At 41.5% G+C, this 72,089-nt stretch overlaps 1 protein-coding gene across 2 annotated transcripts; it reads right to left on the bottom strand.

Moving 5' to 3' along the window:
- Positions 1-17,281: 17,281 nt before the first annotated feature.
- LOC120063242 (transcription factor 7-like 1-B) lies at positions 17,282-70,604 on the bottom strand. Of its 2 annotated transcripts, none has more exons than XM_039013486.1 (12): positions 69,730-70,604; positions 69,489-69,561; positions 69,265-69,392; positions 44,136-44,219; positions 24,046-24,181; positions 23,715-23,817; positions 22,880-22,963; positions 19,741-19,887; positions 19,328-19,490; positions 19,106-19,213; positions 18,810-18,861; positions 17,282-18,169 (listed from the first exon to the last, which is right to left on the bottom strand). In XM_039013486.1, the coding sequence occupies exons 1-12, from the start codon at positions 69,913-69,915 to the stop codon at positions 17,694-17,696; spliced, it is 1,740 nt and encodes a 579-aa protein (XP_038869414.1). In that variant the 5' UTR covers positions 69,916-70,604; the 3' UTR covers positions 17,282-17,693. The 2 variants fall into 2 exon arrangements, with proteins under 2 accessions (XP_038869414.1, XP_038869415.1); XM_039013487.1 differs by having other exon boundaries at positions 19,328-19,487.
- Between the last annotated feature and the right edge of the window lie 1,485 nt (positions 70,605-72,089).

Raw genomic sequence — 72,089 nt, 5'->3', positions numbered from 1 at the left:
TAAAAATAACATTTAAAAAAAAACAGAAATATCAGTCATAAGTACTCTAACCCTTTACTCAGTACTTTGTTGAAGCACCTTTTGGAAGCGATTACAGCCTCAAGTCTTCTTGGATATGACACTACAAGCTTGGCACACCTGTATTTAGGGAGTCTCTTCCCATTCCTCTCTGCAGATCCTCTCAAGCTCTGTCAGATTGGATGGGGAGCGCTGCTGCACAGCTATTTTTAGGTCTCTCCAGAGCTGTTCGATCGGGTTCAAGTCCGGGCTCTGGCTGGGACACAAGGACATTGAGACTTGGCCCGAAGCCACTCCTGCGTTGTCTTGGCTGAGTGCTTAGGGTCGTTGTCCTGTTGGAAGGTGAACCTTCGCCCCAGTCTGAGGTCCTGAGCACTCTGGAGCAGGTTTTCATCTCTGTATTTTGCTCTGTTCATCTTTCCCTCGATCCTGACTAGTCTCCTAGTCCCTGCCGCTGAAAACAACCCCATAGCATGATGCTGCCACCACCATGGTTCACCGTATCCATTTTGAATTCAGGCTGTAACACAACAAAATTTAGAATAAATCAAGGGGTATGAATAGTTTCTGAAGGCACTGTATATGTTCATTGTATTGTGAAGAAAATTTGCCCGACAACACATCTGAAGGCACTCATGACTCCATTCTATGCGCATAAAAATTACAATCTGCTTCTCTGAATTGCCTTGTGAAAACCTAACACTGTAAGATCGTATTTTATAATTGAGCTAGTAACGGTACACGATAAAACTTTGATTTGATTGGTTAGACCAGTGTTGAATAGACCTTGGCACGGGTACTTCCTGTTCTGCCTATAGGAAGGGAGGAGCAAAATGGAGTCGTGATCAGATTTGGTGGGGGAGGGCCTTGTAGGCATTTCAAAAAGTTGAGTAGCAGTGGTCCAATGTTTTACCAGCGTGAATACTACAATCAGTGTGTTGGTAGAACTTCGGTAGCGTTTGTCAAATTTGCTTTGTTAAAATCACCAGCTACAATAAATGCAGCCTCAGGATATGTGGTTTCGTTTGCACATAGTTTTTTGAGGGCCATGGTGGTATAGGCTTGAGGGGGAATATACACGGGTGTGACTATAACCAAAGAGAATTCTCTTGGGAGGTAATATGGTCAGCATTTGATTGTGAGGTATTCTAGTTCTGGTGAACAAAAGGACTTGAGTTTCTGTATATGTTATCACAATCACACCATAAAACATACACCCACGCCATTCTTCTTCCCGGAGAGTTCTTTATTCCTGTCTGCGACATGTACTGAGAACCCCAATGGCTGTATTGACGGGGACAGTATATCCCCAGAGAGCCATGTTTCAGGTTCACATCAAGGATTTTCCTGTATTTGGCTCTGCCTTTTTGCAAACTCCAGGCGTGCTGTCATGTGCCTTCTTTCTCAGGCGTAGCTTCCGTCTTGCTACTCCCATAAAGCCCAGATTGGTGCTGTAGAAGCTGTTGTCCTTCTGGCAGGTTCTCCCATCTCATCCAAGGCAGTCTGTAGTTCTGCCAGAGTGGTCATTGGGTTCATAGTTACCTCCCTGAACAAGATCCTTCTTGCCCAATTGCTCAGTTTTGTCAGATGGCCAGCTCTAGGCAAAGTATGCCACCTCTAGGCAGAGCATACCACCCTGCATCCTGCTGCTGGCTTGCATCTGAAGCTAAGTAGGGTCAGTCCTGGTCGGTCCCTGGATGGGGGACCAGTTACTGCTGGAAGTGGTGTTGGAGGACCAGTAGGAGGCACTACTCCATCTGGTCTAAGGAGATCCCAGGGCAGTGAAGGGAACATTTTCCTGTATAGAGTGCCTTCTTTCAGATGGGATGTTAAACAGGTGTCCTGACTCTGGTCATGAAAGATCCCATGGCACTTATTGTAAGAGTAGGGGTGTTAACCCAGGTGTCATGGCTAAATTCCCAAAATGGCCTCATTCAATCATGGCCACCTAATCATCACCCTCATTTGTAATTGGCATATCACTCCTCACCTCTCCACCTGATAGCAGTTGTGTGGTGAGTGTTCTGGCACAAAAATGGTTGCCGTGCTACACATTTGTGATGGATGACAAGAGTTTCCCCTACTATGTAAAGTGGTTTGAGTACCTCAGTTGGTAGACAAACACTGAAATGAATTATTAGTCCCATACTTTTTTCAATTTCCCAATGATGGAGACCACTGTGCTCTTGGAAGCTTTCAACATTGTAGAAATTGTTTTATATCCTTCCCCATATATGCTTCATCACAATTCTATCTCAGAGACCTACAGACAGTTCCTTGGACTTCATGGTATAGTTTCTTCTCTGCCATGCACTGTCAACTTTGAGACCTTATATAAATATATTAACAGGTGTTTCTTTCTAAATCATGTCCAAACAATTGAATTGGCCACAAGTTGACTCCAATCAAGTTGTAGCGACATCAAGGAAGATCAAAGGAAATTGGATGCACCTGAGCTCGAAGGGGTGTGAATACTTACAATATGTAAATGAGATATTTCTGCATTTCATTTAATAAATTTGCAAAAGAATTCTCAACATGTTTTCACTTTCTCATTATGGGGTATTGTGTGTAGACGGGTGAGAATTATTTTGATCAATTTTGAATTCAGGCTGTAAGACAAAATGTGAAATGAACCAAAGGGTATGAATACTTTTTGAATGCACTGTAGGCTCATTCTGCTAAGGACAACCCAAGGTATAACACCATGTCATCTTGTACATCAAACATAGTGATCATAAATGTTGAAACTGTATATTACATGAGTTTTATGATATGGAAATGTGAAGTGCACATTTGAACACAAGGGTGTTTGGCTTGCTTGTATGACAAAAGCGGTATTTATTTATTGTAATCCCCAGCGTGTCATCTTCCAAAATGCATTGAGTTCTCGTAATTTACAGCATTTTCCTCACTCAGAGAGTTGAAGTTGGTAGTTTACATACACCTTAGCCAAATACATTTAAACTCAGTTTTTCACAATTCCTGACATTTAATCCTAGTAAAAATTCCCTGTCTTAGGTCAGTTAGGATCACCACTTTATTTTAAGAATGTGATATATATATATAAATGTATATTTTTATATGTATATTTATATATATTTATTTCAATGTAAAAAAAAAAATCTTATTGCATAAACCAATGGCGTATAAATTAACGTGGGAAAAATATCCACATAGTAATAAAGTTGTCTAAAATAAAAGTTGTTTCGTCTCGTAGCTGTGTGCAGCTCCGCTCATTAGTTATTTCACTCCAGCGAGAACAGAGCTGAGAGACTGTCGTAGCAGCAATTAGCGTATGAAGGAATTAGCAGTTAGCTAAATGCAAAGGAGCAACATAGCAAGCATTGGCGAGCCAGAACTAGAAGACGCCCCAGTATCATTCAGGTCTGCCATCTGGGAAAATGTTGGTTTCCCTGTAAACTATAACGGGATTGCCAATGAGTGGCGGATAAAACTTCTACAACATGTAGGCTTGGTTCATTGCCGATAGCCTATTCGAGTGGCAATACGAGTAACATGATTACTCATTTGCACCGACACCACCCCAAAGGGCCCATCGGTGGAACTAGGCGAAAAAATGAAACGGCAACCACTTCTCCCCACAGCCTTCAGGCAACAATATGCAGCTGACTCCGGTAGGGCTAAAGAAATCAATGCAGCGATAGCAAAATTCATAGCGGCAGATATGAGACCCTTCTCTTTGGTAGAGAATGCGAGGTTCAGAAACATGTTGAAAGTGGTCGAGCCGCGCTTCATCATTCCTTCCCGTACACATTTTGCCCAGACATTAATACCTGCCTTATACAAAATAACAACTTGATAGCGAGTTGTCAGAAACACGGTCTGTCACTCTAACACCAGACAGTTGGACGTCTAGAGCTACAGAAACCTACCTTACTGTAACGGCTCATTTCATTACGGCAGAGCAGGAGATAAAAAGCAATGTCCTTCAAACACGTCCCCTAGAGAGTAGTCACACCAGTGTAAACTTGGGAAGAGCTAAGGGAAGTTGGAGAGGGATGATGTAATGATTCCTGTGACCACTGACAACACTAGACATATTGTAAATGCAGCTGCACTAGCTGGATTGGGGCCACAGATAGGATGCTTTGCTCACGTTATTAATCTAGCATCTCAAAAAGCAATGTCAGTGAATCCAGTCTCTTGCCTCCAAGCAAAGATCAGGAAGGTGGTATCCTTCTTTCATAAAACCACAACTACTGCACATGTTTTCAAGACAAAACAGGAGATGTTGGAGCTGCCAAACCACAAACTAATCCAAGATGTCCCTACTAGATGGAATTCAAGCCATGACATGTTTGAGAGATACCTTGAGCAGAAAGTTGTGGTGTATTCTACACTGACTGATCAAGCTGTGAGGAAGAATGTCAAAGATAGTCTGACTTTGTCAGAAAATGACTAGCAGAGAAAGTTATCAAAGTGTGCAAACCTCTCAAAACAGTCACAACACTGATATGCACTGAGAGCATTCCATCAGTTTCCATGGTCCTGCTTATGAAAACAGTGATCCTGAAATCAATGGTGGCATCTGATGAAGATGAACCTGTAACAATTGTCGTCTGGAGAAGGAGAGGAGGACCAAGGTGCAGCGTGGTAAGTGGTCATATTTTTTAATAAAATACAAAAACACTTGACAAACAACAAAAACGACAAACGAACAGTCCTGGAAGGTGAAACAAAACACTAAACAGGAAACAACCACCCACAAACAAAAGTGGGAAAACAGGCTACCTAAATATGGCTCCCAATCAGAGACAACGATAGACAGCTGCCTCTGATTGGGAACCACACCAGGCCAACCACACAGAAACAGAAAACCTAGACCTACAACATAGAATACCCAGACATAGAATACCCACCCACATCACACCCTGACCAAACTAAAAATAGAAACATACAAAGCAATCTACGGTCAGGGTGTGACAGAACCCGCAGTAAGGGATGTCAAGACTGCTATTAGAGTTAACCTGGAGCTTAGATATGCTGACCCTGGTGTCCAAGACTTCTTACACAAGAGCACCGCTTTGGACTTTTGCTGCAAATGGTTGCTGCTACTCATCTGAGAGTCTACAATGAACTCACAGCAGAGATTGTAACCAATATACAAGGTACAAACAGGTATTGTATTTATTTTGTTAATGTGACATATATATTATCTTATTAATTAGTGATTTAACAATTATAAAGTAATAATTGTAATTGTCATAATAGTGTCTGATATTTCAAACAACAAATCATATTTTTAAAGCCACTTCAGAGATAGTAATTTAATTCTGCAGGATCAAGCCACAGATGCCACAGGAGCCAACCCCTCTCCAGAAACAGCAGACGACAGGGGTTCTCCTCCAGAAAAGAAGTCTGCCTTGGCTGAGCATTTTGGGGAGTTGTTCACGACCCAGGAGCAGGATACCAAGTCAAAGGTCAAGGTCATAGAGGAGGAGGTGACCTCATACAGGGAAGTGGACTGTATTCCCCTGGATGCTGATCCACTTACATGGTGGAAGACCAAAGAGTTAGTATACCCTCATGTTCCCATGTTAGCAAGGCGCTACCTGGCTGTGACTGGGACCTCTGTCCCTAGTGAGAGAGTTTTCTCCACAGCGGCTGACATTGTCGCAGCAAGCCGATCTGTGCTCACTGCAGATAATGTGGATAAACTAATCTTCTTAAAGAAAAACTTCAAAATCAGATTTTTTTTATTTATTTTTATTCAAGTAACCAGTCTCAAGTGGTCCCATTTTGTTGATATGCTGCTGGACTATGCACTCTTGTTGAAGTTCTGTTTTAAAATACAATTTTATTTCATGTTAAGGCAGCCACCGCTGTTTTTTGTTGTCCCTTTGTTTCCATATGTTCCTGGGAATTCCAGCTACCCATGTTTACTATTATAATAAATGGAAAATCTAAATACAAATTACATATTTCTCAGGCATTTATTTTGTCAATGTATCGAAACCGTACCGAACCATGACACCACTGTACCGTACCGAACCGTGAGTTTTGAGAACTGTTTCATCCCTAATAAATAAATACACACACACACACAGCACTAGTAGGTCAAACGAACAAGTCACTCAAAAAAACGAATCATGACTCACGAGTCAGTAAAGAGTTGTTCAAAAAGAACGAATCGTTTGCAAACTGCACATCACTACCTGGAACGCAACCACACTTCGAATACATGAGAAAGAGAACTGCAGCAAAGTACTTCCAGTTTTTAAACCAAAACATGGATTAAAAACTAGCTATGTGGCACTGTCAGTCTTGTGCCTGATTTACCTAGTTCCCTCCATCCAACAATGATTTGATAAGATTAGCTAGTTAGTTATAACATTAGGCTACCAGCAAAACAAACTCATTGGCCCACCTCATTTGGGGTAGCTATCGTTAGCTGTGCCATCGATCGATCTATCAAATGTATTTATAAAGCCCCCAAACAGCAAACAATGCAGATGTTGAAGCGTCCCTCTGATCAGATCGATTTATCTAACGTTAGATAACCAGTCTCTGTACCCAGCACACGTTAAAGCAAATACTATGTGGTCAAAGTTATTGTAATGTTAGTGAGTGTAAAATAAGTGTAAAAAGTAACATTTATCAGCAGCAGTTTTTTAACCTTTTATTTAACTAGGCAAGTCAGTTTAAGAACAAATTCTTATTTACAATGACGGCCAAACCCGGATGACGCTGGGCCAATTGTGCGCCGCCCTATAGGACTCCCAATTACGGCCGGTTGTGATACAGCCTGGATAGGCATGCACCCAGGCTAGGCTAATTCAGATTAGCAGATTGATAGACCTAAATTAGCGCTATTTGACAAAAACTGAACTCACCTCTGACACCACCAGACAAATAAACCAGCACAACAAAAAGGAATATTGTCCGCATTTTGACTTTGAGATAACAAACTTATCTAGCTATAAGAAATGACAACTACGCGCAGAAAGCTTTCCCTTAAATGCTTGACTCATAGGTTATGATAAATCACCTTCCTTCCTTCTAGTGATGGGTCGTTCGCGAACGAGTCGGCTATAAGAGCCGCACATTTAATACAGATGCCATAATGGAGGTTCAATCCTATTTGGAGGAGCCCCTCCAAAGATCTGCAGATCCTCTGAGCTGATGGAAGAACAAGGCCTCTGTCTACCCACGGCTTATTAAAGTCATGACAGGGAGACTCTGCATAGTGGCCACATCCGTTCCCTCTGAGAGGGTCTTCTCAAAAACAGGACAAATAATTACTGAGAGAAGAAAGAGCATCAGCCGCTCAAGTGAGGCAGCTTGCATTTCTGATTGCAAATCTCTCATAAAAAGCTAAATATGGTCAGAATTGCTGTGTGCTGCTGGTTATAACATGGCAATAAAGAGGGACCAATTTCATGTTTTAAGTGGGATGCTGCAATTTTGCACATTGTTATTTATTTTTCTTTGATATGGTGCAATATTCTATTATTATGTTGTTCAGATTGTATTATTTTTGAAATGTTACATTTACAGTTGAAGTTGGAAGATTACATACACTTAGGCTGGAGTCATTAAAACTTGTTTTTCAACCACTCCACACATTTCTTGTGAACAAACTATAGTTTTGGCAAGTCGGTTAGGACATCTACTTTATGTATGACATAAGTAAGTTTTCCAACAATTGTTTACAGACAGATTATTTCACTTATATTTCACTGTATCACAATTCCAGTGAGTCAGAAGTTTACATACACTAAGTTGACTGCCTTTAAACAGCTTGGAAAATCCCAGAAAATTATGTCATGGCTTTAGAAGCTTCTGATAGGCTAATTGACATCATTTGAGTCAATTGAAGGTGTACCTGTGGATGTATTTCAAGGTCTACCTTCAGACTCAGTGCCTCTTTGCTTGACATCATGGGAAAATCAAAAGAAATCAGCCAAGACCTCAGAAAAATAATTGTAGACCTCCACAATTCTGGTTCATCCTTGGGAGCCATTTCCAAACGCCTGAAGGTACCACGTTCATCTGTACAAACAATAGTACGCAAGTATAAACACCATGGGACCACGCAGCCGTCATACCGCTCAGGAAGGAGATGCGTTCTGTCTCCTAGAGATGAACGTACTTCGGTGCGAAAAGTGCAAATCAATCCCAGAACAACAGCAAAGGACCTTGTGAAGATGCTGGAGGAAACGGGTACAAAAGTATTTATATCCACAGTAAAACGAGTCCTAAATCGACATAACCTGAAAGGCCGCTCAGCAAGGAAGAAGCCACTGCTCCAAAACCGCCACGAAAAAGCCAGACTACGGTTTTCAATCGCACATGGGGAAAAATATTGTACTTTTTGGAGAAATGTCCTCTGGTCTGATGAAACAAAAATAGAACTGTTTGGCCACAATGACCATCGTTGTGTTTGGAGGAAAAAGGGGGAGGCTTGCAAGCCGAAGAACACCATCCCAACCATGAAGCACGGGGGTGGCAGCATCATGTTGTGGGGGTGCTTTGCTCCAGGAGGGACTGGTGCACTTCACAAAATAGATGGCATCATGAAGAATGAAAATGATGTGGTATATTGAAGCAATATCTCATGACATCAGTCAGGAAGTTAAAGCTTGGTCGCAAATGGGTCTTCCAAATGGACAATGACCCCAAGGATACTTCCAAAGTTGTGGCAAAATGGCTTAAGGACAACAAAGTCAAGGTATTGGAGTGGCTTTCACAAAGCCCTGACCTCAATCCCATAGAAAATTTGTGGGCAGAACTGAAAAGGCGTGTGTGAGCAAGGAGGCCAACAAACCTGACTCAGTTACACCAGCTCTGTCAGTAGGAATGGGCCAAAATTCACCCAACTTATTGTGGGGAGTTTGTGGAAGGCTACCCGAAATGTTTGACCCAAGTTAAACAATTTGAAGGCAATGCTACCAAATACTAATTGAATGTATTTAACCTTATGACCCACTGGGGATGTGATGAAAGAAATCAAAGCTGAAATAAATCATTCTCTATTATTCACATTCTTTAAAATAAAGTGGTGATCCTAACTGACCTAAGACAGGGAATTTTTACTAGGATTAAATGTCAGGAATTGTGAAAAACTGAGTTTAAATGTATTTGGCTAAGGTGTATGTAAACTTCCGACTTCAACTGTATGTGCACTTTGTTTCTATACATTAGAAAAGTTATACTTTAAATGCAAACGTTTAATAGCATCCTTCTTTTCACATGTATTTCAATTTGTGGGATGCTGCAGTTTTGCAAATTTATTTTTCTTTGATATGGTGCAAAATCTTTTTGAATGGTTTGATTTATATGCACTTTGTTTATATACATTAAAAAGGTATACTTTAAATGCAAACGTTTATTAATAGCATTCTTTTTCATAACAAACCAACCCATTTTTCAAATACATTGTGGTTAAGGTAGAGTATGATTTCATTTAATAATTTCATTAGAATTGTTTTAACAGCAATCATAGTCAAACTATCGCATACTGTTTGACTTGAAAAAATACGAAACATATTTTTTTTAAAGAGCTGTTTGGGAGCCAAAAGAGCGTCTCTTTTTGGTGAGCTGAGCCAAACAAGCCAGCTCACTGAAAAGAGAAGGAATGCCCATCACTACTTCCTTCACTGTTCATAGATGACAAAACCAGGGGTTTATTCATTAGTAGGATTCCGTTGAAAAACGTTTGGTCTGTTGCAAAACATTTAGCAACGGAAACGTTTACTCTAGGAACCAAACGGAAGCCGAGCAAACGAAACGGGGAAGGACCTACCTTTTATTTGTCCACTAGAAACTCTCCGTTGCAAAACGTTTTGCAACAGGCCAAACGTTTTGCAATGGAATCCGAGGAATGAATACACACCAGGTCTAACAGTCTGTGCTGCGCTGCTGCTGCTGCTACCACACATAAAGTTTAATCAGTTTCAACAAAACATAGATTATGAACTCACGAGTTTCAAAATCAGATTTGTTTTACATTAATAGTAGGCTATGCAAACTGGATGTGATGGTGTGCTCCAATCACCAGCAGCGTACCACCCTGAATCCTACTGCTGGCTTGCTTCTGAAGCTAAGCAAGGTTGGTCTTGGATGGGAGACCAGATGCTGCTGGAAGTGGTGTTGGAGGGCCAGTAGGAGGCACCCATTCCTCTGGTCTAAAATAAAATCCCAATTCCCCAGGGCAGTAATTGGGGACATTGCCCTGTGTAGGGTGCTGTCTTTTGGATGGGATGTTAAATGGATGTCCTGACTCTGTGGTCACTTAAGATCCCATGGCACTTATTGTAAGAGTAGGGGTGTTAACCCTGGTGTCCTGGCTGAATTCCTAACCTGGCCCTCATACTGTCACCTAAATCATCCCCAGTTTACAATTGGCTCATTCATCCCCTGTAACTATTCCCCAGGTCGTTTCTGTAAATGAGAATTCTCAGTCAACTTACCTGGTTAAATAAATAGAATCACTCAATCTTTTCTTGGCCAATTACAATATTTGAAGGAATCCAGCAGAGGTCAGTACAGGCTTTCTGATGGTGTAATGAACCTTGATGTTGATCATCCAGCCTGGCCTCAGAGCCATACGAAACATACTATACGTATTTCTGAGCACTTACAAGAAGTATGATGTACTAAAGGTCTAGTTATACTGAACAGAAATATAAACGCATATAAATTGTTGGTCCTATGTTTCATGAGCTGAAATAAACAATCCGAAGAAATGTTCCATATGCACAAAAAGCTTATTTCTCCCAAATGTTGCGAACAAATTAGTTTACATACCTGTTAGTCGGCATTTCTCCTTTGCCAAGGTAATCCATCCACCTGACAGGTGTGGCGCATCAAGATGCTGATTAAACAGCTGATTAATCAGCATAATCAGCTCCCAAGTGACACAGCGGTCTAAGGCACTGCATCTTAGTGCTAGAGGCGTCACTACAGGACACCCTGGTTCGATTCCAGGCTGTATCACAACCGGCTGTGATTGGGAGTCACACAATTGGCCCAGAGTCATCTGGGTTTTGCCGGTGTAGGCCGTCATTGTAAATAAGAATTTGTTCTTAACTGACTTGTCTAGTTAAATAAAGGTTAAATGTAAATAAAAAGTTGCACCTTGTGCTGGGGACAATAAAAGGCTACTCTAAAATGTGCAGTTTTGTCACAAAACACTATGCCACAGATTCCTCAAGTTTTGAGGGAGCGTGTAATTGGCATGCTGACTGCAGGAATGTCCACCAGAGCTGTTGCCAGATAATTGAATGTTAAATTATCTACCAACATCGTTTCAGTGAATTTGGCAGTATGTCCAACCAGCCTCACAACCACAGACCACGTGTAACCATGCCAGCCCAGGACCTCCAGATCCGGCTTCTTCACCTGTGGGATCGTCTGAGACCAGCCATCCGGACAGCTGATGAAACTGAGGAGTAATTCTGTCTGTAATAAAGCCTTTTGTGGGGAAAAACTCATTCTGAATGGCCTGGCTCCCCCGTGGGTGGGCCTATGCCCTCCCAGGCCCACCCATGGCTGCGCCCATGCCCTTTCATGTGAAATCCATAAATTGGGGCCTAATGAATTTATCTCAATTGACTGATTTCCTCATATGAACTGTAACTGTAAAATAGTGGAAATTGTTGCATGTTGTTTTTATATTTTTGTTCAGTATACATTTGACAGAAACAAAAGTAGTATACCGTGACATTCTAGCAATCCAAAGATTGCGTGTTTGAGTCGAAATGGGGACAACTATAGTGTCTTAGCTAACCATTCCTCTAACCTAATTCTAACCTCAACCCACCTAACCTGCTACGCACATTCTTCTAACGTTTGTCGTTTTAGTTCTCCTAACCTTTTATGTCCTAACTATTGTCGTTAGTTCTAGCCTGGTCTCATAGACCAGACGTAACATAGTAAACATCAATCCGGGACACTCAAAATAGTATGATACGTTACGTTTGGTATAGTTACATAATACAGGTGATTACTTAAGGCAAAAATGAAAGTAGGGTGGGTGGGTAGACATATAACGGGAACATCTAGCAACCAAAAGGTGTGAGTTCGAATCTCTTCACAGAAATCTTCAGCATTTTAGCTAATTAGCAACTTTTCAGCTACTTACTAATTTTTAGCTACATTGCATGTTAGCAAACCCTTCCCCTAGCGCTAATCTTAACCTTTTTAGCTAACCTTAACCCTTCCCCTAACCTTAACCCTTTAACCTAACTCCTAAACTTAACCCTAACCCCTAGCCTAGCTAATGTTAGCCAGCTAGTTAAAGTTAGCCACCTAGCTAGAATTCGTAACATATCATACATTCTGCAAAATCATAACATATTGTAAGTTTTTCAAATTTATAACATATAATACAAATTGTAATCCATAATATATCATATCCAAATTAATACATATCATACACGTAACATATCATACTAAATGGATTATACAGAATAAAACAAAATGCTCTGAGACCAGGTTGTTAGTGCTCCTAACCACCAATGTAAATTTTCCCTGGAATTCTCCTAGCTTGTTATGAAGCAACAAACAACCTGGTCTCAGAGAAAGACGTATATACTATATGTCTTCCAAGAGGTATGCAAAGTAACTCATCCAATTTGTATGCTTTTGTACGACAGGGTAAAACGTAGGAAACTATACGTTCTATATTTCATTTGATATTGTATGACCGCTATTCCATTCATAATGTAGCCTAATGTAACGTTATATATCATAGGCTACTAAATGCCGGGAATAGATTTGCATACCAAATCCGATGAATTATAGGTTCATATTTCCACAGACGCCTACATTTTGGGGGGGCATTTAATATTTAAAAATAGGAACATTAATACAATTGGATTAACAGAATGCTTCATTTGAGTCATTCTCCACAGCTGTGAAAAACACACTGTATCACTGTTGCACTTTTAATTCAACATCAACTGGATTTATATTACCTTTGTGATACATTTCCCATCAGAATAGGCCTGTTAGTTGCAAGAACCTGTCACAATCTGTATACAAGAAAGGCCAGTTTGGAGCTAATATCTAACGAAAGCTGTTTACAGACCAAACTTTTGTTGGTTCAAATCCCATAAGGAACATGTTGTTATCCTTCAAGGTGGTTTGGTTTAAGAAATCCATTGTTTTTAATAAGTAAAGGCCTTTTTTCTTATATTGAATGACATTGGTATCCATGCCTGGCTACAGTGTTGTGAACGATCTTACTGTGAACACATTCCTATGCAAATGCTGATGGATTCACTGGAGTCTGACTACTACCATGGAGCTGTTTGCAATGTGTTTTGTCAATTTGTGTGATAGAAAGCTCTAGATCCTCCCAGGTACAACCAAATAAATGTATTTCCATAAGTGCAAAATCAAATAAATTGCAATTTGTTGGAGCACATAACCTGAGATTTTGGGAGACATGATAATCATCCAAATGTTAATGAGAGGTATTTGACATCTCAGCTGGAAATGAGAGACCTGTGGATTCTTGTAATGAATGTGTCTTAATTACGGTGTTTGACATTTAGAAATTCAGATGATCACTCTCATTCTTGAGTTCTATTTGCATTGCCTTCTTTAAGGTCAAATGGGTATGAATAATACATTAAGCAGGGGGTTCTTCTGCTCACAGCCAGCGATACCTGTCTTCATAGAAGTGCCAGCTGAGTCTTGTCAAACTCATTGAACGTTGGGGATACAATCAATTAATATCACGTTGGGAAAGCAGGGTAAAAGCACATACACTGGAACCTTCCAGACACTTCCAACATCCTGTATCTATCGATAGGAGCACCAAGATAATGATGACAAAGGAAAAAGGAGGCGTGATTGGATAAGGTTCAACTTTTAATTTCAAGTACAGTGAAATGCTTTTCTTGCAAGCTCTAAACCCAACAATGCATTAATCAATATAAATGTACTACTAAAAATAATATAAGGTAGAACAAAAACGCACAAGAAATAAAATAAAGTATTTGCAGGGATTAGAATATATGATACACAGTGTGTGTGTGTGTGTGCGTGCGTGCGTGCGCGCGTGCGCGCGTGCGTGCGTGTGTGAGAGAGTGCATAGAGACAGTGCAAAAATAAAATACAATGGTCAACTCAGTCCATGTAGCCATTTTGTTAGCTATTTAGCAGTCTTATTGCTTGGGGATAGAAGCTGTTCAGTAGCCTGTTGGTGTCAGACTTGATGCACCGGTACCTCTTGCTGTGCGGAAGCAGAGAGAACAGTATATTGCTTGGGTGGCTGGAGTCTAACGATTTCCGGGCCTTCTTTTCACACCGCCTTATATAGAGTCCTGGGTGGCAGGGAGCCCGGCCCCAGTGATCTACTGGGCTGTCCGCATCACTCTCTGTAGTGCCATACGATTGAGGGCGGTGCTGTTGCCATACCAAGCAGTGACACAGCCAGTCAAGATGCTCTCAATGGTGCAGCTGTAGAACTTTTTGAGGATTTGAAGGCCAGTGCCAAACCTTTTCAACCTCCTAAGGGCAAAGAGATGCTGTCGCGTCTTCTTCACAACTATGAGCATGTGTGTGGACCATTTTAAGTCCTTAGTGATTTGGACACTGAGAAACTTAAAGCTGTCGACCCGCTCCACTGCAGCCCTGTCGATGTGGATGGGGGATAAATACAGAAAGTTTACAATACAGACTGTTCTAAAGTAAGTTTTACTGTATATGTAAACCCTTTGTATAATGTATTACTTTAGTTGACAATATGGTAGCCTCTGTTTGTTCTGGCTGTGGACAATAACACAATTGAAATTGAGACTACACTAATTGTGTGTTTTGCAGCTCTGTCTCAGACTCCCAGACTGTCCATGTAGAATGGCACTGATTACTTACTCAACCTGACTTCTGTTATTATGGCTCATACATGCTAGCTAGACCTAACTCCTTGTAGCCTATAGGCCACTCCTAGGATTTGATGTCCTTTTGACAGCATGCTACCAGCATATAACAACAGGATGTTACATTGTCTCCTGCATGCCAAACCAAATAGATTTTTCTCTATAATCCCATAGTATGATTTATCTCTAAGAATGAACCACTGATATTCTAACCTGAGAGGAATCATATTAACTCCTCTGTCTAATTGGGGACTTATTGTGTCTCTACGGTGGAGATGTGTCTATGCAATGTCTCCACATCATGCATTTGAAATATCAAAGGGTTAACCTGGAATTCATTTGCGATCAAAGGAGGGCCCAAAAAATAACCTTGGCAAGAGACTGCAAGAATTTAATGAGAAAAATTAACATGTATTAAATCTGACATTGTGCTTACATGGAAGATGTCTAGTAGAGCAACCAAATACTACATTTATTATTGGATAAACAATTCAGACTCCACAATGTTGTGCAAATAAAACTTAAAATACAAATATCAAGAAAATTAAATGTTGTATCCTATATGTGCAGTATGAGGAAACAAATAGGAGAGGATTTGTTCAAATATGAATTGTACACATTGCAGCTACATATGAAACACCAAAACAACTAACACTATTGCCTCATCACAAATTGTGCAGTTGTATTCCTGTGATAATTTTGAAACAATTATGCAATGGTCGATATTGACTGAAATTCATTGACAGTTATTAGATGGCTTGAAGCCAGCCTGGAATAGCCAGTGTGCAACATTTTAAGTTATTCACCTGGAGTCTCTCAGTTTCATAATTTGTTACTGTCTAAGGAGAATGCAACATTACAATAGATCTGTAGCCTTGAGGAGCCAGTTTCACTGGCTGTGTTTTACAACTCATTACCTGTAATTTCAGTGACGGATAGGGGAAGCAGCTTGAGGGCAGGCAGACATGGCATCAGAGACCACGGCCTCTGCCTGGGATGAGGTAAGAAGGAGAGGCAAACAAGCAGAGACTTATTATAGCTAATGATTGGTTAAAACATTGCTGGGAGACTGACAGCTCAGTATCTCACCGCAGGGCAAAAAAGGCACAGTCTGTTGCTTGTGGTTCAGACCATAAAGAACCCAGTCTGAGAGAGAGACGCCCTTGTCTGAGGGCATTGTACAGCGTGTTGAGGAAATGGTTCAAGTTATGGCTTATGGAAAATACTAATGAATGACAGCTATTGGTATTGGCTGCATACATAAAACATTTGAATAAAACTCATTTTGACTCTGCTCCATCCTAATTAGGCTAATGTGTATGTTCACAGCCTCTCTATAAGAGCTGATAAGGATACTGAGCATGGTAAGCAGATGAGAGTATGCATGTGGTTAACCATTGTTACTGTCAGACTCAGAAGGGGCTACACTGGGCCCTGGGGAACCCACAGAGCGGTGGGTTTGGAAGGCAGGTCAGTCTCCTAACATCTGGATGTTGCAGGAATACAATGCATCAACTAATTGCTTACTTCTATTTGTTTTTTTGAATGACCAAACTGCCAATTACATGGATGGGCATTTCAATGACAATCTACAGTCACAGTAGCTCTGCTCTCGCCCTTCTTTATAAGAAGTGTGGGTAAGGTAAGGTCTAAAACATAGTCACAGGGTGAAGGAACTTCAATGTGCCAGTCCCCCAGCTAGAGGCTAATTGGTCCATCCCTGGCACTGCTCTCCATGTCCAAAGCCACCAAAAACTGTAACCTACCTTGTGTATTTTTCACTAATTGAATTGCCTAATGAGGTCCCAGGGGCTACATCCCAATACCTCAGAGTTAATTAAAGCCTCAGCACTGTGCCAAATGGTGAAAAAAATGCAGTAAAACAGGGAGAGAGCGAAACGGGTTTGGTGTGCTGGGGACGAGTCTGACCTGCTTTTTTGTCGTTGTTATGGGACTCTACATTCCAGGAAGGAACAGATGCCTATTAATTTTTTTTATTTTTGTTGGCTTCAAATTTTGTTAGCTTGGCACGGCTTTTCATTTTCCGGTGTGATTAGCCTAAATTCACCCAATTAAAGATTAACTAGTGATTCTTCCCCCACTATCGTCATGATATCCATTATAAACAACTAAATTGACAGAAATACAAGATGAATGACCACTACCAATATTTATCTTGAAGAATGTCAGAACTTATCATCAGCTGATGGAGTACTTAAACTCCCAGCAAATAGTCTCCTTCCAAGTTAGCATCTGTACCTGTATTTACAGGTTTGAACCTGTAGGAAATATGTTAATTGCTTCAAAATGTATATGTCGTCAAAATTATGTTATTGATTCATATATATTCAAATGAATGTGCGTGATCAGGCAGTGATGAAAGAAAAGAGAAACAGGCATTTCTAAAAAACAATCTCAAAGGTTTATTTAACATGTCAAAAGAAAGTCACACTCTTGGGAATTTAAAAGGTGTATTTGCAAGGACTGAAATTATTGTCCAGAACTATAAATCAAACTCAATACTAACATTAATAATGTTTTGGCTAAAAGGAGAGGGTGTTTTTTGTTCCTTTTTCTTTTCTTTTATACAAGTAGTTTATTGGATAAATGCACCAAAAAAAGAAACCTGTTCTGCAGTAAACTTTACAAAAAATACATTTTGTTTCATTGGAGAGGAGTAGAAAAGGATGGGATCAAATATTGACCAATAATATTTATTCCTTTTCATCATTTAAAAAAAGTTCTAATATCTATTTTTTGAAAAGTAAAAGCAATATACAGCACAATAAAAGAGAGAAACAAAGAATTGCTTTTGTAGATTTAGTCAGACGATTTGGTTACCAAGGAGAGGGGCTGTGACTGGAAGAGGGCATGATGGGAATGTAGGGCTGCTTGATGGAAAGGAGAGGGCGGTGAGAGCATTGAGTGGTGCAGGGAGCTGAAGGGGATTGGCCGAGAGAGAATGGGTGTGGAGTGGCTGCCTGAAGTACCAATAGGGATGGAGATGCTTGGGTGGGAAGAGGAGGAGGAAGAGGATGAAGATGACGAAGATGAAGCAGATCCAGAGGGTTTGCCAGTTAGGAAATGGTGGTGCAGGCGTCCTTCTGGTTTGGTGGTGAGGGACAAGGGCTGGGCCTGCTCTGAGTGTGTGGCGGCGGGAGCGGCCGGGGAGGCCAGAGCTGCAGAGGGTGTGGCTGGAGAATCCAGCATGCTGCCGTGAGACGAGGCAGGGCTGTCACACATTTTCTCTGAGGGCAGGTATTGTACACACTGCTTCTTGTTACTGATTGAGAAGTCTGGAGAAACAAAAGGAGGGGGCTTTGTCAATATTGCTGTTAAATAAGCCTATAATCTGTTAAGTCCTTCAACAGTGCCAGCTCCCTTGCATACATGATAGTTGGCCAAAAATACAAAACATTCACAAACAATGTACAGAACATGGAAAACCAAAAGGTCTGGGACAATTTTTTTACTTTGAATTAATGTATAAAAAAAAAAGTACTTAAAAAAAGAACACTACCGCAAGGGGTGAAATGCACAACTAAATGGCATAGGTTTTTAGAAACTAAAAAGATAGGGTGAAAGACATACACTTTTTATGTCGATAACACATTAAATGCCTGCATGTAAATGAGGTTTGACTGCTGTGCTGCAACAGACCAGACCACTGCGGGTGGAGTGGAGAGCAGTGTCCTGCAGTTCAGCCTTACTGGTTCATAACAGCAGACATACCTGCCTCAACGTCACAATTAGCACTGAACTTCATATGCTGCTTGTGAAAGTATAGAGGGAAGAGAGGAGTTAGTTAGAAGGAGTTAGTGGCAAGCCAAGTGTAGCTAGCAGCACTATTTCACACAGGCCTATAGATGGAGTTCTTTCTGCCCTAAATAGAGAGGATAGGTCCAAGAAAAACAGAGAGAGAAAAGGACCCCTTACCCTCCGGTGTTGAGTCTGGCTTATTATCTCTCTTCCTCTTTTTCCGCTTTCCCTGCACAGATAAACAAAACAATGTACCGGTAGTCAGAAAAAAAACAGGTTACTATCAAAATGAAAGGAACATGCTTCAACACTACATCAAACAACTTCAGTGTCTGAGAACAACAGTCTTGTAGATCATTACAAATACACTATATATGGAATTATTTTTTAACCAACTGGAAATGAGGCGCTTACTTACGTAACCCACATTTCCCTCCCTTGTTGAAAGATCCATGGGAAAAAGTCCTACTCACATAGTTATCTCGTGCTGACCAGCCTGGGTAGAGTTGGGAGTGGAGTTGCCTCTCTTTCCTTGCCAGCTCATAGTATTTGGCTTGCTCTTCTCTCGATAGTGAGTGCCACTGTGAACACAAACATGACAAAAGTCAGAACTAGCCAAAGCATGTACAGAATTTACACAAACACACCTACAAACTGTGGTGTGTGTGTGTGGTCAGGCAGTGTGCTGTGCTCACCCTTCGGCCCAGTATCTGGTTGATGGCAGCGCTCTCCTTCAGGGTGCACTCAGCCACCACCTTGGCCCTCATCTCCTTCATGTACAGCATGAAGGCATTCAGAGGCTTCTTGATGTGGGGCTTCTTGTCCTCCTCCTTCTTCGCCGGGCCAGGAGACTTTCTGCTGAGACACAAAATACACATTGCAAATGTCACTTAAAATAGTCCTCCTTGTGTATGAGGTCCGATTCCCTTCCAGAAGACCTGGCTGACCTCTTACAAAGAAACAGGATGCTCTAGAATCCTGGCCCTCTAAATGGAATTATGAATAGAGACGGGACACTCAGTCAACAGCCAATTTTAGTAAGAGTAAATAAAGTGTTTATATGTTTGGATAAAAGTAAATGTGAAGAATCTCAGTTATTGGTCCTTACGAATGCATAGAGGGGCTCATGTGGTCATGAGTGTTTGGCTCCTGCTTGATGGCTGGTGATACGATAGCAGGATGAGGGATGCCAGTCTGGTGCATGCCGTGGGGGTGGTGGGGCATCATGTGGGGGGAGAAACGGCTGGACACCAAGCTGGAAACAACAAAGACAACACAACCCTAACGGTTAACAAACTTTCAACAAACTTCTTACACACTCTTTCGGTCTGACCTGTCAAGTCGACTGTTTGTCTGGAGTCTAGACTAAAGTAATGTCCACAATGAGCTACATATTTCTTTTTTTTTGTTCAAATAAAGGCTTTTTCAAAAGCCCCTTTATCCAACCATGCCTGGAGAAAAGTGAAGTGTATGGTAACCATGGTGACAGAGGGGACCTGACACCGGAAACCACTGCTTCCCGTGTTCAAAACCATGCAGGGTCTTTCTTCCAGCTACCAGAACAGAACACCTTCAGATAGCACCACTCTCATTTTCCAACAGCTAACACAATGGTACATTGTACATGGACAAAGGGGGAAATTAAGTTCCATGCTCCTCTGCCACACATTCTTGTTAAATACATGAAAGAAAAATCCTTTAATGCTTCATAAAAATCTCAAAATTTAACAGACAGATATGGTCTATGAAAGTCCAAAATACACTATAACCTTGTACTTCATGTGAGTGTGTCCAGATGCTTTTCTTGGTATAAAAAAGGTTACTTAGCAGTAGCACGTCAAATTGAGGACACCCCATTCGTAATTGGGTGTACACTTTAATCTCTCCAATATCTTTCTACTTAAACTATCATATCATACATAAAAGAGGGGGCTCTTCCACCATTACCATCCCAGCATCCCCTAAAAATCTAGCTGAGGAAAAGGAAAATATAAAACAGTAGAACATCAAATACAGTGGCTTGCAAAAGTATTCAACCCCACGTGGCATTTTTCCTATTTTGTTGCCTTACAACCTGGAATTAAAATTGATTTTGGGGGGGTTGTATCATTTGATTTACACAACATGCCTACCACTTTGAAGATGCAAAGTATTTGTAACTATTCACCCCCACAAAGTCAATACTTTGTAGAGCCACCTTTTTCAGCAATTACAGCTGCAAGTCTCTTGGGGTATGTCTCTATAAGCTTGGCACATCTAGCCACTGGGATTTTTGCCCATTCTTCAAGGCAAAACTGCACCAGCTCCTTCAAGTTGGATGGGTTCCGCTGGTGTACAGCAATCTTTAAGACATACCACAGATTCTCAATTGGATTGAGGTCTGGGCTTTGACTAGGCCATTCCAAGACATTTAAATGGTTCCCCTTAAACCATTCAAGTGTTGCTCTAGCAGTATGCTTAGGGTCATTGTCCTGCTGGAAGGTGAACCTCCATCCCAGTCTCAAATCTCTGGAAGACTGAAACAGGTTTCCCCTCAAGAATTTCCCTGTATTTAGCACCATCCATCATTCCTTCAATTCTGACCAGTTTCCCAGTCCCTGCCGATGAAAAACATCCCCACAGCATGATGCTGCCACCACCATGCTTCACTGTGGGGATGGTGTTCTCGGGGTGATGAGAGGTGTTTGGTTTGCGCCAGACATAGCATTTTCCTTGATGGCCAAAAAGCTCAATTTTAGTCTCATCTGACCAGAGTACCTTCTTCCATATGTTTGGGGAGTCTCCCACATGCCTTTTGGCAAACACCAAACATGTTTGCTTATTTTTTTCTGGCCACTCTTCCATAAAGCTCAGCTCTGTGGAGTGTACGGCTTAAAGTGGTCCTATGGACAGATACTCCAATCTTCGCTATGGAGCTTTGCAGCTCCTTCAGGGTTATCTTTGGTCTCTTTGTTGCCTCTCTGATTAATGCCCTCCTTGCCTGGTCTGTGAGTTGATGGGCGGCCCTCTCTTGGCAGGTTTGTTGTGGTGCCATATTCTTTCCATTTTTTAATTATGGATTTAATGGTGCTCCGTGGGATGTTCAAAGTTTCAGATATTTTTCATAACCCAACCCTGATCTGTACTTCTCCACAACTTTGTCCCTGACCTATTTGGAGAGCTCCTTGGTCTTCCTGGTGCTGCTTGCTTGGCGGTGCCTCTTGCTTAGTGGTGTTGCAGACCTTTCAGAACAGGTGTATATATACACTGAGATCATGTGACAGATCATGTGACACTTAAATAAAGTCCACCTGTGTGCAATCTAACTAAGTATGTGACTTCTGAAGGTAATTGGTTGTACCAGATCTTATTTAGGGGCTTCATGGCAAAGGGGGTGAATACATATGCACGCACCACTCTCCCGTTTTTTATTTTTATAAAACATGTTATTTTTTTCATTTCACTTGACCAATTTGGACTATTTTGTGTATGTCCATTACATGAAATCCAAATAAAAATCCATTTAAATTACAGGTTGTAATGCAACAAAATTGGAAAAACGCCAAGGGGGATGAATACTTTTGCAAGGCACTGTACATACAGTATTATCATATATTTATGACAAAACTGTCAAATATTACATGAACAAGCCTTGTTCAGGTGGGGCAGACGGCAAGACTAACTTTGTAACACTGTGGCAGGAGCTGAGAGTACTATTGATCATACAGAGACCCTGATGAATATTTCATCCCATACTAACACCGGAAGGCTCGCTACAAATCTTTCAAATTTTGACAGTCGGGCAGAAAGTTCAATCAGATGGGAGTTGTCGGTTCAGATGAGCTTTGATTTGTCTTAATCGATTCTCAGCCCTTTCATCTTTGTGTGTGTATGTGTAGCAGATCAACTGAGAACATTGGCCTGGCCAGGGTAGTATAGCTCACAGAGAAAAGACAGTGCTGTCTACAGCATAGGGTTCTGAATGCCAATAATCTGTTCACTTTCCCTTTGGAAGGAAGGCTGAGCTAGTTTTTAGAAGACTTAGCACCCCTATTCCTTTGTAGTCCCTACCCACTGGCTATCCACGGTTGGATACCCCTGTCCTAAGACTTATAAACTCAGCAATGAGAACATCATAAACATGACTACAGAATGTAATACAACCACATATTATATATTGGTTGTATTATTGGTTGATATTGGTCTCTTTTTGGGGATGGTTAGGGGTTGGTGAGACTGGGTGACAAAGAGCAAAGCGATCCACTCACCTGGACATGGATGCATTCATTGCGAGGGTGGGATAGGGGTGCCGGAACCCCCCCGGAGGGATAGAGTACATGTGCTGGCCCTGCCTGAGAATCAGAGGAGTAGAGGAAGGCACCAGTGAGAAGAGGATCAGACACAGCTGTCAGATAACGCACCAGCACTAATCCAGCACTCAACTGCAATCCCCTGCTTGCGGAAAAGCACCGTTCAAATTGGTTACAAGACCCATAGCAAAACCCATAGAATGTGAAGAATGTATCCTAAATATCTAAAATATGCCATTGTTTTATTATCAAAATTGCATCAGAACATGTCTATACCGCAAAGTTTGACAAATACTGTACATATTATACTGTATTCAAGGTTTCTCCTATACTATACCAGGTTAGGACTGTACTTTGAGATAAATACACTTCAACAAAACTATTCTCCATGTCTATGAGTTAGGAGGATGTGGGTTACTCCACAGATACATGGCATATTGCCATGGGGCAGAGAGGAAAATGTGCAGTTTTATAGCAAATCTCATGTTATTCTACATATTTTGCAATGAGGCTGAGAGCATTTAGCATTTTAATAGCTCATTTCCTACTATTCTACACATTTTGCCATGAGGCTGAGATTATTATATTTTTTTCCCCCTGTCATTTTAAACATTTCTTGCCATGGCTTATGACATGTTCGTATGCTATCTGAGGAGAAGGGTGTTTTTGTGGTTGGGGCCCCCAGAACCCGTAGGCCCCCCCCCCCCCCTTGTGGGGGCTGCAAGGGTGTATGGTATGCCAGTGCATAAATATGTATATAATACTGTTCTATTTAATGCTGTGTGTTACTCACTGTGGCACCAGCCATCCCAGAGGGTGAGGGATCTGTCCCACTGCACCTGGAGACAGGGGGTAGTACGGAGAGAGCTCTGATGGATGGGGAGTCCGAGGAATGCCTGAAGGGAACACAGAGGGGACAGTTGAAGCAATAGATCATTTAAAGTCACAGTCAAGGTCATTTTCTCTAAGAAATGAATAGCTATATAGACTGCAGTTTAAGTTTAATGCAAGCCATGTAATGCATGCACTGAGGTGTGTGTGTGTGTGTGTGTGTGTGTGTGTGTGTGTGTGTGTGTGTGTGTGTGTGTGTGTGTGTGTGTGTGTGTGTGTGTGTGTGTGTGTACCGGTCTTTGGGTCAAGGATCTCCGGGGAGAGGTGTGAGGGAGGGGTTCCGGGGGAGAAATGTTCATTGCTGTAGGTGATGAGGGGGGTCAGCGGGTGGACGTGGTGAGCATGCTGCACCACTGGGACCTTGTTGGACTGTAGGAAAGACGAGAGGAACACACAGAGGGGCTTTAGACACCAGAGAGAGAGAGGACTAGATAGACCAAGGGTTTAATAGTCTCCCTGGGTCTCAAAAGACTCAAACAGAAACAGGCTCATTCATAAGTCTGACATTTGTTGTGCCCGATGCTTGACATGTATGACCAACATGCATAGCCCTCTGCATCCTAATGCAAACTGTTCCAAATCCACCATGGACTCAGTTGGCATGAAGGTCATGACGTATGTTGTTGGTAGTCATGTGGGTAAAGGTGAGTCCCTATGCCTGAGAATGCTGCCTGCCTGTCTGTCTGTCTGTCTGCCTGCCACCCTCCCTGGTAAACAATGCAGGCTGTGGCTGTGTGTGTGACAGGCCCTATGATGCAATCTGGATCCCCACCAAGACACAGTGAAAGCCTGCAGATGCATACCAACACCATTACGGCCATTAAGTAGAGGAGAGAACTGTTTGTTCAGCCCAACAGGCAAAACAACAGGGCCCAAGATCCAAAAGTTACACCAACACAAGCCCCCAGTACTGTTGGTAGCTCAGTTCCCATACACATGGCTAATCCCTAATCTCAAGCCGCAAACTCACCAGCACACTATTCAGTTCTTCATTGATCCATGTAGGATGACATTAACCCTGAACAGTGTTTTTAGTTCCTAATTGATATGGTTTGAGTACACTGGTACTAGATCTATCAATCTAGTCTAAGGGAATCAAATCCTATACACTAAAGCACTCACAATACAGCATCAATCACAATGGGAGGTGGGGTATACATACACTTCAAGGAGTTAAAGAACTTTGATTTTGTTGGAGTAGACTCATTGTTATTTCAGCTATTTTAACAGAGCTGTGTGGTGGCAGAGAAACTCGATATCCCCTGACTTTAGTGCAGCTAGCTAGCGGACCTGGCCAGGACAGCCAGGAGGACGATGATAATAATAATAATAACCAGCGTCTCTACTTTCATTAGGCAGCGTTCGGCCTCACAGTTATTTCCTCTGGCTGCCCTGCTCAATGAAACGCTTGTTGGCCCAACTCGTCACATGGGAGGGCCAGGGGTGGGGGGGGGGGGAGAAAGGAGTCTTGTTCCTCCAACCTAACCTTTCTTCAGTATCCCTCCCAACCCCCTTCTCAACCTCTCGTCTAACCAACGAGGTCCAGGATGGAACAAGGTTTGCATTGAAACGACTGTACGCTCTCTCTTACTTCATGCTGCTTAGAATTGTTCCAAATATCAGGCATGCTTTTTCTGCCCTTTTTTAAAGCAGTTCCAACCTCTCCCCCTTTTTAAGTCTTAACAAACGTGTTTCTCCTGCTTCCAAAGCCTGCTTTAATTTCACTAATGTCAGTTGTGATGAGGAAATTGCAGATGCAAAGCCTTGTAAAAGGTAAAGTACATAATAGGTGTAAATAAACAATAAGCCCATGATACATGGATAAAGCTTTCATATTATAGGATTGCGTACGTATGATGATAATACATGCATACCACACACACCTGGTTGGAGTCATTAAAACTAGTTTTTCAACCACTCCACAAATTTCTTGTTAACAAACTATAGTTTTGGCAAGTCGGTTAGGACATCTCCTTTGTGCATGACACAAGTAATGTTTCCAACAATTGTTTACAGACAGATTATTTCACTTACAATTCACTGTATCACAATTCCAGTGAGTCAGAAGTTTACGTACACTTTGTTTGACATCATGGAAAAATCAAAAGAAATCAGCCAAGACCTCAGAAAAAAAATTGTATACCTCCACAAGTCTGGTTCATCCTTGGGAGCAATTTCCAAATGCCTGAAGGTACCACGTTCATCTGTACAAACAATAGTACGCAAGTATAAACACCATGGGACCACGCAGCCGTCATACCACTCAGGAAGGAGACGCGTTCTGTCTCCTAGAGATGAACGTACTTTGGTGCGAAAAGTGCAAATCAATCCCAGAACAGCAAAGGACCGTGTGAAGATGCTGGAGGAAACAGGTACAAAAGTATCTATATCCACAGTAAAACGAGTCCTATATCAACATAACCTGAAAGGCAGCTCAGCAAGGTAGAAGCCACTGCTCCAAATCCGCCATAAAAAAGCCAGACTACGGTTTGCAACTGCACATGGGGACAAAGATCGTACTTTTTGGAGAAATGTCCTCTGGTCTGATGAAACAAAAATAGAACTGTTTGGCCATAATGACCATCGTTGTGTTTGGAGGAAACGGGGGGAGGCTTGCAAGCCAAAAAAATGAAGCACGGGGGTGGCAGCATCATATTGTGGGGGGTTCTTTGCTGCAGTAGGGACTGGTGCACTTCACAAAATAGATGGCATCATGAGCAAGGAAAATTATGTGGATATATTGAAGCAACATCTCAAGACATCAGTCAGGAAGTTAAAGCTTGGTCGCAAATGGGTCTTCCAAATGTACAATGACCCCAAGCATACTTCCAAAGTTGTGGCAAAATGGCTTAAGGACAACAACGTCAAGGTATTGGAGTGGCCTTCACAAAGCCCTGACCTCAATCCTATAGAAAATGTGTGGGTAGAACTGAAAAAGCGTGTGCGAGCAAGGAGGCCTACAAACCTGACTCAGTTACACCAGCTCTGTACGGAGGAATGGGACAAAATTCACCCAACTTATTGTGGGAAGCCTGTGGAAGGCTAACGGAGACGTTTGACCCAAGTTCAACAATTCAAAGGCAATGCTACCAAATACTAATTGAGTGTATGTAAACTTCTGACCCCCCTGGGAATGTGATGTAAGAAATTAAAGCTGAAATAAATCATTCTCTCTACTTTTATTCTAACATTTCACATTCTTAAAATAAAGTGGTGATCCTAACTGACCTAAGACAGGGAATTTTTACTAGGATTAAATGTCAGAAATTGTGAAAAACTGAGTTTAAATGTATTTGGCTAAGGTTTATGTAAACTGCCGACTTCAATGTACATTAGAGGTCGACCGATTAAATCGGAATGGCCGATTAATTGGGGATGATTTCAAGTTTTCATAACAATCGGTAATCTGCATTTTTGGACACCGATTATGGCCGATTACATTGCACTCCACGAGGAGACTGCGTGGCAGGCTGACTACCTGTTACGCGAGTGCAGCAAGGAGCCAAGGTAAGTTGCTAGCAAGCATTAAACTTATCTTATAAAAACAAGCATTCTTAACATAATCACTAGTTGAGATTACTAGTTTATCTAGCTTTTCGATGTGGTGCCCGTGACGTTATCTTCGAATCACAGCCTACTTCGCCAAATGGGTGATTTAACAAGTGCATTTGCGAAAAAAGCACTGTCGTTGCACCAATGTGTACCTAACGATAAACATCAATGCCTTTCTTAAAATCAATACACAAGTATATATTTTTAAACCTGCATATTTAGTTAATATTGCCTGCTAACATTAATTTATTTTAATTAACTAGTGAAATTGTGTCACTTCTCTTGCGTTCTGTGCAAGCAGAGTCAGAGTATATGCAGCACTTTAGGCTGCCTGGCTCGTTGCGAACTGTGTGAAGACCATTTCTGCCTAACAAAGACCGTCATTAATTTGCCAGAATTGTACATAATTATGATATAACATTGAAGGTTGTGCAATGTAACAGCAATATTTAGACGTAGGGATGTCACCCGTTTGATAAAATACAGAACGGTTCCGTATTTCACTGAAAGAATAAACGTTTTGTTTTCTAAATGATAGTGTCCGGATTTGACCATATTAATGACCTAAGGCTCGTATTTGTGTGTTATTATATTATAATTAAGTCTATGATTTGATAGCGCAGTCTGACTGAGTGGTGATAGGCAGCAGCAGGCTCGTAAGCATTCATTCAAACAGCACTTTCCTGCATTACACTGTTTATGACTTTCAGCCTATCAACACCCGAGATTAGGCTGGCAATACTATATTGCCTATAAGAACATCCAATAGTCAAAAGGTATATGAAATACAAATGGTAGAGAGAAATAATTCTATAATAACTACAACCTAAAACATCTTACCTGGGAATATTGAAGACTCATGTTAAAAGGAACCACCAGCTTTCATATGTTCTTATGTTCTGAGCAAGGAACTTAAACATTAGCTTTTTTACATGGCAACTATTGCACTTTTACTTTCTTCTCCAACACTTTGTTTTTGCATTATTTAAACCAAATTGAACATGTTTCATTATTTATTTGAGACTAAATAGATTTTATTGATGTATTATATTAAGTTTTAAAAAATTAAAAAGTGTTCATTCAGTATTGTAATTGTCATTATTACAAATATATATATATAATTATTTTAAAATTGGCAGATTAATCGGTATCGGCTTTTTTTTGTCCTCCAATAATCGGTATCGGCATTGAAAAATCATAATCGGTCGACCTCTAATGTACATACATACATACAACCAGTCAAAAGTTTGGACACAATTACTCATACCAGGGTTTTTCTTTATTTGTACTATGTTCTACATTGTAGAATAATGGTGAAGACATCAACACTATGTTGTAAGCAAAAAAGTGTTAAATAAATCAAAATATTTTAAATTTGAGATTGTTCAAAGTAGCCATCCTTTGCCTTGATGACAGCTTTGCATAATCTTGGCATTCTCTCAAACAGCTTCATGTGGTAGTCACCTGGAATGCATTTTAATTAAACAGGTGTGCCTTCTTAAAAGTTAATTTGTGGATTTTTTCCCTTCTTAATGCATTTGAGCCAATCAGTTATGTTTTGACAAGGTATGGGTGGGTATACAGAAGATGGTATTTGACCAAATAGGAATAAGTCCATACAATGGCAAGAACAGCTCAAATAAGCAAAGAGAAAACGACAGTCCATCATTACTTTACGACATGGTCAGTCAATTCGGAAAATTTTAAGAACTTTGAAAGTTTCTTCAAGTGCAGTCGCAAAAACCATTAAACACTATGATGGAACTCTCTCTCATGAAGAACACCACAGGAAAGGAAGACCCAGAGTTTCCTCTGTTGCAGAGGATAAGTTCATTAGCGTTAACTGCACCTCAGTTTGCAGCCCAAATAAATGCTTCACAGAATTCAAGTAACACACACAACATCAACTGTTCAGAGGAGACTGTGTGAATCAGGCCTTTGTGGTCAAATTGCTGCAAAGAAACCACTACTTATGGACACCAATAAGAAGAAGAGACTTACTTGGGCCAAGAAACACGAGCAATGAACATTAGACCGGTGGAAATCTGTCCTTTGGTCTGAGGAGTTGAGATTTTTGGTTCCAACCGCAGTGTAGGTGAATGGATGATCTCCACATGTGTGGTTCCCACCGTGGTGTGCTGGTGTGGGGGTGCTTTGCTGGTGACACGGTCTGTGATTTATTTAGAATTCAAGGCACAATTAACCAGCATGGCTACCACAGCATTCTGCAGTGATACGCCATCCCATCTGGTTAAGGCTTAGTGGGACTATCATTTGTTTTTCAATAGGACAATGACCCAACACAACTCCAAGCTGTGTACGGGCTATTTTACCAAGAAGGAGAGTGATGAGTGCTGCATCAGTTGACCTGGCCTCCACAATCCTCTAGGCCTCAACCAAATTGAGATGGTTTGGGATGAGTCGGACCGCAGAGTGAAGGAAAAGCAGCTAACAAGTGCTCAGCATGTGTGAGAACTCCTACAAGACTGTTGGAAAAGCATTCCAGATGAAGCTGGTTGAGAGAATGTGCAAAGCTGTCATCAAGGCAAAGGGTGGCTACTTTGAAGAACCAAAAATATATTTTGATTTGTTTTACACTTTTTTCATTACTACTTGATTCCATGTGTGTTCTGTCATAGTGTTGATGTCCCCACTATTATTCTACAATGTAGAAAATAGTACAAATAAAGAAAACCCCTTTTCCGGGATGGAAAAATGCCAACAGTGTAAACTTAAAGGGATACTTGGGGATTTTGGAAATGAGGCCCTTTATCTACTTTCTCAGAGTCAGATGAACTCATGGATACCATTTTTATGTCTCTGCTTGCAGTTAGAAGGAGGTTGCTCACATACCTTAAGGGAAGTGTGAGACGGGAGCCGTATGGTTAGTGAAGAAAGTCCCATTGCAAATGTACGGTCCCTTACCTGACGTCTTGCGACGTCGCAGAAAATCGCGGACGGCGTCGGGCCGTGGGCGGCGGAGAGCTCTTTCAGGAAGTCACTCAAAAAAACGTCTCGGACTTTCGGTTTCCGTTTCGGTTTCCGTTTCGGTTTCCGCATTCTCGAAAATTCCCACAAGAGGGAAAATAAATCATATTGCAGGCGCACGAGCACGTGGCAAACGAGCGCGGCCTTTTCTCCTAAACTGAAAATATTTCGAAGACGAAACTCGGCGAGCGTAGGTTTGGAGTAATGGGCAGTTGGCCCCGAACAAGATGGCGTCGAGACCTCGGCGCTTTTTGAGTTATGGCCATTTTTCTGGGATTAATGGGTTAAAACGCAAGTAGGGTGCTAATTTGACCGCTTCATGTCAAAGTACATAAGCATACGGTGTCAGGAAAAAAAGAACCAGCCATTTATCTATCGTAATTTAAGAGAAATCGTACATTGACCGTTTGGTGATGTTCACAAAGAGGAATTTTTTTTTCAAAAAATTCACAGATCCAGTTGCAGTGTGTTCAGACGTACATTTTTAAAGTGGGTCTCGAAGCTCTGCGAGAATCCTGTGATTTTATATGATTTTATGAAATAACACACACTCATTTAACCCTCTTTAAATAAGTCAGTTCTTAACATAAAGACTTAAAACTCAATATTATATAAGAGCCTACGCCAAGGAGGGTATGTGTTCAATTTCAGCTTCCTATGTCAACTGGAAGTACCTTAAAATGGTGCCACAGGGTCAGGTTTGAAGGGTAATAAAGGTCAGATCTTTTCAAAACTTCACTTGTGTGATTAGACAACCCTCATGAACTGTAATCAGTCATTTATCCCAACAGATGTCAAAGAAAAGCTCTCTCACACAAACACACACACACAAAAAGGAAGGATGGAGTGAAAAAGTACAGTGCTTAAAGACACACAAAGCCCACAATGGCATTACTATTATCTCTAGGCCGTGCCGAGTTCAACGAGATGCCCCGCTTGACCGTAGCTCGCTCGGTCTGAGCGCAGCGACCGTTACAAGAGAACGGACACAAATGACCTTTTGACCTCAATGTCAATTTTATTTGCTTTTGGGAGACAGAGAGAGAACCGTTAAGGTTAGAAGCACAATTTTACCTCAGGAACAATCCTAAGGTCCTCCCGATCTGTGCAAGCCTAACCTTGACCTTGTGGCATTAACCCTTCACAGTTAAAAGAAGGCGTTTACATCAAACATTTTACAATGACATTTCGCCCCATAGGAATACATTGACTGCTCCTCTAAATTCAACCTGAAGCCTATGTGGGTTATGAATGTCTTATGAACCTGTCTTTGATAACAATCCATCAGGCTACTATGAGGTCTACCTGTGTTGATTTTAAGCTACCTGGAGCAACCGGAAGTGGTTAAAATCACCCTAAAAAGTGTCCAGATATACATGACTTGCAATTTTGAAAATCACTGCATTCAACCCTATGTAGATCAGTCAATTCTTAACGTATAGACTTAAAACTCAGGATTCTGTAACAGCATACCCCAGTCAAGATATGTGTTTACCTATAGCTTCCTGTGCCAACCGGAAGTGCCTTAAAATGGTGTCATGGTGCTGTTTCGAAGGGTTAAAAAGGTCAGAACTTTTCAAAACTTCATTTGTGTGATTAGACAAGCCTCATGAACTGTAAATCAGTCATTTCTCTAAGCAGATGTCAAAGGAAAGCTCTCTCTCACACAAAAACACACACACAAAGCAATGATGGAGTGAAAAAGTACGGTGCTTAAAGACACACAAAGCCGGCAATGGCATTCCCATTATCCCTAGGCCGTGCCGAGTTCAACGAGATGCCCCGCTTGACCGTAGCTCACTCGGTCTGAGCGCAGCGACCGTTACAAGAGAACGGACACGAATGACCTTTTGACCTCAATGTCAATTTTATTTGCTTTTGGGAGACAGAGAGAGAACCGTTAAGGTTAGAAACACAATTTCACCTCAGGAATGTTCTTAAGGTCCTCCCGATCTGTGCAAGCCTATCCTTGAGCTTGTGGCATTAACCCTTCACAGTTAAAAGAAGGTGTTTACATCAAACAGTTTACAATGACATTTCGCCCCATAGGAATACATTGACTGCTCCCCTAAATTCAACCTGAAGCCTATGTGGGTTATGAATGTCTTATGAACCTGTCTTTGATGACAGTCCATTAGGCCACCATGAGGTCTACCTGTGTCGATTCTAAGCTTCCTGGAGCAACCGGAAGTGGTTAAAATCACCCTAAAAGTGTTTGCAATAAGCACCCTGCAATTTGAGAGAAATAGTGCATTCAGCCCTATGTAAATCAGTCAATTTTTAACATATAGACTTAAAACTCAGGATTCTGTAACAGCATACTCCAGTGAGTATATGTCTTTACTTTCAGCTTCCTGTGCCAACCGGAAGTGCCATAATTGGTGTCAAATGGGCTGTTTTGAAGGGTTAAAAATGTCAAATCTTTCCAAAACTTCATAATTGTGATTAGGCAACCCTCCTGAACTGTAAATCAGTCATTAGTCCCATCAGATTTCAAAGAAAAATTTACACACCCAAACAGAAATGATGGAGGGACACACTGAGGGGCTAAGAGGCAGACAGTGCCTGTAGTAGTTACTTTTGTTCCAACTTTTAAAGAACCGCCAGACTTAGAGTTCTGAAACTTTACAAACCTGTTCTAGACCTCAGGTCGATTGTGCACGGTGAGTTATGTGGCTCTAGAAGGTTCTCAGACCGATAAACAGCCTCGTGTATTTGCTATGTTTTCAATTCATTTTCAGCTCAACGAAACGGACGACATTTAGAAAAGTCCCAGAGTCTCAAGACTAGGTGCATTGAAACCGGCTCGGCCCATAGAGTCAGACCCCAACGAGCCTGTTTGATTGCTCATTCAAGGACCCCGTAGCAAGGCAATGAAAAAAGTGGATTTTCAGCACCAATTAAGGTATTGCTCGGGCACCGAATGACCTATCGAGCCGAAACTTAGGATTCGAGGTCGCCTCACATAGGGCTAAACATAATGTGAGAACTGGACCCGCAGCTAGAACATAACTACGTATTATTTGTTTTATTATGGTTTAAATGGAAGGCGCTGTGAATTTTGGGCCTGCTCTGAAATATGTTATAGTTGGCTTCTAAAGGAGTTGGAAAAAGTGAGTTTAGTGTCAGATGGTATCAGTTTGGTGTCTGACAATATCCAATTGACTGATGGACACTGACTTGCTAGTTGACTTTTGTGCATTTGCAATATGTTTCAACGGGGGGGTACCATCACCAAAATCGACATGATGAAATTACCACGCAACGAGCGATGGAGAGGAACCACTAACACTGCCCGGCCATCCTGAGGTCATCAGGACGTTCAATTTTGTATTTCTAAAGTATTTAAAGAATGCACGTTACATTTGCAATATGATTCAACACATCATATTGCAAATGTAACACTGTGTGTTATGTTTGCAATATGATTCAACACATCATATTACAAATGTAACACTGTGTGTTATGTTTGCAATATGATTCAACACATCATATTACAAATGTAACACTGTGTGTTATGTTTGCAATATGATTCAACACATCATATTGCAAATGTAACACTGTGTGTTATGTTTGCAATATGATTCAACACATCATATTACAAATGTAACACTGTGTGTTATGTTTGCAATATGATTCAACACATCATATTGCAAATGTAACAGTGTGTGTTTGCAATATGATTCAACAGTGTGTTATGTTTGCAATATGATGTGATGTTTTTCACTGTTGAATCATATGCAAATGTAACGTGCATTCTTTAAATAAACCCTATGTGGGTTATGAATGTCTTATGAACCTGTCTTCAATGACAATCCATCAAGCCACTATGAGGTCTACCTGTGTTGATTCTAAGCTTCCTGGAGCAACCGGAAGTGATAAAATCACCCTAAAAGTGTTTTACCCAACCAGCAGTTTGTGATATATAGTGCATTCAACCCTGTGTAAATCAGTCAGTTCTTAACGTATAGACTTAAAACTCAGGATTCTGTAAAAGCATACCCCGATCAGGATAGGTCTTTACTTATAGCTTCCTGTGCCAACCGGAAGTGCCTTAAAATGGGGTCATAGGTGCTGTTTCAAAGGGTTAAAAAAGTCAGATCTCTCCAAAACTTTAAGTGTGTGATTAGGCAACCTTCATGCACTGTAAATCAGTCATTTCTCTAAACAGATGTCAAAGAAAAGCTCACATACACACACACAGACACACACAGCAAGGATGGAATGAAAAAGTATGGTGCTTAAAGACACACAGAGCCTTAAATGCTTTTAGGGGGGATCCAGACTTCCATACCCACTCTGGGAGCACTATACTACGGGCAAAAATCAATGGGTGCTGGCCTGAGTGATTTATGGAGGTTTTCAAAAAAAGTAAAAAAATATTGTTTTTTTTTCTTGAAAATATTTTATGTTTTTTCTTCTCGAGTCAATGACCTGAGTGATTTATGGAGTTTTTCCAAAAAACTCAAAAAATATTCTAAGTCCAAACTTTTCGTGCACCTGGTATTTTTTTTGGGTTACCAGGTGCCATGGTTGAAATTGCTTTTAGGGGGCATCCAGAATTCCATACCCGCTCTGGGAGCACTATTCTACGGACAAAAATCAATGTGTGCTGGCCTGAGTGATTTATGGAGGTTTTCAAAAAAAGTCAGAAAATATTCTATGTTTTTTCTTCTGGAATTTTTGTTTTGTTTTTTCTTCTCGAGTCAATGGGGGTCCGGCCTGAGTGATTTAAGGAGGTTTCCAAAAAAAGTCAAAAAATATTCTATGTTTTGGGTTACCAGGCGTCATTTTTCAAAACGGTTTTAAATGCTTCATTTTGGCCTTTTAAAAACAAAATGTTATTTTCGACTATGAAATCCAAAAAGCACTTTTTTAAAGGGGTTGATAAGTTTTTTCTAATTTATTCACATTTTTGACTTCATATTAAATCAGATTGCAAATGCACAAAACATATTCCTTAAGTACAAGTAAACATTTAAAAAAAAATTATGATAAAAAAATGTGACTAAAGTATCTTCATACAGTTCTTATACATGTGTAATTGACCTAAAAATCGAAAGAATTTCAAAAAACGGTCCAGAAAGCACTTTTTTAAAGGAGGTTATACGTTTTTTTCCAAATTTTTGACATTTTTGACTTTTGACTTTTGACTTCCTATGAAATCACATTGCAAATGCACAAAACATATTCCTTAAGTTCAAATAAACATTTACAAAAAATTATGATAATAAAATGTGACTAATGTATTTTCATACAGTTCTTACACTTGTGTAATTGACATAAAACTCGAAAGAATTTCGAAAAACGGTCCAGAAAGCACTTTTTTAAGGGGGTGATAAGTTTTTGCCAAAACTTTCAAAATCTCAAAATTTTACTCTTGGGTCTTGACTTGCGTTACATAAAGCCTATGAAAAATTTAGATAGAACAAACTCGCCCACTATAGGAATTTTGGAGTGTTACACAGCTCATTTGCAGCATGGCATTTGCCATCAACTTTGGATGAAACACCGCCAGAAGTAGTGTATTTGTCCATCGTGTATATGCTGCGCTCGGTGCCAATAACTTGCCATGTTATTTTGTACAATTGGGGGGGGACTTCCCTTACTAGCATTAGCGCAATGACGAAGTCAAATGGGTATCCCCTCCTTTCTGCGACTGTTGCCACCGCTGCTAAAAAAACTAGAGAAAAGACTGGATGGTTGCATAAAGCATTTATGCATAATGTAGAAAACCCAAAGCCCAAATGTCATGTATACTTTAGGCATTCTTTGTTGTTCCACTTCATGTACAATGTGAGTGAATTTTCCCTATATTGTGGATGCTGTTTGAGACCTCTAGACCTGAGAGCCAACACATTTTTGGGAAGCACTTCAGTGAGAATTGGAAACGATCGCCATTAATAATTCATACTTTGGAATACACCAATCATGTGTTCGCTCAGAAGAGAGTTTAAAGTTTAACAGCGCCAGTTTCAACATGAAGACCAGTATGCATACGAGTAAAGCAAGCAAAAAAATGGAACAGAAATATGTAGACGTGGGCTGTCCACATGCAAAAGCATTTAGGCCAGCGGCCTACCTGTTTAAACCATCTTCAGAGGAGAGGTCCCATTGTGGTCTACCTTTAAGTACATAAATGGTTACCTCAACTTCTACTGGGTTATTAGGTGCTGACAGAAAAGCAATAAGCAAGTCCCTCCCTCTAGATCAGAATATTGCGAGTAGTTACAATTAAATAAAAGCATTGGTATTACACTTCTTCATTCTGTCACATTGAACTTTCAGTTGGATAGCAGTTCAACAGTAGTTACCAGTTAGCCAACATGAAAAGAATAAATCGCACAAAAACAAGTCGTCTTAACATGTAAAAGTGAAGAACGCCAACTTAAATCATGGTTCGAAATAAAAGGAGGAACTCCCCAGCCCATCAATACCTCCATTCAGCCTCTAATTATCCCTTTACCCATCACAGCCTCACATGCTTGGGTTCATGATCCACGGTCAAGGTGTAATATGGAAACCACATGGATCATGAGCTGCGTTTTAAATAAAAACAACATCTACGTGACGACCGGGACATAGAAGGAGCAATCTGGAGGCAGGCGGGACCTGCATTGACACACAGACATCGTGCTCTCTACATAGACCTGCCTGCTCGTTAAACTACCCAGTCCACTGTAACAAAGCACAATGCCTTCACAACTGACGTGTGGCAACACTGTTGAATGATATTGGATTCGAGTTGACACGGTAACAGGAAGATGAAAAATAGCAAAACGTTGCTGAGCCAGTGCAGAGACAAGGTGGCTGTCTGTTAAGCAGTTTGAGGCGAAAGAGGCCAAGGTGGCAGTACCTCACTGGGCCGTTAAACTTGGAACACTGCTAAGAAAAGCTTAGTCCTTGGTCAATGTGGGTGGAGGGGTAGATTTCATTCAAATAAACATGTTTTTGGATCCTGCACATCTGAATTGAATTACTAGGCAAACAGCCGATGGGGAAGAGCGCTCAGAAGAAACTGAATAACCCCAGAGCTTTGTGTGTGCCTTTCTGCTACGTGACCCCTTCTGGGTGGGAGGCTCAGAGGCTTTTCAAAACTCCAGGAAAGAAAGAGTGAAAAGAATGCATGGCATGCTGAGAAATCCAATAATTGTTTTTCAATGCCAACAGGAAAAGGACATAAGAGTGGACTGACTGTCGTATGCTTTTAGAACAAGCCCACCAAAAACTATGGCACAGACAAGCTGCGTCGCTTTACGTCTGACCAGTCATCCCCACTGAAAGGGTCAATGGCAATTACATTTAAAGTTAACAAAATGGCCGTGTCACGTTGCAGTTGCTAGACACCAATAAATAATTTAGTGTTTCACCTAGGTCACGAGGAACTGAGAGGGCAAGCGAAAAGGCAAGCATTGACACAAACATAGTCAGCACTAGTTACCACAGCCACAAAGTCATAGATTCCGTCCTATTTGTTCAACTTATCTTCTTTAGATGTGATTTCAAACCTAACCTTAACCACACTGCTAACCATACCCTTAAAATATAAACAAAAAGCTACATTTTGTTTTCATGAATTTGTGGCTGTGGTAACTACTGGAAACCTACAAACATGGTGAAATTACTAAAAAAGGATGTAGAGAATAATTATTCAACACTGATTAATCAAATAGCCGATTATGAAAGTTTTGGTTTTCAGATGGCTATGTACTTGGATGTTGGGAACTGGTTCCTATATTTTGACTTTCACTGAGGTACTGAGTCCAGTGTGTGTCTATAAAAGCAAGGTTTCTGCAGAGCCATGGAAGGACTGCAGCCTTCCCATCAGTATTCAGTTAAGGCTTTCCAAAACCTTTGATTTTATGATGGACTCTGGTTGTTTAATGCGTAATGCAACATGGCAAATCTCAGAGCACACCCAGTAAAACAAATTTTGACTGCAAGCTAGCAGAAAGTAGCTTTGCCAAAACCAACCTGTACTATTCTCATTCGATGTCTTTACAAAAACTGCTATTCAGTCTAATGTACTGAAAATATCAACAGAAACTCCATGGACAAGCCATTTTTGGATGCACACCCATGTCAATGCTGAGCTCTTACCACTTTGATTCACTTAACAAGCAATCTGGTGACCTCCATCCTGCTCTAAGTGAGTTATGACAAGCTGCTGACACAGTGACCAAGACCAATGCTCCTGTTGTCAACATGATTGTTCTGTAATGGGGTACTGAAACACAAGATTGAAGAATTCCTCTGTCTTTGTCAAATTCAGAGCAGGAGGCCATTTTGAGCTGTGAGTACTGATGATCTGATGACTGGACTGGGCAGACAAACACTGAAGTTAGGGCTGTCAGATCTCATTAGGAAGTCACATTCTTTGTAAACATCCTCCATTGATGTTTTAACTTTTGCTAGTGAAAATTATGTGGACACCCCTTCAAATTAGTGGATTCGGCCATTTCAGTCCATAAAATGGACCACACAGCCATTCAAACTACATAGACAAACATTGGCAGTAGAATGGCCTTAATGAAGAGCTCAGTGACTTTCAACGTTGCAGTCATAGGATGCCACCTATCCAACAAGTCAGTTGGTCAAATTTCTGCCCTGCTAGAGCTGCCCGTCAACTGTAAGTGCTGTTATTGTGAAGTGGAAACGTCAAGGAGCAACAACGGCTCAGCCGTGAAGTGGTAGGCCACACAAGCTCACAGAACGGAACCACCGAGTGCTGAAGCACGTATCGTGTAAAAATCGAGTCCTTGGTTGCAACACTCACTACCAAGTTCTAAACTGCCTCTGTAAGCACCGTCAGCACAAGAATTGTTCATTGGGAACTTCATGGGTTTCCATCACCAAGCAGCCGCACAGAAACCTAAGGTCACAATGCGCAATGCCAAGTGTCAGCTGGAGTGGTGTAAAGCTTGCCGCCATTGGACTCTGGAGCAGTGGAAACGCGTTCCCTCAAATGATGAATCACGCTTCACCATCTGGCAGTCCGACAGACAAATCTGCGTTTGGCGAATACTAGGAGAACGCTACCTGCCCCAATGCATAGTGCCAACTGTAAAGTTTGGTGGAGGAGGAATAATGGTCTGGGGCTGTTTTCATGCTTCAGACTCAACCCCTTAGTTCCAGTGAAGGGAAATCATAACGCTACAGCATACAATGACATTCTAGACAATTCTGTGCTTCCAACTTTGTGGCAAAAGTTTGGAGAAGGACCTTTCCTGTTTCAACATGACAACGCCCCCGTGCACAAAGCAAGGTCCATTCAGAAATGTTTTGTCAAGATTGGTGTGGAAGAACTTGACTGGCCTGCACAGAGCCCTGACCTCAACCCCATTGAACACCTTTGGGATGAATTGGAACGCCGACTGCAAGCCAGGCCTAAATCGCCCAACATCAGTGCCAGACCTCACTAATGCTCGTGGCTGAATGGAAGCAAGTCCCTGCAGCAATGTTCCAATATCTAGTAGAAAGCCTTCCCAGAAGAGTGGAGGCTGTTATAGCAGCAAAGGGGGGGACCAACTCCATATTAATGCCCACAATTTTAGAATGAGATGTTCGACGAGCAGGTATCCACATACTTCGGTAGTGTATAAATACAGTGAAGTACACAGGGTTTCCATTTCCAAAAAGTGCCGCTTGACATTTGACCGGTAACATTTTAATTTACAGGACATTTGAGAAATGTATCGGACTCATATGCGTAAGGTGCATAACCTGATTAGGGCGTCCATTCACAGTGCTCAGAATGACAGAAATCACATTTAGATTATGGTCATTCATATTAACAGAACATGCAAGTCGAGGATGCAACGATGTGCGGTCCTTCTTACCAAATTCTGATGCGCACTTTGAAGATGTTTAGACTAACTGTCCACATTTACTTTTCCTCAGCCTCCAAGATGAGTAACGCACAGCAAAATCACTAGCCTTTGTCAATCTACTATCCCCCATAGTAGGAAAGTTGACCTGTTCTATTTGGTCAGCTTGTCGAGAAGGAAATAGTCTATTCCAAACAGACTCTGGGACAGTTGTGGGAAGATTGATCCCAAATTCATACAACCAGTAGGCCTTGGCTACATCAAACATTTTTTTTTTCTCAATGCATCTGATGAAACAGATCAGAACGTTTAGCTTAAAATGTTCTTAACATTATAAGCGCAGCAATCCACACAAGGCAGTAGGCTACACGTGAATGTTCGTTCCATAATGCAATTAGCAGGAAAACACCATTGTCAAAAGGGCACTTCATGTGAGAGGTTTCATGTGACAGATGAAAATATCCACTAAGAGATTTAGTAGCAAGGAAATACATGCCTCATAATGTAATCAACCATTCAGGTTTCAAACAATGAAGTATGTTGTTTTCAAAATGCCTAGCCTACTGCCTCCAGCTCATTGCACAGTGGTGTGTGACACGCTGATGAAGCCCGTCTTCCTTGCCATTTGAGATGCAGCAGCAGCAGCTCTCGCGCTGTCTGACAGATTTTCCGCTCAAAGGCTTTGTATGCTGTACGTGTGTGATAAAAAAGGTACATAATGAATATACTGCAGACTACACACTCGCCTATTTAATTCCACTAAATTATGCAAATTAACCTATAGACCGATAAGCATGACCAGTCAAATTAATTTCCATAGACTGGTATTTCCATCAATGAATAGGCTAAAAAGCATTACTTCGCAATGGGATTTTCTTATTTTCCGCGACAATTGGCCAGCGCCAAAAATCGATTTTTCTACACTGGTACACACACTAAAAGGTAAAAATATATGTTTTTAGGAAAGTAGTGTTTTTTTTAGACAAGGGCAATCAATGAGTTGGTCTGATGGGAAGTTGTGATGTCATCGGCCTCCCCCTCCGTTGAGGAGCAATAGAGAATAAACGAGGAAAGACCCACCCCCCTACTTGTGATGTCATGACTTACCTGGACCACCTATTGAGATGTGCCTTTTCTTAACTAAATCAGGTGTTAAATGAGGTGAGAAGGAGACTGGAGTGCCACTGTAATGTTGAGTCACTTCTAACTAATGACATGTCGAACAGTCTAACACGGACCAATCAGTAGGAATGGTAGAATGACCTGAAGGAATGGTATTGGCAGCATGACCTCCATGGTTATGATCGGGCTGCATTACTCTAGTTTGAGGAGTACGTTATTGCTGCTGTGCAAACGCACATGATCTGTGGTGCCAGATGGCAGACAGCTCTCTCCCTGTCCAGTCTGCTTCAGCAAGGCCGGACACTACTGGTGGAGAGACAAGGCAAGGGCTGACTCCCACAATACATCAACTGGCCCTGCATCGCCATTGATGTATAATGAATGAAGAGGTAGCCCTCTGAGTATGATATGGGGCGGGGGTGGGTATTCACAGACAAGCTTGTTCCCTTCTATTGTTCCCTTCTCCCTAGTCTGCCCACCCATACCACCAAAAGCAATACCAACTGAATGCTAAACAAACCTGTCTCGTAAATAATTGAGGATCTCGGCCGGAGCAGGCTCTGATTAGCATACGGGCCTTATGGACCCAATCTGCACAGCAGCTACAGGACAGACTTCCCCATTCCACAGGCTTCTCATATCCAAACAAGGGTTTCATTTCTTTTTCAAAGCTTCCTCTCGCTCCTGGTCCACTAAGACAACGAGAGGAGTCCTAGTGAGACCAGCTCCATCATTCATTACAATTCACATTGTTGTCTGCTGCAGGCCAGGCACCGTGAGGGACACTTGATGATCCGAGTCACCAGGAATCTGATCATCAGCGATGGCATCATCATCTCATTACTGCTGTAGAACTGCTGCTAAATGACTAATTCATCAGCAAATACACTAAGGGGGAGAATGCCTTTCTACAAACACATTCTAGGGCAGATAAGTAATCAGTAAAATGGCCATATGTGTATGAACAATTGAAGATTCTGAAGGTATATGCATGTGTATACTTGAGGGTCACCCCCAGGAGTCCCACAATCAATATCAGAGAAAAACGCTGTCTCCACGCCAGCCATCATGAATATACAATTATGACATGTAATGAGTGCTTGCAGAAAAGAGCAGGAATACATCAATATTGTGGTTGATGGAAGCCCTGCTGCTGTCCCCTGGCTCCCTTTCCTCAGGTCCCTCTGGCTGGTGTTGGCCCTGGCCCCTGGGCAGTAATCCCTGGACCCCCGTGTACCTCTGCATGTTCCCATCCGCTCCCATTGCTCTCATTAGTGCAGTGCTGGGGCCCTGCAGGCCTGGGGAGCCTGCCTCCTGCTCCCCCTCTCTGCTGCCTGGGTAATGAGCACATAATCAGCCTGGCTCCCTGGCAGCAGCTCACCAGAAGGGCATGTGGGTTTATGGCCGTGGTGTGTGTGTGTGTGTGTGTGTGTGTGTGTGTGTGTGTGTGTGTGTGTGTGTGTGTGTGTGTGTGTGTGCACAGTGAGGTGTTTCAATCTGAACCCCCAGTGGCCCAGCCTTCCTTTGCTACACTCCCTCTGTATCAGGGGATGCTTCTGCTCACACATCTGATGACCCTTTGTCTCAGATCACCTGATCTAGAATGGCTACTTCCTCTTCTAGTTCACATGACCCAATACTCTATTGCCAGAAAATATTTAAGGGGAAGAAAATATAAAAAGTGAAAGAAGACAGTGACTTGAGATGGGAACCAGCACTGTCCACTACCAAATCTAAAGTTAGGCAATTAAAATAAGTCAAATATTCTCCCTCAAAATTAGCTACAGTAAATCCCTCACGTCTGAATGGCAAAGTACACAAGTCTCTCTCTATTGACCTTCCTGGTTCAATAGACGTCGCACAGATATAGAAGGCTCGCCGCAACAGAGAAATCCAGAGTTCAGCCAAGGCAGGGCAGCATGGAACCAAGCCAAAGTCCTCAGTGTTCACGTCAAGTCTTCAATAGCCCCTTTCAATTCCTCCTGATTCACTTCCCATTACTCTGCTCCTTATTCTGATTTTCTGCTGTCCCATAATGCAAGACCATGCATTTCATAATGTTATATATTAAGTAAATAAAATAAAATCCATTGGCAGGAACAAAACAGGGCACAGCGGACAAACGAGCCATGCACACAGAGTCACCGACAGGTCAGCAATTATTGTAATAAAATATATTTAAATTGGCTTCCAATTGAGAGTGAAGTCAGCCACAGAGCAGCTCTGGATTCCCCAGGGATAGGCCTGCACTGCTCCCACTGACAACAGCTTCCCATTGACACCACTAAATGAGGACTTTGTCAAGTGCATCATTGCGTTTATGAGATCCGACAAACACACCAAACTAAACAGACCCGTCTAGCCGGGATTACTGAGGTCACAGGCTGAGTCACTGTGGTTATTTTCCCACAGCGTGGTGACTGAGGCTGGTTCTCTCTGAGCACATCTACAGATCACTTCCCTAACCCCAGATCAACAAGATATGCTGTTCTACTTTCTCTCCACACTTCATGGTACGTTGATCCCTAGTGGCGTTTATCTAGTGTTATCACTAAAACACGGTTCCATATGAGGTGTAACAGGCCCAGCAGGTCCGGCACGTCCAGAGGTGCACAAAAGAGGCTGTGCCAAAACATAATCACGGACGACTTATCTACGGAAAGGCATATGAACTGGCCGGACGTGAACTTAAATTATATGATAATGAATGATAAATGATGTATTGGACTGGTATGGAATGACTAGATGACTGTTGTGTAATGATGTAGTGTAGTGAAGGGTGCTGTGAGCTGTTACTAGACCCAGTGGATGGATAGATGGTATGGTGTACTCACTAGGTGTCCTGGGGTGGGGGAGCGGGAGTCTTTGAGTCCAGCAGCTCCAGGGACATCCAGTAGAGGCCATTTCATCTGCAGGTACTGTGGGGTGAAGAAGGAGTAACATGAAATCAGGATTATTTAGATAGATTCAAATGAAAGCAATCACAGAGAAAAGGAATGTATTTCTATACAATAATACCTAACCTGCTTCATATACACTCACAGTTCACAATCACACAATTTTACACCATATGCTATTATCTAACTTGCTATAATGTGTCGAGACTAACTCGCTAATGCTTGTTGAGAATGAATAGCTTGAAATATGGTTTAGCGATTCCAGAACAGACCACAATGTAATAAATGGTGTGGGAGCCAGCAGAGAGCCATAACTCTGACAGACACCTGTATGAGACTCATATGCTGTTGGAGTCAGACACCGGCTTTTGGCAGCAGGGGGAGAGGGATGTGAACATAGCGGACTGGAGGGGGACTGTGAAATCGCAGTTTGTCAGGGAAAAAACAAGGTTCCAGCTGTGGGCGCCCATCGACTAGCGGGTGGGAAGGGACAGCTGGAAGGAAGCTCCATCAGGAGGGGAAAGGCAGGGGTGGGGTCTCCCCACTAAGCCTATGGCATCCTGGTGAATTGTTTTGGCCTTTTGACCCAAACCAAACTAATCCACTTTTATTGTTAGCATTTTTCAACTTGCTATCATAGTTGTTATCATTGGCTTAAACATTACTGTTTTCTTTCCATTTTTTTGGCACAGAGTTTAACACAATTGTTCATTTATGGCCGCCCAGCCCATGTGTAACTCCCCATGGAACAGGGTCATGTATGGAGGAGTTGTTTTATCTCCTGCTGAAAGCAACACGTTTAAAATAGATTTTCTAGATCAGTCTTGGTGCGGTGTGTGGAGCTGGTGCTCAGACCGATGCAAAGCTCAGCCATCTGGTTTGTGAATCAGTTTAAATACCGAATACAGCAGACGGTCATACATGTGCATTTTGTCCATGGTATCCAACGATTTCAAATTAATTAAAAGGGTTTTAATTTCAGTTTCCGCTGCATTTGTGGTATCATAGATATTCTACATTGCCTTTTGGGCATAGAATACCAACACGATTCCAAAGCCTCAGCATGTGTCAGTAGTGATGGAACAGCATTGCTGTTTAGTAATTGCGAGTCGTTTTGCACATTACTCCATAGTTTAATTTATGTTCACTATGACACTCCTCAAAATGGCTGGGTCAGCAGCAGGCTATATAGAGAGAAGGATGAATGACGTGCATCTCAGAGTCCCCATAATCAACCTCTGCCACTGGGGCTTGGGTCTTATCAGGCAACCTTTAACTGTTTTGCTGTACTGATTTGAAGGGTTTAAGACCATTTTAACAGTTTAGTTGTATCAGCTATTTTACTCATCTCTCTCTCAAAATCCATATCCCAGATTAAAATAAATAAAATATCTATTTTGCATGGAAAAAAGCCATATTGTACAATAAGACATGGCACGTTTCCTCATCTTACATAAACCAAGGCTGTGCACTTAATACATTATACTGTTGCACAAAGTATATAAGGGGGAGAACTCGCTGCATGCATGTGAAAGATGACAAAAACCTTTTCAAGGCTTAAAAGGAGTTGACAATCATCTGTGCAGGATTAGATTTTTAAAGCTTCATTCATCACTCTGAGTTCATAGGGAGGAAGGAAGCTTGGATGACTGCGGGTTAAAAATGGAAAAGACATAACAGGAGGGGGAAAGGGAGAGAGGGAGAAAAACATTTTCAGGAATGAGTTTGTCGGAGCAGGCAGAGGGTATTGTTTCCTGACAGCTGGGGTCCAATAGAGTACTGAGGGAGGGGGGAAGGGGACCCTTATTCCCATCCAAAAGGGGGGGGGGGGGGGGATTCTTGGAGTTGACATCAGTCCTCTTCATTTTCACCACACTGCTCAAGGCTGAATCGCAGGTCCCAACTAATGGGCCCAAGTCCATACAACTGTCAGGAGGCCCTTGCTTTTAGATGCTGCTAGCTCCCTATTGAAACTTTATTTTGTTCTGTGCATACTGCTTAATGAATGCTGCTTTCTGGAGGGAAAACCAAAACAATACATTTTTCACTGTCTAATCTATGTCAATCACAAGTCCCTCCACAAATGAAACAAGCCCTATTGTGAGCGTTTGGTCTACCCTGGCCATGCCAGCCCCCAGCTCTCCCGCCCCTCCTTCCCTTATTGGACAGCTTCTAAGGGGACTGTGGAACATACCCTGAGACACTTTTAAATGAAAAATGAGCCAGTCTCCTTCATAGAATTGCCACTGTACTCATTTTTTTACATTTTACATTTTGGTCATTTAGCAGACGCTCTTATCCAGAGCGACTTACAGTAGAGTGCATACATTTTATTACATTTTTTTTACATACTGAGACAAGGATATCCCTACCGGCCAAACCCTCCCTAACCCGGACGACGCTATGCCAATTGTGCGTCGCCCCACGGACCTCCCGGTTGCGGCCGGCTGCGACAGAGCCTGGGCGCGAACCCAGCCCAGCCTGGGCGCGAACCCAGAGACTCTGGTGGCGCAGCTAGCACTGCGATGCAGTGCCCTAGACCACTGCGCCACCCGGGAGGCCGCAGTGGTCTAGTCGATGGAGCGGCTGGTTAGAGAAAGACCCCTTCAAAACGACCATCTTCCCCAACCATCCCTGTAAAATGTCTACCTCACACACCCAGTATCAGCAGTTCCTACGTCACTGTAGTCAACTACACACCAGCTGCACACTACGAGAGAGGGAGAGGTGGTAGGGGATCAACTCAGGGGGGGCCTCAGAGTTATTAAACTGCTTTCTAGAAATCTTTCCACACACACACACACACACACACACACACACACACACACACACACACACACACACACACACACACACAGGTCAGTGTTCCTCATGCAGGAAAAGCTGAGAGTAGTTTTTATATAGATCTTTCCTTCACTCCAAGTACGGGGCGGGAGCCTCAAATTAAAGTGGGAATGTCATGTTCTCTCTTCAAAATAACAGAACATTTAGGCTAAGAATCAAGGGACCCTTATTCAATCAAAATCAATAAAAAAAATTGTGTTTGACTAAAAACACAAAAACCTGGTCAACAGATTTGAATAAATCCCCCCAAAATAAATGCACGTACATAAAACCCAGAAAGGAACGCATGGTAAATAGAAAGATACTATTAAAAAGGGGGTTCCCATGGCTGAAGTCTTGTTGAATAATCTGTAAAAGATTTAAACTAAAATCAGCAATTACACTTTACAGTAAACTTCAGGGAGTCGTGTAATGCTTTGTAGATGCCCTTAATTTCATTAGAAACAAAACACCATTTGAGCAGGCCTAGGTTGGCCTCCATAGAGACACTGGTTTCACTGTAGAGACTGCTCTGGTGAAGAGTTTCAGAAGCTGTGAGAGCTGTGCAAATAAAGTCAACTTCTGCATCTATCTGATCCATTTCCATGCCTCTAATTGTCTTCCAGCCTCCCTCTGCCTCCAGAACTCAGAATAGACATCAGTAGAATACTGTGCTACTTATCAGGGACCCAGATGCAACAAAGGTGGCAAAGTCACCACAGAAAATTTCCCAAAAGCCAAGATGAAGCCCTTTGGTTTTTCGAACAGAGAGAATACAACATATGCTCTGGGGCATGCGGACTGCCAGAGTTGGGTTGTAATTGTTACATTTCTCTCACAGAGCAGGGGGAAACATGGCCAAGTGTCTTTGTCATCTCTGAAGTGTGTGCTGTCATACTGCTGGCCAGGCAACAACATCAGAGCATGGAGGAGAGGCGAGGCAGATGTCCGGACATTTGTTGTCAAAGTAAGTCAGACACTCTGCCAGAGACAGAAAAAACAGCCCAAACTTTTCCACTAACTATCTGCCGTTACAACTCCTTGAAAAGAATTTAATCAATCTGCGATTGACACATCCTCAGGGTATTTTGTTCTATAGTCAATCAACTACAAAAATGTGTCTTTGAAAATGTCTACAATGTCTATTTTAGGGACCACACACACTGCACCGAATGTTGATCTGCCGTTCATTCAGCACGGTGTGTTTTAGGGTTCACCCGCTGGTGGAAGTCATTTTCGCACAATTCTACATGTAGAATCGGTTTGCACTAGGTTTCTAAATTATGGCTGGCACTCGGTTCAGAAGTACTCTCGGCCAGGAAACGCTACCGGTGTGTCCGTGCCGAGCAACCTTGGCTAAAAATCCTATTTCTTGTTCCCCACATCACCATGAATCTCAGTGTTTGGAAATCACTGTTAAATGTTCTAACTTTTGATGATGTATATAAAGTTAAAAGTTGTAGCTGATGACATCTTTTTTTGAAATGCGCATTTTTCACATACAGTATGTTGACACTGGTATTGTGCTGGAGATAATAAAAATGAGGTTGAAAAGTGGTGGAGTTGCCCTTCCAATACCAGCAGATGAATTGACAGGGACACTCCAGGGCAGAAAACGTGCCTGGCGGGCAGGGTGTCTGCTCTGGGCTGGGGCCATCAACCCCACTCTCAACACTCTCTTCTCCAAACAGCAGGGAAAGAGGAATGCTTCCAGGGATTGCTCCAGCATATATGTCAATCACCTACTTTGTGGAGAGCCCCTCCCCATTGTTTTCTTTTGCCCCCCAACAGAAAATAAATGGGCCACACAGCTTGCTGTTAAGAGTGAGCTGTTAATGATCCTCTACCCATATGAACAGCAGCAGCACACAATGGCCTTGCCAATCCTTACGCCATAGTCCCTCCCTGCTTATTTCCGCTCAGATCACCTGCTTATGCAAGCCATTGCCACCTCTACTTGATCTATGCATGACATAAAATGAAAAAAATGGTCTCAATTTGAATTAAGATCCATTGTTTGCGGACATTACAGGCAATTACATAGACAATTAATAAGCAAACTCCAGCCCTCATTGTGCTAATTAGTGGTTAACTGACGGGGAAACGATGGGCAGTTATGCTGGTCAGCTTGGCTGCTACTGGCCACAGAAATAGCTGTTAGTGGAAAAACAGCCCATTATCCAGTAAAGTGGATTACCTTAAGAGGAAGTTGTCCATGAAAACAATCCTCAGGAAAACGAAGGAACTTAGAGAAAATATTATGGTGCCTACATAATTGATGGAAATAACAATTTGTTACCGTGAATATATCCACACCCTGTATTTATCATTTCTTATGTAAACATAGATATACACTGCCCACCTTTATGGAGTTGTCAGCAATTAACAAAAATGTTTTCACATTAAAGAAAAATATAACCTTGAATCAGTGTTTACATTGATCTTTGTGTCTAATAAAAGTTGATGAGCTAATCCAATGCAATAACAACTAGAAACACTTTATCAATTCACTTTCAAAGCCCCAAAAACAGTCCTTTAAGGATAAACTGTGTGCCAAATGCACAAGCCTTCAAATGGATACATTGCAAACTATGCCATTTTGAATCTGAGAACATAAAAATGATAGATGTGTTTGGTAGGATATGTGAATAGCGGGGTGATATTTCTCAACGCCCCAGCCCAGAGCAGACACCCAGGTTATGCATGGGGTTAACCCTGAGAAGGCTGCTGTCTCAAGCAGTGTCACTAGCATCCTTCTAATGGCTAGCACATTCAAAGTGTCCATTAGTACATGGAGGAGTGAAGTTAAGTGACTGTGACAGGGGCACTCCCTCAGCTCTCTGGGCCTCTATTGTGACCAGGTTGGTCGCCCTGCTCTCTTATTCACAGCCAGGGAAAAACTGGGTCAAAGGTCAGCCATCCAGAGTGCACTGGTTTCTATGGCAACATGGCCTATTAAGGCCAGGCTCATTGGCCTCTTAACATGCTCTTGTATACAAAAGAACTATTAGCGCAAAGAGGGAGAGAGGAGAGTGAAGAGGGGAGGCAGCGTGAGGGAGGTCTTAAACACAGTGGAGGGGCTTTGCCAAGATTCTAAATCAGTTACACACTGTGCCAAACAGTCCCAGATAAATCCAACATAACAACCATCCATGCTTTCTTACAACCATCAGTCTTGGTCAAATAAAGAGGTGACATCACTGGTCCATGCTCGTCTACAAAATACAAAGTTGACGTTTAAGACACAGAAAAACAAAGAAAAACTTGCAGAATCATCAACACTTTTTTTTTTAATTCAACCTTTATTTAACTAGGCAAGTCAGTGAAGAACAAATTCTTATTTACAATGACGGCTTACCCCAGTCAAACCCTAACCCGGACGACGCTGGGCCAATTGTGCGCCGCCCTATGGGACTCCCCATCACGGTCGGTTGTGATACAGCCTAGAATCAAACCAGGGTCTGTAGTGACACCTCTAGCACTGCGAAGCAGTGTCTTAGACCGCTGCGCCACTCGGGAGCCTAATTGGTTTGATGCTCAACAGAAAAAAGGCAGCTTGCGTTCTTTTACACATGCATTAGATTCATTTGTAAGGAATTCTAAATTACACAAACATGAAATAGATTAAGTTGTATTGAACTCAGTGAGCTTTAGTGTCATATGACTAGGTGATGTATATTCAGAAAAATGCCATACTGGTCTGCAAGCCCTGATTTATTTAGGCTGTTATTTAGGCTGCTAAAAATCAGATTCTATTTGTAAAGTCCCCACTAATGAATTTTGACTTCCGTCTCATTCCACTAGGCTAGCTGCAAAAACAAATGTATACAGAATCTCTTTTTACACGAACAAACAGTGCAAGCCCAAGATATACCTCTATTTTGGCCTTTCTGAATAGTGCCTTGAGGGTTTTACTAGAGAGAAAAAGACTGTGGCTTTAATGAGACAGCATTTTTGTAGCTCAAGCAGTTATTTTTATCAGGGTTAATTTTTATTTGGGGGGGGGGGGGGGGGGGTTGACATGATCAAGAATTATTGCCAGAGTTTAAAGCATGTTGCTACAGCAGAACAGTGAATGTCTCTTTAAACGAAGTACAGTATCGTTTTACTTTAAGACGATTTCAAATCAGATGTGGTTTGGAAAAGAAGCACTTGTTGGGGCGAAAGTTTGGAATAAGTTAGCAATTGTATTACAGAAAACAACGGCAGGCTGGTCAAATAAAACAATGTATAATTAGAGCCACAAGAAAATAATAATGTGTCTGGCAGGAGGCTCACTTTCTCATTCAAAGAGAGTAGGCAGTCACGCTGTTACACTCAATTATTTGAAGTAAATTATGTGGTATCTGGTTTCAATTGTGATAGACTACCCTGGTAAACTCAGTATTAATGCGGTCCAATGTCAAGCCATGCCACACTTATAACGGAGGAGACATTGTCCGTCTTTCACGTAATTTCCCCTGGCACTGTTTGTCCAGTAACACAACATTTTATTGTTTGGGGAGCAGCCTACTTTCATTGAAATGCACAGCCGTAAACCTCTGTAATTAACTCCAGAACTAGTTGTGACTAACAGTGGTTGGCTGGATGTTTAATGTAAAGCTCAAGAGAGAAATCAAATTAACTATCTCTCTGTGTGTGTGTGTGTGTGTGTGTGTGTGTGCTAAAAGTGCAATATCTACACAAATGACATCAATGAAACCTGCATTTTTCAGTTATACCCAAACACAAATGTACTGACAGAGACAGCATGGGTTACCAAGATAATGGAGCGTGTGGTGCCAGCCAAGCAGGTTAACATGCGATAATAACAGGGTAAATACCTCTACACAATAATCACTTCTAAACTGAGGTAGAAACAAAAAATAAACTTTTTCCAGAAAATGTAGATAAATATTTACACCTCTGGGTAAATTTGATCTTAAAACAAGGATAAGTCTGCCAAATTTAGTATAACTCCTCAGACCAGCTGACACAGGCAGGAGGCCGTGAAGCATCTTTGAGAAAGTCAGTATGAAAGAGGAGTGGTTAGGTGGGATACATAGGGGAGAAGGAGAGAGAAAAAGGGGCTAAATTAAACACATTTGTTTCTGCTCTCACATACCACAAGTCTTATGAAAACAGAGGGCTGATTGTGTTCACTCTGCAGCCCCCCCCACTCCAACTCCACCCCCCCTGCCCCGAGCACCAGCCCCTCCCCCCACACACAGCTGCCTGCAGATGCCTCCTGTGTTTGCACTGAGAGTAGGCACAAATCTCAGGGCCTGAAGTCTCAGCCCTGCCTCATCTCAGTTTTACTGCCTGACACCCCTCTCACCCCACTGCTAACCTAGTCTCTCTCTGACACACACACTGTGGGTATGCATGCCTGAACTTGCAGCCCATACATCAGAGTTAAGTTGTTCAAGTTTAATATGGCAGCATTTTGGACTTTAAAAAACGTATTTACATCATTTGTAATCAAACAAAGTTATTGCTGATTCACATTTTTAGAGAAAAAAAAGTAAAATGCACCAAACAAAGGAAACAATAAAAAAAAGTACAAATATTCAAAATGTTCACTAGTACAAACATATATAAAATGACACTTTCCAAAGAAAGTTTCTGAAGATTTTAGGCCAATGGAAAGCCAGAGCAAGTGATCAGCCCATCCCTCTGCCTGCCAGTCCCCTGCCTGCCAGTCCCCTGCCTGCCAGTCCCCTGCCTGCCAGTCCCCTAATTCCAGAAACATCTATCTTTAGGAGGGACACGGAGCAAAACGAGCCTGGGTCATAAGGTCCTCTACCTCTTCAAGGTTCACCAAGTCGTCAGAGCAAAACAACGGAGTAGTAAGCATATGCAAGGAACCTTCCCCTTCCTGAGCACACAAGAACCGCTCAGTCCCTGTCAACACTCAGGAAAAACCTCTGGAACAAATACTTTCCGGAGTGATTGGAGGAAAAGGGAGAAGGATGAAATTCAGTGAGCTTAAAGAAAGAAAAAATCTTTACGGATAATAAATGCCATGTCAAATTAAATCAAATGATCTGTATCTGAAAGGGATTATAGGAAGTACCAAAGGCACAATACTAGCCAAGAGTCCTGATGAATGCCAATGATATCATGGAGATTTTCATGATATCAGGGAGAATGTGGCCCACTAAATGTCAATGGAATGATATTGAATCAGGGTTGGGGTCAATTACATTTACATTCCAGTCAATTCAGAAAGTGAACCAAACTCCAACTGAAATTTTAATTTTTTTAAATTAAAAAGCATTGAAGATAATTAGAATTTTAGTATACTTCCGGAATTGACTGAAGTTAAATGAAATTGACCACAACCCTGATAGAAATCCATAAAGATGCAACTACACCAACCCATGGCTAACCTTGCCAATTTCAAAAAAAATATTCCAGTCTTTGCATATTACTATCATTCAATCTGAATACATTCTTATGAGAGGGGAAAGGTGATTATGACCAGGGGCTGCAGCAAATATCAGATTCCCAGGCAGGGGTAGAGCTAAGGGGAGGCCCCTACCAATTACACTGAGTGTTCAGGAAAGTAGAGCCAAGATCATGCTGCCACAGACCTACCTGAACACCAACCACTCTCCACAAATCACCACTAGAAATACTGCGTATACTGTTCAGCTCGCATAGTAGTTTTGTTGAGATTGGAGAAATATATCTTTATATATTCTTTCCTAAAAAACAATTCTCTCCCACTTCACAATGCAACAAACTCCTTCCAAATCCAAAGTGCTCACTCCTGCAAACAATTAGAGATGACCTGAGCACTGTAAGCTGTGTGTGTCAGATAGAGAGGGGGAGAAGGAGCTGATGGAGGAACGAAGGGGGCGAGAAGGGAGAGGGGAGCTTGTGCACAATTACAGCAGGGATTTATGGCCTGAGAAACAATTTATAAATCACAGCGCCTGAGCTAATGTGATCCAGATTGCTCTCCATGCAGCTGCAATTTTGGTCTGTGTGAAACTGCATAATAAACCTGACTGGAGGTCATTTGTTGGGTGGTGGTGGGGCGGAGAGAAACTGGAGTTGTGGGTGGGGGCTAACGAGGGTGAGGTCTTTGGCTCGCAAACTCTGGAGGTGTTTTAGACAAAAATGCTGGGAGTCTTATATGTCGGGTGGGAAGTTTTGCTGAGGTGCAAAATAGGATTGTTGATCTTGACAGATGCTCGAGACAAAGTGTTCTTGCGTAAACCTCACAATATGACTTTTCACATGCAAATAATAAGTCAGACGTTTATAAAAAGCTCAGTAAATCAAAATGCCATTTTGTATTGCGGTGAAAGGTAATTGAAGGAGAGCACCAAAGCAGGCCTCTAGCAAAAATACTAATCTTGTCTTTGAACAAATTATATTTATACAATGGCACTAGCCTAGCTTGCAATAAGACGCTATATCCATGTCTCAGGCACAAGTTCTAAGCCAATGTCATTACACCCATGTGAAAGAATTTAGCCACCATAATCAAATCAATGAATTAGACCGAAAATGAATTTTAGATTGTGATGAGGGGGAAAAAACGAGAATAGTGTGGCTTTTTCCCTCTCTTTTCGTATCTTAGGGCTGGTGTGAAAAAGGGAACGGATGTGCTCAGTGAACCCGGGGCTTTGGTGACCACTCAGCCAACTGGCCCTGAACCTTGACCTCTCACCCTTCACCCTGGGGGGCAAACAAAGCTCTGAGTGACATCTGAAACAGGAGACCCTATGGGGAGAGAGTGTCTGGACAGGGCTGAACTGACCCATTAACTCTGCTGATAAGATTTAGTGCCTTTTTTGTTGTTTCGTGTCTTAAACCATGGGGTAGCACACAGCTCAATCAAAATAACGAAGCAAGCAACTAATTTGAGGTTAAAGTCTTCATCTCATTTATTTGCCAACGCCTCCATATTATACGAAAACAAACAAAAACTGTTCCCTAATGAACGACTTCACCCGCCTGACGCCAAGCTTAACTGTGATTACCAACAACAAGCAGGAGGGGGGTTCCATGGAGCTAGTGTTAATACATGTTTAACGAGGGGCTTTGCTAAGCTCAGACTAATATGAATTATAGCAAAGGAGGAGGGAGAACAGAATAACATGGCAAAACACATTACTGAAAAATACAATAAAGATGAAACAAACAATTCCCAGTGTGTTTATAAGGAGCTCACTGAAGATTATTCACCACTCTTCCAAAGCGTTTCAACACAATAGCTCATGTAAATAGCCTTCTAGCATTAGCATGTTGTAAACAAAAACACTGGAGAAAGTTGATGGAAAATGTGGTGTATAGAAGTAATGTGAGCCTTGGTCTCCAGAATGCTTAAAGCCACTGTAGTATTTAAATCAGGCAAGGAGGGAGGAAGACTGGGTGAAGGCAGCATTCTGTAGCTCAGCTGTGAGGCTCTAAGCCGTTGCCCTAGGGTCTTTGTCCTGCCTTTCAGGGCAGGTCTGAGGTAGTCAAAGACCCTATTCATGAACAGCGCTCCCCCTGCCAACACCCATACAGCCCCAGTCAACTCAGCCCACAGCTATAGAGCCTTTCCATTTCACACGAGAATCAGACTTGCCCCCAAAGCCTGCTTCAGGGATTTCCAATAGCAGGCCTTTCCAGCCCATGTACAAATCAAACAAAAGGACTCCTTGGACTATTCCATGTCATATAGGCTTGATTAGAGCTTTTTTTAATGTAGCTAGCTGGTCTGACTATGCAGCAAATAAATCATTCACATTTGTAAGGATTTTGTATCAAACCATGTAAATGGATGAGGGGTTTTGCCAGTGGAAGGTGTAGAGGAGTGCAACAGCACATAGACACCCCACACTATATTTTTTGTGTGGACATTTTTTCAGAATACATTTCAAGTCTTATTCTTTAGTATACCATTGATCAATCATGCTAGTGGACAACCATTTCAAAATTCTGAAAACATATATTTGAAGACAAATATGGAAAAGTGTCAAATGAGGGAATCACAAGGACAATTCAAGGCAGAAGGAAGAATCCCAATATCACTTGAAACCGATGCTTTAGGATCTCAGCTGGAATTCGTCAGTGTGTTGAACATTGCATCATGGTTTTAAATATGCCATGAAAGGCCATAAAACTACAAATCAAACTATGAAAAGCTGTAAAAAAATATATAATATATACATACCTAAAATATACACATCTCATCTGACTAACTGGATCCACAAGTCTAGGTGGAGACAACGAAGCTACACATTTCAGATTACTCGAGTCTTCGCTTTGGCTTTAATCAAATTTGACGCTCTGTAGAACACTGTGACTCCTTAACCCCTGTAAACCAATTGTACTTGTTATGTGGAGGTCGCTAAGGGCACCCAGGGGCAATAGAGAATTGCATATGTTTGGACATCATCCACATCAACAAGCTGAATGATAACTAAATAACCATTTCCGTTATGGCATTACACTGAAAGCTCTGTCAGCGTCCATCAGCTGTGCTCCTAGGACTGACTGTCACAATGTGCAGAGCTGGCGGTCCAAAACTGCTGTTCCACCTATATGCCTTATCCCAGAGCAACCTTGATTTTTGATTTAACCCACCTGGAAGACCATGTGTGTTGAATTTAGGCAATCACTGAACTGATCAATTAGCACAGTTGGTCAGGTGTGGTGCCTAGTTGGACCAAAATCCTGCAGTACCTGCGACACTCCAGGAACAGGGTTACCTACCCCTTATCACCTTTCCCCTCTCGCCTTATCCTAAGAACCTTGTTTGAAAGTGTTGCATCTTCCCCAGACATCTTCCTCTCAACAAATTAATAATTTGAGTGAAAGTTTGTAAATTGGGTAAATAAAGCTTATACACTCTTCCAAGATACATTAATCTGCTGCTTGTAAATGTATTCAAGCTTACAGTGCATGTACTATAAACACTAGCATTATTACACTGTAAATATGTATGAAATTGTAATAGGAGTTGAAATGGGAGTAGCACGCCAGTTCACACTTTAGTGAACTTGTTACGCATTGTATTGACACCATGAACACTCATATTTCTGACAAATGTTTTGAAGTGTCATGTAATCACCTAGGTATGTACAACTTATAACCGAGGAACACTTATGTATGCCCAAGAAAACACATTTTCATCCACCTGTGTTAATGTGGCATCTAGGACCTTTCTGTAGAATGAATGCAGGTGCAATGTGCTGTCTCGACATCCCTTACCAGGAGACTTGAGCCAGGGCGAGCAGTGCAAAGCCACAGCACCGTTATGGGGATTTGCTTTTCTGGAAGGAGACGAACTGATTTACAACTTCAACAAGAAGAGCAGCTGCTCCGCTCACTAAAGTCATCCTGGAAAGATACCCATTCATGTCTTTAAAAACTGGGTGGTTCAAGTCCTGACTGCTGATTGGCTGAAAGTCGTGGGATATCAGACCATATGCCACAGGTATGGCAAAACATATATTTTTACTGCTCTCATTATGTTGGTAATCAGTTTATAATAGCAATAAGGCACGTGTTGGGTTGTGCCTAAGAGCAGCCCATAGCTGTGGTATATTGGCCATATACCACACCCCTTCGGGCATTATATCTTTAATATAGTACAGGTTGGAGAGTCTACTCTGGCCATACTAGCATATACTTAAGAATTATTATTTATTTTTTACCTACGGTAACCTACCTGTAGTTACTTTACTTACTGTACCCTGCGTTCTTGGAAGTAAAGATTGCAGAGTAGACCTAGAGAAAGCATTTCCATGGCCTTCATATGAACTTAGGTGAAACCAGATTAATATCTGAGTACCAAGGAATCTAGAACTGTATGATCTGATAGTATCATGCAGCTGTCTGATTGGCCTGCTAGGGAAGGGCAATGCATTCTGGTCCACAGCAGAGTAGCGCTCTGTGGGGGAGAGAATCCCTCAGATAAGAGAGCCTCAAGGTCTGGAAGCTGGCCGACCTCGGGATAACAACCAAAAGAATAGCAAGGCCCATATCTACCCCAGTTTATGCTCCCACCACCACCACATCTCATCAACAATCTCTCCTCTTCCCAGCTCCCTCCGTCTCCTGCTGCCTGCAGAGCTTAAATTAAAACCAGCTGTTTGGAATACCAGACTGATGAAACCCTATTTAGATTTTTTTCTTCCTGCTGTACAATCAGGTTTTATAGCGTGGAGTGAGGACTTTAGTGTACACTTTAAGAGAGCTAACGTTACTTAATGTGCTATAAAACGGGGCTCCACGACATGAGGACCACATACAGAAGGAATCCCAAAGCCCTGAGTAGTGGAGCCGTCACTGTGTCCCATCCATCAGCCAGGGCCCAATCACCTGGGAGGCAGATTGATTACCCAGACCCCTTGATAAAACCAGGGAGCCAAACTCCCTCCTAAACGGAGGCTTACTCCTAATACCGGAGAACATAGACATTAGTGAGCATGAGACATGCTGGCATTAACATGATATATTATCCAGCCTCCACAACCTCCTGCTCATGTCATGACAACCGTTTTATTTTCAATACAATTAACAGCTGTATGGCCTTGCTAGGAGCTCCATTGTTTAGGGGAGGATTCCACATATCACGATGGTGGTGTCATGGCTTAGCCCTTACCTCAATGCCGAAGTTGACGAGTTTGTCTCAGACTCAAATTGCATTGCTTCTACCTTAGCTCATCTGGCTCTCTGAGCCCCATGACGGCCCATCCCGAATACGCTAGAAAAATAAGAGCATCTGCTAACAGAGGGCTGTCCATGTACACCACACAGCCTGTGGTATGCTGAGAGCTCTTTTCCCTTTAGGCATGGGGGAGGTCAGGAAACTGCCTTCACAGTGTTGAAGTTATATTATGTGGAATGAGTGGCATACAGGTATACATGATCCACACTCTGGTGTCCTGAAACCTGCTGCTGGGGTTTAAGTTGATAGTTCGGGATTTTTATCTACTTGATCTACTTCCCCAGACGCAGATAAACTTGTGGATACCATTTGTCTCTGCATTCAGTGTGAAGAAAGTTCCCAACTTGCGTTAGCGCAAAACTACCTCAAACTTGGTTCATACTGGACAGAGGAGTTCAGCTGACTCCGGGGCAGTAGATAAAGGGATTCAGAGCCAAAATCCCGAACTATCCCTTTAATGATCCGCATCATTACATTGACTCAAGCCATTGACTCATCTCACCTTTTAAATGTGATAAACACTTACTCGCTACACTTATTCAGTCGATCCACAGACCACACCGTCATTTACCATGTGTGCGCTTGGGTGGTCTGTTTTTTTGGAGCAATGCACATCTTTTGGTTAACCCGATACCTCAACAGTCCATGCATTTCTAGACTCCCAAATAGCAAAATTCACAAAGGGACGATAGCAGAGATTCTTGTTGTTGTCTTCTCACGTTGGAAAGATTACCAGCACTGTACACTTATTTGAAATAAAACCTACTGCATATTTAAATAATAGCTAAAACATTAGCTAAAAACATTACCTTGCTACTCCGCTAGCAGCTTGCTAGCTAAAAACAGTAAGCAAGCTAGCCTTTAATCTTAGCACATCTCCCCCATGTGAAATAATCAGATTTATAAATAATATGCCCTGGAAAATATTATTACACTTGCCAGTGTAACCTACGACAATAACATACATTATCCCAGTTCGATATTTTTTATTTAACCTTTATTTAACTAGGCAAGTCAGTTAAGAACAAATTCTTATTTACAATGACAGCCTACCTGGGAACAGTGGGTTAACTGCCTTGTTCAGTGGCATAACGACAGATTTTTACCTTGTCAGCTCGGGGATTCAATCTAGCAGCCTTCGATTACTGGCCCAACGTTCTAACCACTAGGCTACCTGCAGGCCCTGATATGCTGCTTGAATGCATCAGATAAAGATACAGCACATGGTTACAGCTGTTTTAACCCTTTCAAAATAGCCTACAATCATGTAGTTATTGCTTCTAAACAAAATGCATTTGAGGGGGATTCTATTAAGGCTATAATGTTGCTTGGTTTATTGTTTAAAACAGTCGCTGAGATTATAATTTGGTTATCAATGCAAAATAGACTGCCAATTTGATGCATATAGATCAGATCAATGAACCAAGCGAGTTGGTTCAGCCTCATTATCTACACAACACTGCCCCTACCCAAAGGAAGGAATAATGCGATGCTTTTCAAAATTTGAGTGGAGAAAATCTGCGTAACAAGCGCCGTATGCAGGCCTACGTACTACAAGAGACCGCCTATTTTGTGATGAAAAACGACATGCACGTTATGCACTACGATCTAAGGTGCCTGTCAACCAGCTCCTTACTTACACCTGTAAAAGTAGGCACAGCGATTTTTTGTGTTATATATATAATTTTTATAAACGTGTTATTTCTACATACTGTAAAGTAAAACAGATGCTATCAATGTGGATTTGAAAGGTATTCATGCTTTGGCTGGCAGATGATCTATCAAGTTCAACAAAAAGTAGTCCCGATTTCTTCATGAAGAAAAGTACTGTACCACATCTGAAACTCTGAAGTAGTTCTGGCCAGACCTAATGGATGTGAAAAACACATATCTGGGATAAATAAATTGATAAAAACACATTTGCACACATATTCATCTTGGCACTTCAAAGGGATTCATTGATGTCACAGAACGTAGGGAGTCTGTGGCTGAGGGGGGAGGGGGTGGTTATCCCTTCCTCAAAGGGTGCTGAGATGCTCCTGATGGGCCCTGCTCTTGAGAAGCCAGCGAGTGCTATAAACAGAATTTCTAATGGCAGGCGGGAGGGTTGGTGGGTAGGTGGTGAGCTAGCAGGAGAGGGGTGGCGGGTGGAATTGAAGCCAGCTCATGCTTTTCCACAGAGACCAAAGAGGGAGGAATAGAAACCAGGACTGGCACCATTTCACACACACTTCAATACAAGTGCTGTTATGAACTGTACATGAACAACCCTGAGTCTGAAAGATGAAATACAGAGAAATATCCCTCCTCCCAGAGACACCGGAAAAGAGGTAGGCTGAGATTCTAGAGCAATGACCTAAGTAGCATCTTCACCACTTCATGAAGTAATCAGTAGAAATGTTAATGCCAAAACAAATGCCTCATCTCTCAAATGTAAAACCAAGTTCCTATAGTGTTAAAAGTGGTTTGTATTATTTTCATTCAATTACTATAGAAGGGGTGGGTACGTCTACTAGAGAAAGGTTTTCATACAGACTTTAGGACATGCATGCCTTCAGAAAGTCTTCGCATCCCTTGACTTTTTACACATTTTGTGGTGTTACAGCCTGATTTTAAAATGGATTACATTGAGATTTGGTGTCACTGACCTACATGTCAAAGTGGAATTATGTTTAGACATTTTTACAAATTAATTACAAATGAAAGGCTGAAATGTCTTGAGTCAATAAGTACTCAACCCTTTTATTATGGCAAGCCTAAATAAGTTCAGTCGTAAAACTTTGCTTAACAAGTCACATAATAAGTTGCATGGACTCACTGTGTGCAATAGTGTTTAACATGATTTGTTAATGACTACCTCATCTCTGTACCCCACACATACAGTTATCTGTAAGTGAAATTCAAGCACAGATTCAACCAAAGACAAGGGAGGTTATCCAATGTCTCGCAAAGGGCACATATTGGTATATAGGTACAAATTAAAAAACAGACATTCAATATCCCTTTGAGCGCGATGAAGTTATTAATAACACGATGGTGTTTCAATACACCCAGTCACTACAAAGATACAGGCGTCAGGCCTTACAGGCCTTACTCTGTTGCCGGAGAGGAAGGAGAGGGCGGCAGGTAGCCTAGTGGTTAGAGTGTTGGGCCAGTAACCGAAAGGTTGCTGGATCGAATCCCTGAGCTGACAAGGTAAAAATATGTAATTCTGTCCCTGAACAAGGCGGTTAATCCACTGTTCCCCGGTAGGCTGTCATTGTAAATAACTGATTATAGGAAACCGCTCAGGGATTTCACCACGACGCCAATGGTGACGATGACTTTAAAACAGTTAGAGTTGAATGGCTGTGATAGGAGAAAACTGTGGGTGGATCAACAACATTGAAGTTACTCCGCAATACTAACCTAATTGAGCTTTACACACAATTCAGATGTGAAAAGCCCTTACACCTTGCCCAAACCGGCTGCGCGCTATCGTGCATAAATGTATTTCCCCCCCCCCACACTAAACGCGATCACGACACGCAGGTTAAAATATCAAAACAAACTCTGAACCAATGACATTAATTTGGGGACAGGTCGAAAAGCATTAAACATGTATGGTAATTTAGCTAGTTAGCTTGCACTTGCTAGCTAACGTTAATTTGTCCTATTTAGCTAGCTTGCTGTTACTAGCTAATTTGTCCTGGGATATAAACATTGAGTTGTTGTTTTACCTGAAATGCACAAGGATCTCTACTCCGACAATTAATCCACACATAAAATGGCCAACCGAATATTTCTAGTCATCTCTCCTCCTTCCAGGCTTTTTCATCGTTTAAATTATATGGTGATCGCATCTAAACTCATTGTATTACCACGACTACCGGCAAAACAGTTCATCTTTCTATCACCCACGTGGGTATAACCAATGAGGAGATGGCACGTGGGTACCTGCTTCTATAAACCAATGAGGAGATGGCACGTGGGTACCTGCTTCTATAAACCAATGAGGAGATGGGAGAGGCAGGACTTGCAGCGCGATCTGCGTCAGAAATAGGAATGAGTTCTATTTTAGCCCTTGGCGTCGCAGACGCTCGTTGGCGCGCGCGAGCAGTGTGGGTGCAATAATTGAATAACATGGATTTCAAAATTTATTTTGCGACGCTCGCGCACGCGACGTGTCCGGTCTGGTCAGCATGTTAGAGACTTACCCAGAAAAACTCACAGCTGTAATCGCTGCCAAAGGTGTTTCAACAAAGTATTGACTCAGGGGTGTGAATGAGATATTTCTGTATTTTATTTTCAATACATTTGAAAAAAAAATAATCTAAAACTTGTTTTGACTTAGTCATTATGGGGTAGATGGGTGAAAAATAAATATATTTAATCCATTTTGAATTCAGACTGTAAATGTGGAATAAGTCAAGGGGTATGAATACTTTCTGAAGGCACTGTATCAGAACTTTAATCTGGGTTACAGCTGGATATTAAAAAGTGTTAGTAGAACACGGTTATACAGAACCTTATTTTCCTTTAGTTTAGCCAAATAAACTTGTAGGACATTTCATTTACCCATTGCAAGCAATAAGCCCACTTATGACAAATACTGTATACCATTTTAGAGGTGAGATGTGTGCAGGCCTTAACGTTCCTGATGCAATCTTTTTTTAATAGAAATGCTGCCACTAAATTGATGTAGATTTGTTTGCCTTTGAAGAAAAAAATCCTTTCCAAAACATAAACCTAGTCCAAAATGTTGCTCCGTTTACACCGTCCTTGGTTAAAAAAATATTTGCAAGCTTACATCAAGATTACTTTCAGCAGTCGCACACAGCATCGAGGCTTGTCAGAATGAGAGCTCTGGACACTGTTCCCTCTGTAGCAGAGCACAGACAGAACCTCCCCTGCTGCGCTCCTCACCACACCCCTGCACCTCCACCATTGGGACTGCAAGGTGAGTGGAAAAGACAGTGGTCTACCTGATTAAAAGATAGCTCCACACAAATGCCGCACTTCCGACTTACCCCCACACCAGTTTGTTGCCAGTGTTTTATGTTAATGTCAACTCTAGAGTAATTGTGTTTCCATAGCTAGGCCTGACAGTGAGACTTGGGAAGAGCAGAATCAACATCCTCTGCATAATCAAATCAGTTGCTTTGTGAGAAGCTGTTAAAGTTCAGTTAGACATTGTTATGTAAATGGTGGCTGAAAAGTACCACTGGCCTGTCTGGCTTTGGCCCCAGGTGAAAAACTGGTCCTCCGGAGCCATGGCCCAGTGAGACACGGGTGCCAGCCCCCGTAGATGGAAACAGAAAAGTCTGAGCCTTTTGGGTAAAACACTGACGTAAATCCTCAGTGGAAATGCGCCAGAATACTGTTTGCTTATACAAGGTGAGGCCCTTTTTTTCAACAAGACAATGTCATGGTTTACTTTTCTTTGTCAACATATTTTTAAACACCAAAAAGACTGGAAAAAGGAAGACGTCAGAGAGGCATGCAATTGTAGTACTGACATGTTCAGACATTGTAGCAGCACATTCACGCCCTAATTGACTAGCACACATGCATTTGATTCAGTTGTATCCAGGTGACTTAGCCTACCTGACACACTGCACCCACAAGAGATAATTCACTGTTTACTGATACAACATTGTAAAAAGGGAGTCCCTTAAAAAAAAAAAATCTTGACTGAAATATAATAGGGCCAATAAACCTTAGCGTTTTGAACAATTCCTCCAGCACTCTTCACTGAGAGTTCCTAATCACATCCATTTACAATAGGCCTAAAAAACAACACTATCTGACAGTCTACCTCACAGGGGAAAGCCTCCTTGGCCCTCACCCATGACAACAGTCTGGTGAAACGTCTTTCCAAAAGCAAAGTTCCTCCTGAACTCTCAGCGGATTACAGCGGAATTTCAGCTCAGAACAGCCACTAAATCAGTTATGCTTCTCCCTCTAGAGATTTGTGTTGTGCTGAGCCAAAGTGTCTTACATTGCTCATGATAGGGTTGTCATTTGCACATTCTTAAGTTGTGCCTCAAAACAATAGACATACCATACTAGATTAAACCAGAAACACTGGACTCGGGGGTAAAAACAAGGCGTATTCTACAGAAAGCATGCTGGTCTCTTGAGAAAAGCCTAAGAATAATGCTTATTCAGCTGTTACTGTTCTCTTCGTCTGGATATTACGTTACTTCTAAAAACATGGAATATCAATTGATTGAAAATACCCATCTATTGTCATAGTCTATAAATTACTCATATTTATTTCTAAATTAATTCTATCACATAGCTTGCAATTATTTCATCCAGTTATTGGGAGGCCAGAAGGGGGAGTTGTTGACAGTATTGTTCGAGAGAGAGAGAATGTACCTTGGGGAGAAAAAGTAAGACTTCTCTAACAGTCTCACCTAAAAGTGAGACGTATGCAAAATTGGCAAGGCAGAGTTGTTGAAGCACCTCTACTGTGCCTATGTTCGTGTTTACATTCCTTTTTCTGATCCACAGGTATTCTGAACTCTGTTTTATTCTTATTCCTGATATGTACATCTTTAAAAACAGACACTGCAGGCCAAATCCATTGTTGTTGTTGTTTATTTTTTATGTAGTAACTGTTCAGAGCTAGAGAACAACATATTTTCGACACCAGTCTACTGTATGAAACAACTTGAAATCTGCAGCTTGAGGGCTATTAGGTATTCTGTTTGAGAGGCTTAACTTTTATGCCCTTCATTTATATACATAGGAGAGAACCAATCTGGAGCAATGATGTCAAAGTCAACAAGACAAAGTTCTGGTATGAGCCTGTATAGAGATCTCAATCAGTCTCCAGCTAACGAACCAATTAGGAAACCTTGCAGGTATGTACACAGAGCAAATGTACAGTGCAAATGTTACTGTGGAACTCATTAGTTTAACAAACTTGTGTACCCAATGTTTGAGCAGAGACCAATGATCAAGTATTCTCCATTAAATGCAGCTATATCCAACTCGGCATACCAATTTAAAAAACTATCATTGTAGGCTAAAAAGATTATAAATTCAACATCAGATTATTCAAAGTCAGAGCATTTTCTACTAAGTCCCAGGCAGTGAGTTTTATTCAGCTCCATATGGCAATACCAGTAAATCAGTCACAGTTTAGGACTACTTGTTCAGTAAATATCCAGAGTATTCCAGCCAGCCATTGTATCACTGTGGCTGCTCTACCAAGGTGGTGCTCTTTGACAGAACGGGCTCAACATGGCCCATTAACCTGATTCTTTCCTCCCCCTATAGTTTGGGGGAGCTCCAGAAGTATTGGTATGTGACACATTTGTTGTTGTTTTGGCCCTGTACTCCAACACTTTGGATTTTGAAATGATACAGTGCAGACTGTCAGCTTTAATTTGAAAGTATTTTCATTCAAATTGTGTGAACCGTTGAGAAATTACAGCACTTGTTGTACATAGTCCCCCCATTTTAGGGGATCAAAAGTATTGGGACCTCATTTACTTATACAGTATGTGTATTAAAATATTCAAAAGTTTAGTATCTGGTCCCATACTCCTACCAAGCAATGATTACATCAGGTTTGTGACTAAAGAACTTGTTGGATACATTTGCTGTTTGTTTTGGTTTCATATTATTTTGTGCCCAATGGAAATTAATGGTAAATATTATATTGTGTCTTTTTGGAGTCACTTTCATTGTAAATTAGAATTGAATAGGTTTTTAAACACTTCCACATTAATGTGGATGCTACAGATGCACACATATCAAAATGCTAACCTCACCCGTTATTTTAACAGTGAGAGGTTAGCATGTCTTGAGCATATAATATTTGTCTGTATCTTTCTCACTCATCATTATTTATGATTCATTCAAGACTATCCATAATCACAGTAGCATCCACATTTGTGTAGAAGTGTTCAGAAACATAGTCTATTCTTATTTACAATAAATTGACTCCAAAATGACACAATACATTATTTAGCATTCATTTCTACTGGGCACAAAATAATCTGAAACACAACCAAAACTAGCAGCAAATGCATCCAACAAGTTTGTAGAGTCACAAGCTTGATGTAATCATTGCAAGCTAGAAATATGGGACCAAATACTAAACTTTTGACTACTTTAATAGACATTAGTGAATTTTTCCCCAATATTTTTGGTCCCCTAAATTGGGTAGACTATGTGCAAAAAGTGCACCTCATAGTCATAGCTTCATTTCAAATCCAACGTACTGGTGTACAGAGCCAAAACAACAACAAGTGTGACTGTCCAAATCCTTTTGGAGCTCACTGTAGCTCCAGCATTGGTACACTTAGAGGGAATGTGGATCCCTCCCCAAAGCAACTGAAATTGAGAAAGAAAACCGACAGCCCTCCAGACTCACTTTTTGTTTAGGAGTTTTTTCTTTTTCTGAACAAAATCAAAACCATGGTGGGAGGTAGAGCTCTGGGTCCCAGCATGCTTTGTGAGGGGTCATGGAGGAACAACATGAGGTCAAGACAGGGTTTACCAAAATGTTATCATTTCCCTCACTCAACATAATAAATAGGATATATCTGCTAAAATACTAAGTCAATTTTCTGTATCTGGAATTGGTTTTCATTGTAAATAACATTATTAGTATATGGGGTCTGGCACATTTTGCAAAAAACACCCAGAAAAAACTACTTCACTGACTTTGGATATGTTTAACATTTTGGTAAACTTGCACACAAAAGACAAAGGGGGGAGAAAGGAAGGAAAAATATCCAGAAGGAAGCAACAAGAGGGGAAATATTGTATATTTGTCCATACAATTAATAGTATTGTGATGTGAGTGAAGTGCATGGATTGCTTGCAAAAAGATGGATCATACAAAATGTTCTACACGAAATGGTCTTAATTTAAACAACTTTTCATCTCATTGCCAAATTCCGGATATGAATCCACAAAAATAGTAAAAATTCTAATCTTAGATTGAAGGAACCGAAATTAAGGCAAACATCTGAATGTATCCAGAAAAATGTCAAAGGGCCATATGAGAGTGAAAAGTATAAACAGAAAACACAGGCCTTCTACTTAAACTAGTATTTTCTTTTGACTATTCCTACAAAACAAATGTCATGACTTGAGGAGCAAACAAACATCTCCACAGTGGTATGAACCTTGTGTGCAGAGAGTAGGCATTTAGTTAATGAGCCCCAATGGAGACCTCCAATGAAGCCATCAAGCGCCTGCTCAGAATAACAATGGTCAACTAACGCCTCACTAATTGAATGGAAGGTACAGGGAGGCAGGGAGAGTTGGTTTGAAACAGTGAAAAGGAGACAGAAAAAAGCAGATAAAGGAAGGGGGTTATTGCTTTTCAGTGAAATGCTTCACTGGTCCCATCCAAATCACTCGCTTTTGGGGCTGAGAGAAGGATTGTGGGATGGAAATACTCTTAACAACAACAGTATTTCATTAGGTGGTTTCTCAAAGAAGTTTATGCTAGCCACATTGGTTTTAATTGATTTGATGCACAGAAATGATATTTTCTTTAACTGTTAATTATATATAACGGATAACAATATCTACATGAAATGGATACAGAAATCTGAAGTGTGTACATATTTCTTCTCTACAAGCAGGCCTCGTAATAGTGTATTAGATTAGTGCACACTGTTCCTCCATAATATGCCACACAACCTGCTATACATTGTGGTATATGGAAAATAGATTTTGTAGGAAATTATGTCATTACAGTAGGCATACATTTTTTTGGGGGGGATGACACTTTCTAAATCATGGGCATATGACTTTGGGTAAATAACTGGTCTAAAACCAATGCTGACATGACAGTTAATTCAAGAAAACCTATCTTGCTGAATGCCCTTGTTATGGGACACTACTGAGACCTACTGCATGTTGTTTTGATCAGGTCTTTAAACTGCAACATCTGATGCCATGTGCATCAAGTGTCTAAGAGTGCAGGTATCATGCACCCAGAAACTATTGCCAAGGTTTGCTTTATGCAAATTGTTGAATTTGGGCTCTAGGGAACATTGAATGGGCTTAAAACGTATGGATCTCAATGTAGTATGTACTTAGTACTGGAGTCGGATGAGTTTTTGCTGATAACTACCTTATTGAGGAAAAGCGTAATTACTATGCCTGCGATATGTGGTTGTCCCACCTATCTTCAGATGAACGCACAAACTGTAAGTCACTCTGGATAAGAACGTCTGCTCAATGACTAAAATGTAACAAGTTGTTGCTAACCAGGCCAGTGCCACAGCTTCAGTTGAAGAATCACATTTACAAAATGATGATACTGCTCATATTTATCATACCATATACACTTCTGCCTCAAAATAAATAGATCAACGTCTTGATTAATCATGGACTTCATGAGAATTGGAGATTGAGTCTAAATTGGCAGTTAATATCCTACAGAAGGCTGACGGGAGAAAATCCCCAAAGAACAAAAGAACTAGTTACTCCTTGAGAGGCCACACTAAGGGAATATGGCAATCTGGTTATGCAGAATTAACTTTTACGCATGCCTTTAGTGGACAGCAGATGCAGATTAGTGGCAACACTGAAGAGTAACTTTTGCTGAACTTTGTTATGGCCACTCACCGTTCTTGCGCTAGGGGACAGGGCCCCATTGGATATGTAGGGGTTGGTAAGATCTGGGATCATGAAAAACGGGTACCCAGGATAATGGGGACTCTTGAAAAAGCCACCATCTTGCTGTCTTCTGAATGCTGTAGGGACAGAGCATGGAAGTCAGTATAGAAAAGGGACATCACTATAATATGAAATGCATTAAAAATATATTAAGCAACAGAGGTAGTTTTTACCTTCACTAAAGTAATCCCTGGTTTTCTCGTAACTGTCTAAGTCTGGTCTTGGTTGAGGGCGCCTCTCTGCTTGCTGACAAGGACAGAGGCACACACAGAACAAGAAGGGAAAACATGTTATTGTAGGCTAGTCTATTTCAGCAATAGGTTCATACCAGAAAAATAGTGTTTGAAATGGGATGTATAGGGCCTATTTAGGACAAGCTTTTCAGTAGATCACCCTTCAGTGCAACGTCCTTACCTCGGAGTCTGATGAGCTACTGTTGTTTTCAGATTCGTTTACCAAAGAAGACTTCAGATCATCCAAATCCCTCTCGGCTGATACATTTTCGGATATTTTTTCCTCTTGCTCCCCTTCATCTTTGAATGATATCATTTCATCATTCGCCCCTAAATCATCGCCGCCGCCTCCGTTAAGTTGTGGCATTTTGTTGATAAAAAAGTTTATCCCTGATAAAGTTGGCAAGAAGGCGCAATCGCTCCAACAATCCGAAATAAATAGTCTATTTGCAAAGAAGAAAAGTCCAGTTAGCGCAGTAGTATAAACACTGACAGTGTGAAAACAAATGCCACGTTTTCACATCTCCATTTTGATATACTGAATCTCCCACTTTTCCATGATGATGAGCTCCAATAATCCACCAAATACAACTGTTTTAATTTCGGCGTCAATATCCGGATAAAGTAATTTCGCAAAGTATCTTCTTCACTCTTCCCAGTCGGTTACCTGTAGCCCACTCTCCCTCTGTATGGGTGCTGAAGAATGCAACTTCGATATTCTTCCTGAGACGCACACAGGCAAACAAACTGGGTACGAACTAATTGAAATTGAAGACTGACGTCCAATTTCACCTTCTAAAATCCATCCATACGTGATTTACAATTCGACAGACAAAGTATGTCTTATTATAAGCATCGAAATCGAACCACATCTATTGCTTTCTTTCTCAGGGCACTCTCTCGTTAGTAAATATAGTTTCGACCAAAACTATATTTAGTTCGAGGAAGTTTACCTTTTTATAACTAACCTTAGTATGTTCAAAACATGAACTGAAATTATATCCGGTGCAAAATCGATATTTTCGGGTAGGTCGACCGAGGTCTTTCCCTCCACATTAGCTGACGGGGAATGCGCTCAAAAACTACTTGGTTGTTCAAGTGGAAGTAAAAGCGCAGCCTGTTCAGAATGCAGAGGAGGAGTTAGCAGAGAAAAACGACACTTCATTTACCATGTAAACGGGGTATGCTTAAAGGAACAGTTTGACCATATTATACATTACAAAGTTACCATTCATATTGAAATAGTATCCTGTTGTTTCAACATCAGTAAGATATCGATGGTTATGTGACTAACCATTCTTCCAAGATCTATGACAATGTTATAGGTATTTCACTTTAATTTAGACCTTTAAAATATAAAGTAATATTCATAAACGTTTGTTCTAGGGTGCACTTACTGACAGAATTTGGCAGAGAGAGTGAAGTTGGACTTTCTATCAAGAAAACCAAATATTATGGAATTTCTCTAGGAGGGTATAATAACTCCTATTATAATAGCCTATACAGTAATCTTTAGAAATACTTAATCCTCCAACAACAGTATATTTATTTTCTTTGTGCTGCTGTGTCCAGAAGCAGCAACACTGTCTTTCATCCTTGTGTGTTCCCATGCAGCTCTATCTCCCGTCCAAGCTGTGAACCCAGCAGCAGCCATGCTGCCTACAGCCATGTGATAATGACAGGCTCAGTAAAATAGTCTTAATTACACGCTGCCATGCTAAATGTGTGTTGGTGTGTGTTCTTGGAACAATGCACTTGGAAAGGCAAGGCCCAGCATCATGGGGATAAGCAGGGTCTGTTTGCAGGGCTTTAGGTTTGGCTTGGTAATAAAATCCTCTCACTATATGAGGTTGGATCCCCAGCCCTCCCACCCAGACAGGACTGTCCTGGCCATATCACTAACATTGCCTGCTTGATGCCCTCTGCATTGAGTTAGAGCTTTTGGATGTACCATTGGGAGGAATCTACATGTGTTTTGTGATGTTGACTAATGAAGACGCAGCTAACGACTGGAATGAGCTGTAACAAACACTCAAACTGGACAGTTTTATCTCAATCTCTTCATTCAAAGACTCAATCATGGACACTTACTGACAGTTGTGGCTGCTTTGCGTGATGTATTGTTGTCTCTACCTTCTTGCCCTTTGTGCTGTTGTCTGTGCCCAATAATGTTTGTACCATGTTGTGTTGCTACCATGTTGTGTTGCTAACATGTTGTTGTCATGTTGTGTTGCTACCATGCTGTGTTGTCATGTGTTGCTGCCTTGTTATGTTGTTGTCTTAGGTCTCTTTTTATATAGTGTTGTGTTGTCTCTCTTGTCGTGATGTGTGTTTTGTCCTATATTTATATTTTACATTTTTAATCCCAGCCCCCGTCCTCGCAGGAGGCCTTTTGGTAGGCCGTCATTGTAAATAAGAATTTGTTCTTAACTGACTTCCCTAGTTAAATAAAAAATAAAAAAATAAATAGAGGGATTTTGCCCGCTGCAGCTAATATAAGTAGTAGCAATATATATATATATATTTTAATTTAACTAGGCA

This window comes from Salvelinus namaycush, chromosome 18 (assembly GCF_016432855.1).
Source record: "Salvelinus namaycush isolate Seneca chromosome 18, SaNama_1.0, whole genome shotgun sequence".
Lineage (NCBI taxonomy): Eukaryota > Metazoa > Chordata > Actinopteri > Salmoniformes > Salmonidae > Salvelinus > Salvelinus namaycush.
Note: the sequence above shows the minus strand (reverse complement) of the source record. Positions and strands in the feature narration are given on the sequence as shown.

Bases quoted from the DNA above. Each gene is read 5' to 3' on its own strand.
- LOC120063242 (XM_039013486.1), bottom strand. From the start codon at position 69,915: ATGCCACAACTTAACGGAGGCGGCGGCGATGATTTAGGGGCGAATGAT. The intron at 19,888-22,879 runs GTGAGTGGATCG...TGTTGTTTCCAG, and splicing joins ATGAATGCATCCATGTCCAG to CTTGGTGTCCAGCCGTTTCT. The intron at 18,170-18,809 runs GTAAGGGGTCCT...TTGTTTCTCCAG, and splicing joins GCCAGACTCAACACCGGAGG to ACTTCTCAATCAGTAACAAG.